The sequence below is a fragment of the Manacus vitellinus genome, unplaced genomic scaffold, assembly GCF_001715985.3.
Source record: "Manacus vitellinus isolate BGI_N305 unplaced genomic scaffold, ASM171598v3 scaffold_8_pilon, whole genome shotgun sequence".
NCBI classification, from domain to species: Eukaryota; Metazoa; Chordata; class Aves; order Passeriformes; family Pipridae; genus Manacus; species Manacus vitellinus.
In genome coordinates this window covers 6060347-6132435 of record NW_021940864.1, presented here as the reverse complement: position 1 = coordinate 6132435, position 72089 = coordinate 6060347, and the positions used below count along the sequence as shown (strand labels likewise).

Genomic DNA, 72089 nt, shown 5'->3' with positions numbered 1-72089 from the left:
AGAGTAGTTTCCTGCATCTATCTCACCACTTCATAGAGATACAGGCTGTATGAGGGCATGTTTCATTTGGCCAACTTCATAATCTGTCTCAGAAAGATTTAAGTCATGTTCTGGAAGTGCCTTTGTCCTTTTAGGTTAATATTACTGGGTCAAGAAGACTGGTTCAGAGCAAATGTACCTTACTCTGACTTTCTAAGCCAGCCTTCAAGATTAGCAAGGCTATGTGGATTTTCTACACATCTGCTCAGCCAAGGCATTACCAGGAATGGGTGTCTGGCTTTTCTGACCTTCAACACATTACAAAGCCTCTCTCCTTGTTTTGGCTTCCCTTGAAAATAAGGTGGAGTGAAAAATGTGTGAGTTTTTGTGGGACAGAGGGAATTCTTTATTTCAAAGTCAGCATTGGATCCATGTAGGTGTTTTCAATACAAAGTGTGCTTTTAAAGACCTACAGGTCTCACTTAGATACTTTAGTGAATGATCTATAAATTACAGCTCTAAAATGTATATCTTGATTTTGCAGCCCTTGATGACATGGGTTGTCCTACACAGCAGGAAGAGGCAAAACCTTGGCACTCTACCCATTTTTATCAGGACTGGCCATATGTATGGTTAAGAGCCAATCAGTGTGAGTTAGGGCTGTGAAATCACCTCCCAGAGAAGTGTGGGAGAAGCCTCTTTCCAGTCTAAAGAACTTTCCTCAGACCAGGTAGGAAAGCAGACAGGATAGAAACTCCTGGGCCCACCCGCAATCACATTTCCTTGTCCAAGAACATCAGATTTTTGGGATATAGGCTGAAAAATAAAAACATCCTATAAGGAGACTGCTTAATAAGTTGGGGCAGCCAAGTATGTGAAAACTCCTGTGATCTTCTCAAGCCTTGTTGGGATTGGCAGAGAGGTTTCCGAAGCACATGGAGGTGGTCAGACACTTGAAAAGGACTAAAGTGTCAAGTGCCAGGTGGAAAAAAAATAATCTGTTAAATGTTATCACAGTATCTCTTCTTAGTGAGGTAAATTTCCAGGCACTTGTGACTTACTGTATCGTAACTCCATGGGCTGATTCAGGCTGTAAACAGCCTTCTTTATTCAGTGTATGTCTGCTTCAGGATTTTATGCAGTTCTGTGTGAACACACTCCATCAATATATGTGTTCTGCATTATTTAGATCAGTGCATTGTGGCAGCTTATTCCCAAAAATAATTGTGTAGCAGATAAGATTTTTCCTACGCCTGCATTGCCATGATTTCTCTACCTGTTTAGAGGCTTGAAAAAACAAATGTGTAGAAGGAAGCTTCTTTACAGCTTTTGTGGCTTTTTAAAAACAACCATAGGCTCCCTGAAGCTGATGGTGCCTTAGATGAACTGAACTATGCAGTGCAGTGCTCAGTACAGATGTGGTAGTACAAGATTAACTTCATCAATGAGGTAACAGATTCCTCTTCACCTAAAAGTCTCCATGTCCTGCACATCAAAGGCTCCTGTAACCCTGAGTCAGTATGGGCTCCCACAGATAGTTGTTTTCTAAAGGCCCAAATCCTAGTGCAGGTACTACAGAAAAATCTTTGTGACTTGGTCTTACAGTGCTTTTTTTTCTGAATGATCTACCTAAACCTGCAAGGTTTCACTCAGGGAAGTCCTGTGGTTAGTGTACACAAGAAAATTAGCCTCCAATAACTGCAGTTTATAATTAATGGATCTATGAATGTTTGTGAGGTTGTCTAGTAAGTTGGAGTGGTTTTGGTGGTGGTGTTGGTATAGGTACACAAGCTGTTCCTTGTTTTACTGCAGTATATATTGGTATGCAGTTCTACTGGCAAGAACATTGTTCAGAATGCAATTTTAAAATTATAATTAAAGCGCTGAGAATCAGCAACAGTGTTTATAAAGACAATGAATCAAGGAATTCAAGAAGATGTGAAAATTACTGGCCTTAATATATTTGTTAACTATATATGGTGTTCTCTAATTTTATAATCTTGATATTAGCCCTAACATTTCTCATGCCATCCTTTTGCAAACATTAGGTTATCTTGCTGAAAACCACTGTGAGCAATATAGTCCATCAGGTTTTGAACATATACAGAAATTGTACAAATTCAGCACTAACTTAATAGCATTCAACTTACTTTATGCACCATATAGCATTATGTTTTAAAGTCTGGTTTCTCTGGTTCAGAGAAGAGTTTAAGAGCACAACATACCTCTCTCAAGAGACTTGCACTGTCAGGATGATGCATAAACTGATCCTTTTCATAGAAGATAAAACTAGCTCTGTGGATCACAGTGAAATTCACAGGCTCAAATGCCATTCTGGTATTCAGAGGCACCGCTGCTGGAAATTCGACCTCACTGTGGAAGCTGGTGCTTACTATTTTCAAAGGAGAAAGCTCCTGCCGTCTATGACATCTGGCTTGTTGTTGTAAACCTTAAAATTCCAGAGAGTAAAAGCCATTTTCAGGTACTCAATCACAAATCAGATTTGGGGTTATCAGTGTGTACATGTAAGGTTTAGGATACCTTTTAATCTATGTAAACAGTGCGCTCAAGAGCTGCATGTATTTATGTAGAGATCAAAGAGGTGGCAATGTCCATGGAGAATAAGCAGCAAGAAAAATCATAGGAATGGTAAATGATCAGTTGTGAGAAGGAAAACTTGAAAAACTTGATTCTAGATATGGCAAATAGGTTGCACTCAGATGTGGTTCTGACATGTGCACACGGGGCTGGCATGTCATCCGCTGCTTGTTGCCTCTCATTATCGAGGCACACTGCACTAGGTCCTGGGAACACAGCTCAGCCTCCAGCTTTCTTCTACCAGCAGCTTCCTGCATTTTCACCAGCTGCTGCCTCGAGCTGGATTGGCACCATGCAGAGACATGACGCACTCTACCATGTCAGGGCTGGGCTTCTTTTCACCATTAGCTTTAGCCTTCTGTCCTGGGAGCACGACCAGCTGTATGGTCTCTTCTCAGAGCTCCCACTTTTTCTGCTGTCCTGTCTTGCTGTCTCACACTTCAAACCTGACTGAATGTACGCTGAAGTCAGTGAGGAATTTCCTCTGGCCTTTCATTCCTTTCTCTGATGGCTTTGGGCAATTCTGCCCTGGCCTGACCATGTCCCGCAAAGCATCCAGCAACTTTCACATCCACAGAGATCCACAAGCTCACCAGTTGCCTGGCTGCTGGCACAGTACTGGGAATCAAGGCAGCAGTGGCTGGCTCAGCCCTACATAGTGTACAGGGCAAGGACCAGGTCCAGGGACACCAACTCTGTCCACCTCTACTCAGACTGTCCACTTACTGGCTCTATGGGAAGTGTCAGGATGAGGGAATAAATAACCTGACTGAGAAACAAGAAGCCTTGGTTAATGACTGCCACACCCCTTAAACTGATCCTCTGCTTGCACCCACTAGAGTTAATGGAGAAAGGCTCTGCTTGCTTTTCTGTGACCATTTGTGTCCTTCTGCATGCTGTACTGGTTGCTAGAAGACTGTCTCCTTCACAGCAGCTCCTTTCACAGAAAGCTGAAGGTGGCAGGACAGTGTGATGAAAAGCTGCTGAAATGTACTTTTTAATGAGAAAATGAAGTGTTTTCCATTGCAGTATGATTACTCTTTTTTTTTCTTTGCTCAAATTCTGCAAAAAAAGAGGAAACAAAAAGAGGAACATGTGCTCATTTGTTGTAACTGGAGTTTATGAAACTAGGTCTTCTTGAGAAAGCTACTAAACATTCATTTCAAAGAATACGGACATTTTGGCATCCAAATATTGTAGCGTGTCCAGAATATAATTAGCTCCTGAAGTGGTTTGAACTTGTAAATATGTCTTTAGATCATAAACTGGTTCAGTAGCTATGTGAGCTTTAAAGTTGACTCTTGGAAAAACAAGACTTGGAAGGAGAACTCAAGCCACAATAGACATACACTGGGACCCAAGAGAATTTTTTTCATGCATATGGTTCATCTATTTACATATTTTACTGCAACCTTTTCAAAACCCTTGTGCCTCAGGCAGCGGATGAGATTACTATTAGAACAATATAGGTAACATGGATGGTTTGAACTGTTTAGCTGCCAGCGTATATTTCATTCACAATTTTGGCTTTAATTTTCACCAGGCAAGTGAGGAAGAATAAGAAACATCTGCATGTGCATAGTAACTGTGAGGGGACCTTAGATGCATCACTGGAATTAAATCTCACAAAGGTCTGCAAATGAGGCTGGAAAACACACCTGTTGGATAAACTGAGGTAAAAAGAGGTGGAATGATTTCCTACAAACAGGCTCAGCACCAAAAAATCGAAAGAAGAACCCAGAAGACACAAATAATATTCCTGTTTCTCTCTTCTGACTTCTCAAATATACTCTCTGGGCATGGAAGAACTGATTCAGATCAAACAAGCTGGTCCAGACCAGTGCCTGAAACCTAAATAGTTAAGTCTGTATAGTGTTTTCAAACGATAAAGTACACTGTAAGTGCTAAGTATTATTATTACTTTGAATCAAACAAAACCCAAACCTGTTTGAGAGGTTCAAAAATATTTGCTTAACTTTTATGTATTTATTTTACATTCTGGCTTGACTCTACGCTTCCTGTTGTCTCCTGGGACTGAAAGTGCAGATACTCCAATGCCACAAGGTGGCTGTGCTAGCAGTATTTCTGAATTGGCTGGAGATGAGGTGCTCTGGAAATTTCACAAAAAAGCCTTCTGTGAGAATGTAGACACAGCTTAATCCACCTGAAAAGTGGCGGGTGAGGTGTTTGCTGCATGAAAAGTTCCTGCTGAAGGCAGAGCAAGCTGCTGGGGGGCAGCCAGGATGGTATTACACTTTCCCAGCAGGAGCTGAAATTTTGAAGGTAGCTCTTTCCAGAACAGAGAGCTGACACTAGGGTTTTCAACAGGGCCTAGATGACTCAGGGACACAGTCACCTTTGATTGCTTCCCCGAATTAAGGTTTTAAGACTCTCACGCAAGCTGTGATCGATGACTCCCCTTCCATCCAGCACGTGTCTTGGAGAAAGGGTGGGAAGAGTAGCATCTGCACAAGACAACCTCTTCTGCAATTAGTCAAATCATCACGGAGTCTATCTGTTTTCCTCATTTGATAGCCGTCTGTTCAGTTCACCTCTGACGTTTGCATCGTAGCTGTAGTCGTAGCCGTTTGAAGGCGGATTGAGTCTATTAACCTCTTAACTGCTTCTGGCCCTACACTGATTTCAGTGGAATGCCAGTAAAATGTTGGCAAAGGAACACATGCTGTTGGGACCCAACAGAGAAGTGGTTAGCCGCATATATGTTGTTCAACGCAACAGCCTGAAAGCTCAGATTGTGAGAAGCACTTTTCACCATGTGTAAAGTCTGACACATATTTCAAAGAAAGCTTTTAATTACAGTTGGCAGGTCTGCCCCCATGGCTGAAAAGTGACTTAATTTTTGACCCCAGCAGCAGAGGAGTCTGTAAATCAGGCTGCCATTGCAGTATCAATTCAAATAAAGAGCTGCGGCTTTATTGCCTGCACAGGACTCCTATGTGGGCTCAGTGTGACCTACCAAAATGACTGCTGAGCTACAGACTATAAGCAGCTTGAAATAAGTAATCTTATGCCTCAGTTACCTCATTTGCAGAATAGGAGGAACAGTATGTCCATTTTTATAAAATGGTGCTGGACCTAGGAGGGAAACCCCCTCTCCCAGCTACTGTCATTTACCATGTATTCTGATGATGGGGCCACAGACATGCCCTAACTGTAAAGCTGCATCCAGATTTGCATTTAGACTATCTTTGAGTTCAGAAGTTTTAACTCCAGGATTTAGTTCAGCCCAGTAATATTGCAACCAGAATTAAAACCAAGTCTGGGTTACCCAAAGCGTGGGAAGTCTGGAGAAGAAGAATTCAATTCAGGATTTCATTGGTGTGGGACAAGGGACAACCGCTTTGCAAACCTCCAGCCAAAGTTCAGGTTGAATCACACCTAGCCCTAATTGCCATGTGTTCACTCAGTTTGGCACCTCTCTGCACTTTTGTACTTAGGCTCCAGCCTAAGTACAGACTCAGTAGGGATCAGAGACCTCATGAATAGCACCATGCTAATGAGAACTCAGGCCTTTTTTCAGACATAACGGGAAACCCAACTTGTGGATTATTTCACTGAAAGAATTTGAAATTGAGCTATTCCTTTCTTTTCTCTTGGTTTTGCTTTCTATCTACCTTGTGCCAAGCACCAACTCTTTCTCTAACAAAATTAGAAGAATGAATGCTGAAAAACCGAACTGATGAAACAAGAAAATACTCAGTTAGGGGAAAAAGCTAAAAAGGAATAGCTTATGAGAAAACTTCAGGTACCAGCAACTTTGGAAGCAAGCACATTTTTAAGGTGTCCAGCTCAGCAAGACAGAAAGTTCAGGGATTTTAGACAAGCTGTCCACAAACTGACAGCTTGCTAAAACTAGTTTATGGTGTGCCAGGGGTCTAGGAGCCCAGCCTGCACCAAGGAGGACCTTGTCCATACCCTAAGGAGTTTTATGTCTTGAATCTGTGACTGTGCTAGGAGTTTTGTGGAAAAACAGAGGTGCAGACTGACACTCTCTGCCTGCTATCACAGTTGTGATCCTGTAGTCAGCCCAGATAGTCTGGTGCTTTCCTGAGATGCAGCCTGTTGCAGGGAAGCCTCCCCGAAGTGTGAGATAAGGGATGTGCCAAATTTGGAGTCCCCAGGGGATGCTGCCTGCAGAGCTGTGAGTGGTACTGCAGGGCCATGAGTGCTGATTTCCAAGTGCAAATTACTAGAATACTGGATTATGAAGGGCTGGGGGGTAGTTTTAGTTTCTCTAGCTTTTCTTCCTTCTCTTTTCCAAACCTGTCTGCCAGTCTCTCTCCAGAGGTGAGGAGATCAAGGAGTGCTGTCCATCCATGCTCTATCTTGTAATGGGGGCAATCAGGCACTGACCCCTTCTCTCACTCTCCCACAGACCATTTATTTTACACCAGAGGAGGGATGTAACATGGTAAATATAATGGGACAGACCTGGCAAAAAATAATAACCAACTGACAGAGAAGGGGAAGAAAAATTCCTCCTAGTGGTGATCACAGAGAGCTGATATGGTTTTGTTATTATCTCAGGAAGGAAGTAGCAATGCACAGAGCAAGACAAACTGTCCAGCTGTAACACCTGGACACCACAGTCATTTTCACCAGTGATTAGAAGAGAAAGTGAGCTTTCAAGCTACTGCCAAGTATCTTTCAAAACCCTGTTCCTCCAAGAAAAAAGACTGGCTTTGCAAGAAGCCTGTTGGATGATTTTTACACTCTGACTGTGGTGCATGTGTTCTTCTGTGTGCTGCACTATATATATATACACATATTCCTCAGGCACAGGTTTTCATAAATAACCCCCTGTCAGCATTCCACTTAAAATGATGAGTTTGCACAACAAGCACCTCAGCTCTCCACTGAGCAGAGCAGGGTGGGTAGCATGCACATGCTTGCAGCAGATAGGCAGGCAGTCAGAGCAAGATGTATTACAGCAGGTATTAACTTTGAGGTTGGTGGGTTCTTTCTCTTTTGGCTTTTCCCAGGACAACCATACCAGCAGGCACCATCTGGTCCTGATGGATTTTAAAAGGTACCAGGAAGGAGCTGGGTACACGGTGTGATTTGGCTGTGAAAGGTAAAGAAATGCCTAAACCTACAGATAGATTTGAAATTCGTAGCCTGTGAAGATCTTCGGGCTCATAAAATTAATTTTTTTTTCATGCATGTGCAAAAAAAAGTTTATTTCACAGTTGAGGCACCAGAAGATGATGCTGAAAGTGGTGTAATGTCATGGTCTCTGTAGGAGTGGTAGATTTATGTGCCAAATGTGGATCCAAACTTCCTTGCCCAGGGCAGTGGAGCTCTGAGCTGCCAACAGGCATCACCAGGAGCCCTTTGGGGCAGAAATTTGCTTTTTGTCCTTTTGTGTAGAGTGCTTCTCAATTACTAGGTCCAGTTAAATGGTGTCTCAGCAGAAACTAGAGGGAATTCCTACCAATTGTTTGTGTTACTACTGTACACAAGAGCTGGATGACACCATCGTTTGTGATAGATGTTACACAGTGACAGTACATGAAAAGAATGTGAACTTAATTTTCCTAATAAAAATCTGTGAGTCCACATGAGAAAGAAAAGATCTTTTCAACTAGGAGAGTCCAGTTCTGCATGATGCAGTTTTATTACCATAATCACACTTTCACTGAGCTAATTCCATGGTTTACAAATGTGCTAATACCCAAATAAATGATCTAAACCCAATCAAACCACCACTTTTACTTTGTTGAAGCTTTTTTGCAAAAGCTGACAACCAAAAAAATCCCTGTTGAAGGGTTCCAATAAAAAATTCCAGCAAAACAAGAAAGTTAAGTCAGTGTGGACAGCAGTCTATTAAATCACTTCACCAAGTATTGCTGTTGTGATGAACATCCTAGATAAGGTGTGGGTACTAAAAATAAGCCAGAGTTCCTCGAAAAGCTGTAGAGCATGTAAATTATTTAGGAGAGAAGCTACATTTATTAACTTGTTTATTAAAACAAATCTGGTATGACTTCATGCTAAAACGTTGGTGGGGTATAATTCTTCTCTAGTTGAATACACTGAAGTTTATATGAGAAGTTGAGTTTTTGGGGTTTGAGCTTTCATTATTCTCCAAGCAATGGTAGCTATGCACTGACACCACTAGGACAATAGCAATGATTTAACATGATAGAAATAGCAATATAGTCAAAGCTCTGTCAGAATTTCCATTTTAAATTCTGTTTGTTTAGAAATAATATTTCAACCAGTTAAAACAGCATCAAGCACAATTTTGGCATTTGCAGCCATCCTGGATGCCTGGATGTAATTACTTTCCTTTATTAAAAAAAAAAAGTATCTTGATTTTTTCATTATTTTGAAAATGTTTTTTTCTCTTTGTTGTTGTTAACATTGCTGTCATTGTCCAGATAAAATAAGTTTAATCTTAAACAACATGATTTTGCAACCACACTCTCCATAAAGAAAACAAATTGATTTCAGCATTAAAAACAGATGAGCAATTTAGGCCTGAATGAAGCTGATCCTGTGGCCCAGAGATCAGGGAGCTTTGTTACCCCTGCCACTAGATGCAAGAGCATCTGTGCAGTGGGAGATGCAAGATCTGAGCTCCTGATACACATCCCTGTTCGATTCTATCCACACATCACTCCCAGGGAATGGGGCTGGGAGCACCAATCACAGAACTGAATTCCCCTGCTCTGTGAAAAGAGCCCTAAACTCAACGTGCAGCAGATTCAGGTGTGGAAAGCATTCCTGTTGCTCTTCCTGCACTCGTCAAAGAAAAGATAATTCCAAATGCAGGATGCAAGCTTGAAGATGGCTTGACTATGGGGTCCAATTTGTGGCATTATTCATAAGGGGATAAATTCCAATTCTGAATTGGAATTTACTGAATTTTTGGAAAAGTTCAGAAGTGGCCCAACCTTGCAAGGATATATCTACGATACCTTCCTAGACAGGAAAAAGAACAAATCCTTACATCAAAATGAAGCCAAGATTAGGAACATGTATCCTTATTCAAAGGATAAAAAACCCAATATGGTCATAGCCTAACTGAAGCATTGTAAACCCCAGTCAAGGCTGCACTCACAACAAATCCAAATGCATGAAGAGAAAAAAGGAAGGGTAAAACCACCCAGGCAACATTAATTCTCTCCTGAAATCAAGTCAGGATGCTATTTCAGAGTTTATGACCTTACATGAGAATGAATTGATTTTTAAGAGCCTTGGGTTTTTTTAAATGCCCCCTTGCCTCCCCCCTCCCCCCAACCACCTTTTTCCCTTTCTCTGTGCCTGGGCTTCAGGGAAAAATTAAGGCTCTTCAGGTGCCTTGAAAGTATTTACTACCTCTGAAGCAAAACTTTAATTTTGATTTACCGGAGTTTAAAAAGTCATTTTGGAGATGATTGCAACAATTGTGTAAGGAAATGTATAAACTTGGTGCTCATATGACTCAATTTTATGCTTGATTTGTGATTTAGCAGCAGCATATAAAAGTGTTGATGCTTCTAAATACAACTGAAATATTTTCTTTTCATAAGGTTGCTGTATGTATAACAAAATACCATAGAAACAAGTGGGAAGCTTGCCTCATTGATTTTAATGGAAATTTGTTTCCCAGGAAGAATTTGCTGGTTCAGTATTTTCCTAGTTGTGCAAAAAAAATTTGCATGGAAAACGATTTGTCTTGCTTGGGCTTTTGATGCTGCAGAAAGAGTGAAGAAAAGTATTTTGGGATTCTTGTGGGGCTTCAAAAAGCCAGCAGTCCTTTGCTGTGATGGCTGCAGCATTTGCAGGGTTGACAGCGTTTGTAAAAGCAGGCAAGCTCCTCAGATCCCATCGCGGGACATAGGGCAGGAATCACATTTTCAGGAGGAACTAACCCTGCTCCTTTCTCTCACAACTGGTTATCCCAGGGCTACAGGCACATATCTGGAAGAAGTCAAGCTTGGGCATGGGTAGGGAGAGACAAAACAGGTTTACTTCCACCTCAGCCCCTGCCTGACCATAACATGTTGAACATCCCGGTGAGCCCTAAGGAAATCAGAGGAACCATTTCCCTCTCTCATTTCAGACCAGCCTGGCACACATCTCTTCTGACAGTGCTCTAAGACTTGGGATTTGGGGTGAAATACTGAGATAAACTGCTGAAAAATTTCAGAGCTTCCAGGTCAAATTTTCTTTGGAAGAGAACAAAATTGTTCATCAACATGACATTGCATAATATGGTGTAACACTCTTTGGAAATAAACCTCCTCTTGGACTTGAATTGTGTGGTTCCTGATGTGCTAGGTGAGAATTGCATCTTTCAGTGGACAGCTCTGGCAACAGCCACATAGCCACCTCTTCTGGCCAGCATGTCAGGCCCCATCTTGCTGATTTCTGTGGACTTATGGCTTCCATCATCTCTGTTTCCCCTCATGACTCCCAGTATAGAAATACAACCTTGACTGTGTCCCACACCTACAATACATCTACAGCTTTTCTGGTGCCAACTTGCAGCCCACTTGATCTCCTGAACACCATACTGGCATCAGCCCTTACCTCTTGATAGAGTTGAGTGGGAGCCCTGGAGTTGTTCCTGCCCTTTGCAGCCCCAATTTTATCTGTGCACACTCAGGTTGTCGATGTGGTCCCCTTCATCAGCCTTGAGGACAAACCCATCGCATGGAGTGGTGATTCTGCCTGCAGAGCTTTGCTTCCCACCCACCAGCATGGCTGACAGCACCACTCCCAGTTTCCAAGGGGTTGTGCTTTTTAGTAACTCTTCCTTTCATTGTAACGTCTTTTATTTCATTTAAGACACAGAAAATGACACTGGTGTGGTAGATGGGGGACAGAAGCAGGAAAGACGGGTAGAACTTCACAACCTTTGGACTTCCTTCACATTGGCAAGTTGATGAAAAACCTGATGGAGCTTTTCCAATATTGTTTTCATACTCTGGGTAGCTGGAAAAGTGAAATTCTTCTGAATGAGCAGGACAAGGAAAATACTTAGCTCTGACGATGCTGGGAAAATTCTGGGGTTATTTTTATCCACACATATAATTTCTGTCCAGAAAAAAAATTGCCTCAAGTATTCTAAATATATGAATTTCTTATCTTCTATTAGAAAACATTAGCACTGGCAGGAGGAAGCAGACTTTCTTCGTTAGTGCCAGAATATTTAACGTAGGTTCCTCAATATTGAAAAAGTAGTCAGAAGAAAAACAAGAAAAGTCATTATCTGTTTTTTCCCCTTTTAATAACCTTTTCAGTAGCACAATGCATTCAAAGCTAGGCACATTCCCTTCAGTGCAATATGGTCTCAAGACATGATTTAGATGGAAAATTTAAGTAAGATTAATGCAATTTATTATCCGCCAGGATATCCCTACAAACCACACTGCTTGGCTGAATTTTTGATTCTCAATCTAATATTTCAGATGAGATTTCCAGACGGGTGTCTTATTCCTCTATTAGTTTAGTGAGGGTGATATAGAGTTTGTAAAACAGGAGAGGTTAAGCTAGTTTTAACACTTGATTAATCATTTAAATTACTTTGTTACTGTTTGAATCCATTGACTTTTGTTTACCAAGCAACTCCCTGAAACCCAAAGCCAACAAAAACCACAGGCAGCTTTCCAAGTTGTTAATTTATTCAATGAGTTCTTCAAAGGAGTTCTAAAAGGGGAAAAAAGGAGCAAATTTATAGTTGCACTGAAAACGTAGAGCAATTCTTGTTCATTGCTTGCTAAAAATGTCTAAGTTTTTATGACTCAGAAAAAAAAGCCAATATTCAAATATGCTGGCCAGCTCCTGGATACATATATTTTTTAAGCAAATCACTAGTACTGAGTAGAGCCTGACTGCATGTTCATGCACATACTGATTGAAATAAAATCAACTCATGTGACAAGCCACACTTTTCTCTGCTTTTTATGTGCAACTCTGACTTCATCTGAAGTAAGATTCTGTTCCCCTGCAGGAAAATTCAGCAGAGCAGGATCAGGCCCGTAGGAAGTCAAGACACAGGGACAAAGCTTTTTCAAAAGCAAGTATGAATGGGTGATTAAAAAGCTCCCTTCCGTTACACAATATACATGTGTACAGTTTGCAATTGTCCACAGGGGAAAGGAAAAAAAAAAATCCCAAGCCCTAAATCATGAAAAAAAAAAAGCCAGCTTTCTATTCTGCATATTACAAAGTCCGAGTTTGGTAAATTGATTACAATTTCTTTACAGAGACCTATCAAGAATAAACCACTAAGTCTTAGACATAAATTTGAATTCCAGAGTCTCCAGCTAACCCAGCTCATAAATGAATTCCTAAATGCTGACTGTGCCAGAAGACCCAGCGCTGCAAAACCACTTGGCAGAAGCCATTAGTTTCAATGAGATGAACTGCTCTATTTAGCTCTCATTCAAAACTTTACAGAAATGCCAGATTTCCATAAACACAGGTTTCCTTGAATTTCCAGGGCTTTGATTAACTGGTAGATGAGGGTGTCTTACAAATATAGATTTGTATGCAGAGTTGGGCTCAGAAAGCATGAGAGACTGGAAACGGACTATAGGCTTTTCTTTCTTACTTACTTTTTCTCTTCCTGAACAAACAGAAAGCAGGAAAACTCCCTTAGAATATTTTGGAGCTGAGACTTTAATAATTAATAATTATTCTGTGGTTTAACACTGTTGTAGATCATTTTTCTGTCATTTATATCATTGTGTGTTAAGCTTTTTATGACAGATTAATATCCTTCAGCTTTTACAGTATGGTTTTAAAGTCCTAAAGCAAGGAAAGACTGAAAGAAAAAAACACATCCTTATTTTTTCCTCCTATAAAAAAAATCAATTTGTGGTATCTATTAAAGGAAAAGGCTACCTCTTTTGTCAAGGGACAACTTTTTAATTTTACTTTTTCTTCTTCTAACCCGTGCTTTTTGTGACCCACCCATCAGTCAGTTGTGTTGAGACCAGTAATGCTTTTTTGATACATTTGAATTTATGTTTATGCAGGTTAGGTGAGGAGGAGATTTAGTGGTTTGGTTGGTTTGTTTTTCCCCTGAATTCTAGGTTTGGGGCCAGGTTATGGACCAATGACTTTTATGGCCTGGATGTAGCAGCACTACAGATTAGAAGATCAACCCTCCCTCTCTTCTCCCTTCTCACTTTTTCCCTCCATGAGCAAATGTTCCTAAAAAGCACATAATCTCTACACTACTATAATGATCATCATAAATCTATGAATAAATGGTGCTGCTAGCAAGAGTGCAAGAACTGTACAGATAATAATATGCAACTATGGTTTGTTAACCTTAAACCCTCTTAAATCAGTCATAGAACCATAGCAGCCAAAAAAACTATTGTGGTCAAATGCCATGAACTCTAGCTTGCTTTTAACATTAGGAATATTTCCCCTCTTCTCCAGCTTTTCTACAATATCTCTCTTCCCAACCAGAGTTTCTATAATAAAAATTATAGTTTATGTGCATGTTTTTCGGTTAGGCTCTGAGAGTCTGATTCAGCATTTTTGTTTTCTTCACTTTTTTTAGGAAAACGTTGGCTGTGTGGGTGCTGAGCCACGGAGCCTGTGTGTGGCCCAGTGGCTTGGCGCTCACACAGCAGAGTCCTGCTACAGCTGGCAAAACCTGCTGGGATTTCATCGCTGCAAAGCACTACGTTAGGCCTTTGGCATTGCCCCACCCTTCCTGAGCACTGCCTTTGAATAAGCCTGTATCCTTTGGCCATCTATGGATAACGGGCTTTCTAGTGTGTCCTGTTTGACCAGTGAATGAAAAAGGTTCCTGAAGCCTGTATGAGCAGAAATGAGCATGGTCTAGCTTTTCATTGAGAATTACCATTGGCTTCTCCTACAGGACTTGCTACCAAGAAGCTGAGTTTGGTTGTAGGTGATTGACAGGAATTGTTGTGTTGACACAGGTGAATTCAACCAGTGAGGAGAATACTGCCAGCAGAACATATAACCAAAGCAAGCACATTGGAATTAACACAAAACTGAAGGTAAAACTAAAGTGTAATAAATTAATGAAACTGCGAAAAAGATGACAAGATGCTGAAGACCTGAAAGAAACTGAGGTAACAATGAATGATACTGCTGAAAAGAGAGCTGTAATGTGAGGATTTCAAGAACTCCAGAAAAGAGCTGAGAAGTTTGATCTCAAATAGGATGGAAAAATAATGTTTATAGAACACTTAGAGTCATGACACGTATTGTGGTACGAAATCCATGCCTCAAATATTCAGACTTCAGGTTGGGATAAACATAATATTGAGTATAAACTTCAATTTGACTATTTAAACTATGGTCCTATTTACCAAAGAATGACTGGTGAAATAGGAAAAAAACCCTAAACCCCAAACCCCAAAGATTATTTACTACTGTTGTATTATTTCTCCTTACAGAAAAATCTAACAGGAAGAAACCACTGAAACATAGTTTAGGTCTGAAGAACCATGTTTCTTGAGTATCTGTAAATCTATGAACATCCAGCTGCTTTGACTGGTTTCTGCAAGCTCTAAAGCCCCAGCTTTGATGAAAGGCCACACACAGATTACAGACCGTGCAGGAGAAACCTTGCCACTTGGCATGGCACAGAGGCTGTCTGTCCATTTGAGACTCAGTGTCTGAGACTCAGCCACAAACCTTGTCTTTTGTAAGAGAAATGTACCATTTTTTTCTACTAAAACACTCAAAGCAAGTGTCCCGTTCCCATGGCCAGTGGTCTGGTGCGTGGAACACTCGAACAAAGTAGGGGACCTGTAACTGAGGGCCTTTCTCACCTGGGTAAGACACAAGCCTGTGCCTCCTGTAGACCCTGAGAGCAACTTCAACAACGATGCTGAGATTTATTGTAACTGCTAGTGTGGGAGTACAAGAGTCAGGCTGATCTAGGGTCCAAATAGCAAGGGCATGCGAGGGCATGTCTCATCCCCACACTGAGAGCTGGCTGCGTGTTTCCCGGTGCAAATTTCACTTATACTGCACTCCTACAGGCAGACTTGTGGGCATCATCTGTCGGTTATTAGCTGGCCAAATCACACTCTGCATTTTGGAAGCAATGAGTATTGAGAGGCTCTTCGAAGGAGTTTGAGACAAGGAGTAAACTGTGCTCTCCGCTGAGCAGAAATATGTGGGATACCGTCATCGCACTATATAGTACATCCTCTACACCATCCACAGGTGGCATAGGCACTGCAGAATTTTCTTGATAGAGATTTTGTGTCTCCCCAGGATTAGGAGGCTTGAGCAGAGCTGAGGGAATGGAGAATCAGAGAAAGGCAGAATTTGCCACCTGTAACACCAAATGAGCCATCCATTCACTTTGTGTGTTAGATCTCGTGCTCTGCCAGCTGCGTTCTCTCCCAAAATTAGGAGCACCTTACATCTAACTCTTCTCACATTTGCAGAGAGATGCTGGCAACAATATATTATTTTTATTGTGCAAGTGCACCAAAACTGGTTGAGTCACACACGTTATGGGCTGGTGTGCAAGCACAGAGGCACACACGTGTACACCCAGAGATGCAAACCCATCAATGGTGCTCTTGTTTGAGATGAACCCATGGGATCCAGAGAGGGACAAGGATGCTTTCACATGTAAAGCACACTGAACAAAAATATCCTTCAGTAAAATTCACACGCAAATTTATATAGCTAAAAAGAGTTCCTAATGAAAAAAAACTAAAAATAAAAACATAATTTTCAGTTTTATTTGCCCATTAGAGTAAGTGAGGAGTTCTGCCAAGAATTTTTATTTCAGATAACAGATTCCAAGACCCCATTATCAGTGTAGAGGTATTAATACACTCTGTTCATGTTTTTGCCAAGACCAAATGTGGAAAATGCTTAAACCACACCTGTTTCAGTTCTACAACACATACACTTCTGCTTGCCAGCTCCCTAGCTGATAAAATTAGTTAGGGGATTTCTGATCCTCTTTTTTTTTTCCTATTTTGTTTTCTTTTTCAAGGCAGTTACAGAACAGCAGTAGCAAGGGTATGTGGTTAGCTCATAGGGATGTGAGAGGGAAAGCAGAAACACTTAAAAACTCCAACAGCAGTTACATAGAGGAAGATTTGGCTCTAATATTGAGTGCTAACTAGTGTGAGGGTGCTACATCTGTGCTGCAGGCAACAGGGAGGGAATGTGAGGTTACACTGCTTAACCAAGTGGGTTTGCTCAAATCTCTTTTGAGGTATTGCCTGATAGGGCTCAGTGCAGCACCTGAGGATGCCCATGTTGTAAAGCAGGACAGAGAAGGAGGTTTTTTTGAAAGACAGGGTCTTAATCAGTTTAATGCTCACTGTAAGAGAGAGCAAGGTTGATGACAAATGGTGGTATGTCATTCAGATGCTTTATGGAAGCTGATGCTTTTGGATGTGTAATGACAGTGTTCATTTCAGTGCCCTCCTTTCTCCTTAGGAATGCAAACTTGAATTTAAAAATTACCTTCCTATTATACCCCCAGACCCTTGTATCAGTCAAGTGGATAATCATCCCATTAGCACCTTGGACTGCTGCTCAGTACTGGGACAGCCAGTCAGCCACTTCTAGTGACCAAGTAAAACCTCCCTGGTCACCGGATTTGAGCAAACTCTGTGCCACATTATATAACAACCAGGACTTGTTTGGTCCTCCCCCTAAAAATTTCCATAAAATGTGCACTCTGTCAAAAATTTAGGCTACAAAGCAAGATTTTTATACACTGTTTTTTCAGTTATCTATGATTATTTTCACCTTCTTTCCACAGATTTCCTGGTTTTAACTTGAAAGAAAATCTGATTAAAGATGCACTGAAATGCACAACATCAAGGAACAATATTAACCTATGAATTACATGTCATCTATACTACATTAACATAATAGACTACAAAATCAGTGTTTCTGTTACAGAAATGATGAATAAAAATAGTTTCAGAAAAAATAAACAACTTTCTCAGGAAAAATTGTTTTTATTTTTTGAAATTACTGTCTCTGATTTGCTACACTATGTCTGCTGGAAATACTCAGCTCTCTTTCTCTTTATTTTATACTCATATTATCCTCAGAATTTTCATACTGGTGATGTGATTTTCCTTCTTCTGTTGGAGGGATCTTTTACTATTTTAAAATAAAAACACAGGGTACCTCTTGCTCTCCCCCACAAAAAACCCTTTTCATTTTGTAAGCAACAATAAAAATAATGAAAGAAGTTCGTGATTCACAGGTTATGCAAAACTGTTAAACAGAAATTTACTTCATGTTTCATGAAAGAAGTATATTAAACCAGGAAGTCTGCTTACTGTGAAATATTGAAGGAAAACTAGGGAGCATAAGTACAACAATATTATGAAGGCAAGGAAGACATATTCTTGCAGAATGGTTTTTACATTGTATTGGCCTTTGAATTCAGGAAGTTCAGATTTAAGGAAGAACAGCCAAGAACCAGTTGCAAACCGATTTGCATTCTTTAATGTTTTTATTCCTCAAACTAAAAGGTCTTTTCCTTTTGTCTGAGAAACTGAATCCCAATGTCTCTTCAATGTCTCCCCAAAATGGTTAATTTAGGAATATCCGAGGGACAGTTTAATTGCCATTGTAGGTAAATGAGTCTGAGGCTGGGTGATTGATATGGTTTGCAGATATTTAATAGGCTGTGTACACACTTGGCTAGTTTTTTTCTTTCCTGAAACACAGAGATTTCTGCACTCAGTCATTTCTTCTTACTATTTAAAAGAGGAGTTTAGTACACCTAACCTCCCAGCTCATGCCCTCATGATGATGACTACTTTTAGGGTCCTGATGTTTAGTTGTCTCCTTACGCCATTCACCACATCACATGTTCTATTATATTGTGTAATTTTTGAAATTTGAATATCATGCAGTTGTAGTCAAAAGCCTTACAATGTCTGTTATATTTATTTGGTTATTTTTATCAAGTAAGTTTATAGTCTCACCAGAGGGTGAAATCAGAAGGAGACTGATGTTCATAAAACAATGCTGGCTAACGTTATTTCTTTTCCAACCCTTTACTTCTTCTTTGATTATATATTGTGTCAGCTTTATTCCTGGTTCTACAATTGGAAACCCACAATAACAGCACTATAATGTTTCACAAATCTGCTCATAGTCAGCTTTCTTGTTGATTCAAACTGTGAGCATTTAGCTTTTCTATATTCCCTTTTTTTTTTCTTCCCCAAATACCCAGAAAACATTTAAGTTATCCGAGTAATTTAGGAATCCTCTCAAAAAAATGCATGTAGAACCAAAGTAGGACCCTATGTGCTAGCATACAGAGCTGAATTGTAGCAGCAAAACAATTAACAACCCTCCCCTTGACAGGCTGTCTGTTCATGATGACTGTGAGGGGGCTCTCCTGAAGTTACAGCTACACCACATGAGCAGGAGGAGATCTCAGCTCAAGCTATAGTGTTTTGGCTGAGGAATGACAACTTCTTATGGCATTACCAGGACATTGTGTTGCATCTCCACCAAGGATTGACTTATACCAATGGGGCACAGGCTCCTTAGGTTCATTAAAATTACATCCCCCATCTCTTTCAATGATCCAAACACACACACACATGCAAACACATGCAAATACTCTTGTTTCCATTGGTAGTCAGTCAGGTTGTATAGCATAAAGCTCTGGTAGCTCCTGTACTCAGCAGGTATGTTAGTGGGCCAGCAAAGCATACACTACACTGACTGCACAACCATATGGTTTCCAAAGCTCTTCTGCATACGCCCCTTGTTTATCAGAACTGTGAAAATCACAGTGGTACCTTTTTGCTTCCCTGTTACCCTTCTTTCCTGGCTATTTATAGGAACAACATTTTGAAAAACACACAAAAACAATTCTTTCCTGGCAAAAGTGGGATTTTTTAATTTTTTTTTTCCATTGGTTCAGGAATGCTTTTGCACTTAACACCTCCATGAACTTTTTTTGTGACACAATATCTCATCTGGTAGGTCCATTCAGAGATGGTTGGCTGGCGCGCCAAATGCAGTCTCCAAACCCTATCTTCCCCAGGTGCTAAATCACCTTTCCTGATAGTCTGAGCTGAATCTGGGAAGGTGTTTGGTTTAACCTTGAATGGTACCCTCAGATCTCAGCCATTCCCCCTTCTGGACACCCAATAGCCCTGCGAATATTCCAAACTGATAATGTCAGTCTTGAAAGAGCAGTGGTCTGAGAAAGCACTTTTCACTGCATTTTTTCCTGAGCAGAGATCAAATATGGATGTTCTAGGGGAAAAACAAAGAGCAGAGATCCACGTGGAAAGTCAGGGTTGTGGATGTGCTCACCCCACAGCTGCCAGCAGTGCGCTCGCCTGCTAGCATAGGATAACATATCAGCATTCACTTTAGCTCACTCTTTACTCTGGCACCTCATGTACAACTTGTTGTGACTTGCAAAGGGCACCTCACAGCCCGCAATGCAGCACAGAGGCATCCAGCAATGCCCCAGCAGAGACATCCAGCAATGCCCCAGCAGAGACATCCAGCAATGCCCCAGCAGTCAGTGGTAAGGTCTGGTTGAGCTCAGCCAGGATACTTATAACTTCCCGAGCTCTGGCAGTGTACTGGTGAGGGGGCCCAGCTTTCTGCCCTTGTGCCACCCTTGCTCTCTGCCCCAGTCCATGCAACCACTGATCCTCCTTTTGCACTGATCCTCCTCCAACAACCATCTCAGGCCAAATCTTGTGCCAGTTACCTTACCCCTGGGCAGTAACTCATCTAGACATCACCAGAACCCAGCAGCATTATGAGTCCATTTCCATCTTTTTTTGATGAGCCCCTGAAACAACAGCTCATCACCAGCTACCTGGGCATTTGCTCTGATTCTCTTTGCAAAAAAAAGAGACTGTTTTGCTTTTTCTTTGTGTTTTGTGCTGTTTTTCTCTCACTAGTGTTCCATGCTTTGATATAGACATATTTCTCCGGAAAGGCTCCTGTGCATCAGGATTTCTGTTTTCATTTATGACCTTAAGGGAAAACATCTGTTGCTGTTGCTCTCTTACCATTTGTCTTCAGCTTTCCTTGTAACTGTTGTTTTACTTGTGCTATCATCATTCTTTTTGTATCCTCACTATCTTTCTGCACGGTATCTCTCTGTCTCTGTGATAGGTCACATGCTGGTGCCAGTGTTTTTCAGGACAAAGTCAAATTCTTTATTTTTAGGAGGTGTTTAAGATAATCTCTTGTCTGTTACTGCTCTTTGGGGTTTTAATGATCTATTCTCTTGTTCCAGACTAATTTTCCCCATCTGAAATAGACCCAGGGAGATAATGTGTCTCAAAATTTCAATTTTCTTATTTTTCTCTACAGTGGACAATGGCTGGGCTTTCTCTGGCTTGGTTTTTAGCTTTTTTAGCTGTATTATTGTTACCTTGATGCTTTTTGTTAATGGCTGTTGCAGGAAGATATTGAATACTAAGCAGAGGCCCAGATTCATCTAATTTATGCTACCTCTCAAAGTACCTTGTCATTCTTTTATAAAACCAGTGGAGACAGAAGGACAACTGAGACCTTAAGTGAGTGAATTTGCCCTCACTTCTCTCTTGACTAAACCACCACCAAATTACATAGTGAGACTGTAGTGCAACCGTGCTCCTAACTGAGGCAATTCAGGAAAGGGTTAGAGTTAGATGGGTATCAGTCAAACCACAGAGGGAAGACATAATTCTTAAAGAGAGTGCCACTGAGGGGGTGATCAGCACAATATCCCAGCAGAATCTCTCTTCTGTGTTATATTCTAGTAAAGGAAAAGCAGGGAAACACATAGAAAGCATAAGATCAGCAGTGTCACCAGCTTGAGTCAGTTCTGTTTTACCTTTAAGTGACTCTTTACTTGAAACTAAATGGTGAATTCAGTGCAGTTCCTTGACACCTTAAGTGCTGCCACTGAGATGTGAACAAGCCATGTACACTGAAATATTGTCTGGGCTTTCAGTAAGTGAGTGATACAGGCACCGATTTCTTTTCCAAGTATGTTATGAAGGGCTTAATATAATTAAGTTACAATTGGCAGGCATACTTGCTAATGCATGACAAAATCTGATTGCCTTGGAAGAATATTCCCCAAAGAATAATGTGAGTAAGAGAGGTACTTCTCTATTCCAGATAATAAAATATAGGAATTTGGTTTCAGGAAGTGAAATGCAACCATTTTAGATGCACAGGCCTTAGTTGAGTATAAGCAAAAAGACATGTTATTGGAGTAGACCATATTGATACCACAGATCCCTGCAAGATCAAGAATAATGAAAACAAGATCTTCCAAGACAGCTGACCTGCAGATCTCTGCACATCCCACATTCTCTTCAGCTATCTACCATTCTTTCAAACTAGAAGGGGCACTTGTCCTCTTCTGATTACAACATGCTTGTGTAAGGCTCAATTTACAAACCATATTATACCTGTTCTACAAGGGGAATTGTCAAGTGTTGCACTGTAATGGCCTTTCATCTCTGAACAATCTGTAGGCTAAGATTTGGATTTTGTCTTTGAAAATGAGTAAAGGCTTTACATGGGTTTTGAATTCGTTCTTGTTTCGCTCTCAGGGGCTCTTTTCCTGTGAGATTAAATGCCTTGCAAGGCTGGTCTTTGTTATTTCCATCACTAGGTGCTTCCTGCACTCTGCAGGCTCCCTCTAGTTTTTGATTCCATGCAGGATTCAAAGGAAAGGAGAAGATTCTAGTAGAAATTTAGAAATGCTCGTGTTAGTCTCTTTCTTCCTAAAGTTATGAAGAGAAAATAGTGACAGATGCTATTGCTGAAACACAACCCAGTCTCTGATCTTAGTATGCAAAATGTTTTTCTAGGGATCTCCCACAGCTTTTATACAAGATGTTTTAAAATTCCAAGTATAAGTTGTGAATCAAAATACTTTTCTAGATTTCCTAGATGCTTAGGGAATGGAAAAAATCCCCTTACTGTAAATCTCTAATGGCAAATCCTTTTCTCTCTCATAGTTCAGCAAAATTCCACTTGAGTGGTGCAGCAGAAAAAGAAAATCCCAATTTTATCAAAACAAACCCATGAAACTCTTTTAAAGGTTTTAAAAATCTTTAAAGGGTAGAGACACCTGCATTCACTCAAAGAGCCCCAGCTGAGTTAAAGACACAGATTGTGTGTTGTGGAAACTCAAGCCAAGTAGTGAACGATGAAAAAACTCTTCTTTTAATTTTTTGGCTTCTGCTGTCTTATCAGTGTTCTGCCCACCTGAACCAAACCCTGTGAAAAATGTATTTCCCCAAGTTCAAATGTGCAGTGTAAAACAATATCTAAAAGAAGTTAATTCCATTGCTTGTTCCTTAAATAGTTTTCAGTGCGAGAGATGGTTTTATAATCATGTGTCTATGATCAGAGACTTTTGGATAGACACCAAATCAAAACATCAGCAAAGAGAATGGGGTGATGTGGAAAACTGATTTATTCATTCAGAGTCAATAAAGTAAGCATGCAGTAGCTGGATTGTAAATAGCACTGTGGAGAAGATTTATAAGTCTTAACATGGGGAGACAGGTTTATCCTGGTTAAAAGCACATTTTAACTGGAAGAACCCTTCGCCGTGTTTATAAAATGAGGCCTTGTGTGCAAAATGAAACCTTAGGCCTGTGTGAATTTCAAATGGGCAAACAATGTCATCTGCAACCATGTTTTTCATCTCTAAAGTAGAAAGCTAAAATTTATCTGAAAATGTAAAAAAAGGAAGATAAAAATGCTAAGCAAAATAATTCTATGCCTCAGCAGGAGTATGTACAGTGCTTAAAACTTCCCTTTGCTCCAGATTGCTGTGTTTATAAATCAAAATTATATGTCCAGTGGGGAAAAGGGAAGTAAAACTGTTTCCAAATGAAAAAAGGACAAGTGATTCATTTCTGTTAAAATCATAATTGAAAATACAGAATGTAGAAATGCTCTTGGTTTACTTTTGTATTTATTTGTAACATTTGCTTTGTTGCAGTTAATATGATCAAGAGACTGAAAAAGAAACCATTTACCGCTATAAATCTTCCAACTATTTGAAAAAGAATACACATCGCAGACCTTCTGCACCCTATAAAGTAGAGCTTCATCTTTACCAGGGATAAATGCACTTCCTTCGATTTCCTGATAGAACAGGCCATTCCAGTATTTCTTTTATTAAACAAAAAAAATCTTTAAAATGTCTTTATTGATTGTAGTTTATAAACAATTCTGAAGAAAGCCTAGTGAAATCTAATGAGGTATTTCCCTTTGCAGCGGGACATGATTCAAACATGCATATGTGCAGCAAGGAAAATAAAAATTGACTCTGACAATCAGATACCCCAGCGAGCTTCTATCTTTGCAACAAATGTGCTCTAAATTCCAATGTGCTTTGACAATCACCATTTATTTCAATGCATCTTCCCCAGACACTAATTCTTACGAGCCAAATCCCCGTCTCGTGGAAGTCAGAGGGAGGTTTGCCATAGGTATCCATGTTGGAAAGATTTGATCCTAACTATGCTTAAAAGCAATCAGATGGATGCAAAATGAAAGGAAATGAATGTATTTACCCCTTGAAGTTCAAGGACATGGAAAAAGCATATGTCTGGCATTTTTATTCTGAAGCTCTCACATGCTGACAGAATATCAATCGCCCTTCACAAGTTAGCAAGATGCCTCTTCAGTGGCTCTTCACAGGCCATTTAGGGGTGCAGACAATAATCTTCCAGTGAAATAAGTCAATTTGTCTCCTTAGGTATGACATGCCCTTCTGACAGCAATATACTGTTCCCAGTACTTCATCTGTGCTAGAGTCTCTCATAGGGTTTTGGCTGGACATAGAATGGAGACAATTGGATTCAAAGATGTGCTACAAACATAGTCCACTGAACCAAGAGGTGGATAAGACTCCTTTATGGACAGGAAAACTTAAAAGCAAGAGGAAAACAACTACTGTGGGCATCTCTGGACACAAGGAGGACAATCCTAAAAGAATGGTTCTAGGGTGCATGCGAAATGAGTGCTTTAGAAATTCCGTCACTTATATGACTCTCATTATCAATAACGAGAAGTTATTGATAATTAATTCTGACAAAGAGATAATGTAACAAAGAGATAAAGACAATTATATAATCATAGGTTAATTTTTTTAAGGCCATTTTTAATGTATGTTGAAAATAAATAAAGATTCAGATGTTAAACTCATTTAAACATTTAAGGTAGATTTCACTGGTCTTCTGAGGTGGCTGTGTACATCAGCAGGCTTAGACCATGGGGTGAAGATAAAGACTAAGCAACCAGATTAATGTTACAGAACTAGTCATCCTATAACTGTGGAAAGTCATGTCAGTGAAAGAAAAAATCTTCAACATACCCTCAAGTCCCAGTGACTTTGCCTTGCAGGATCAGCCTCTCACTTCCTCCATGTGACATCCGTGACTCGTCACAGCTCAGCACCACAGGACAAACTTTGGGCGTTTCCAGTCAATTCAGAGAATAAATAAAACACACAGTAATTATGAGAAAACTGTGATTACCCTTCAGCAATTCCATGAATTAAATAAAAAAGAAAAGTGCTCACTGCACATTGGTCACGCAGTCCTGGAGGAAAGCCAGTTTCAAACAAGAGAAACTTGTATATCTCTGAAGAGGTGAGAAATAGAGAAAAAACAGTTCTTGCCTTTTAATACAGTTTCAGCAGTCCTTGAAATGCAGTGGTGTGCTGTTGATTTCTATTTCATGGATTTCATCAAATCTGAAGTGATGGTCCACATATCTCCTATTGCTGAGGCATTAAGACAATGTGTAAAAGGAGAAGTGTGACAACAAAGTAGGAAAGTCTCCCTTTCTCAGAAATCATGCTAATACCTCCAAGCAGGTTCTTCAGTTCAGGTCTCTTACATTTTTATTTCTATTCCAGCTGTTCCTCAGACGGATTGGTAGAAAGGTGTGACTCCAAGGAAAGTTTGGATTGCTCGTCCAGCTGTTCATTTTATTCTCTACATTTTAACAGGGGCAAAGAGAAGACCTTGTGCAGCATAACTCCAGTATGTTTTGTAAATATACTTGTCAGGAGCTGTAAAGCTGGGTGAGGACTTCCGCTGTAATTTCTACAACAGTGCATTCTCACCCAGCAAAGTGCTTATCTCTCACTAACTGTGTAAGTACTACATGCCTGACAACACTTCCCATTTCCTAGAACTGCCTCAATTAAATTTCTTTCTATAAAGCCTGGAATAAAACCAGTAAAACTCATAAAGTTGCTATCACCTATCAGGGGAACATGAGCTCGTGGAGTGGGAGTTCAGAACTACATCAGTCCATACACACAAGTTGCTAAAAATCTTTGAGTGGATGAGTTCTGGTTACTTAGACTGACTTTAATGTGCAATTCACAGAAAGACATTCATAGGTGCGCTGTGGATCAGGATGTACTTGGCAGGTATGACATTAAAGATGCTTTTTCAGACACATAAATAATAATGCTTCATTTTTTTCACATACTCAAAGCACAGATGAGGAACTGGGTGATTGAAAGATTGCGTGACTTAGCCAGGGTCATACAGGAAGATTGTGTCAGTGCTGGAAACTGAATGCAAAATTTCCAGCTCCCAGTTAGCTTTTTCTACCACAGTAGGAAGATTACTGAGTGTATCATTTCTCAAATAACTGATGGGAATGTTGAAAGGTGATTCCAAGTGTACATAAATACATCATGAAAGTATAGATTTGAAAAAGACATGTCATAAGCATTGCACCCTGATCTGTATTTCCTCATCTATGTGTTCAAGTGGCTTAGTTACAGTGGTAGTAACATTGCATATGAAAACCCATGCATGGGCATCCAGAAACTCTGCCACACTGCCTTTAGTATGTTCATATTGTCCTCTGTGGACAGTAGTTCCTGTTCTCATAAAATTGTGATTTGTTTTTTATTTATGTGTAGCAACACTCTCCTCCCCCTGCAAATATCATTTTATTTCGTATCTTCTAGATTTGCCAACAAACCACTCAAAAAGTGTGAGCTTGTGACTCTTGTTAGCTGTGAAGGTGAAGCAATTAATGCAGACTCCTACCTTAGCCAGCCTTCATATTATGTGTTACCTTGCATTTCCTTCTTAATGTTGCCATCTCTATTTGTCTTTGCTTTAATATCATTACCTATGCTTTTTTTTTTTTACTTGGTGTTGCTGTGCTTAGCATTTGTCAGTGTTTTCAATAGAATTGAAGTAGATTCAAGTATCACAAAAACACAGTGGACGAGCAGACTCTCTAGTCTGACTTTCTGTGCAGCCCAGATTATAGAATTTCACTTACTAGGTCAATGACAACAAAAGTTCTTTACTAAATCCTTGGGATATTTTGGTAAACCAAACAAAGCCCCACAGAGGGAACCTTCTAATTAACTATCCTACCCTACCAAGTTGTCTCTTGCTTTACCTTTTATTTTTATAGTTGTCTTTGCAATGAAATTAATAAACAATGCAGAAAGGCAGAAGAATATCAGCCAAAAAAAGGTCATTTTAGTAGGACTGTGATATATGATACTCCTGAAAAAAAGTCAAAGCAATTTTGGGAAAAAATGGTATGATGAATTACAGGAAATAGTAAATTACAGAGAAGTGTATTCTTTGTTACTTTTTCATAAATCCCTTGAAACTATTGTCATGAGATGATGATTAGAAATTTCAGTAACACAGTGGTGGAAACAGTCTGGCTCAAGACACTGTAATTTTGATTTTGTCTTCAAAACTTCCACTGTTGGATGTGTGAAAAAAATTGTGTATATATTAATTAACACTAATCCATACAAACAATTAATAATTTAAACATTGTCATTTATCTTCAGGCAAATTATTTGTAACTTACTAACCAGTTCCATGAAGCTGAAGTCATATAGAGATCAAATCCAGCCTTCTAGTTTCATTACAAACCAAAACTATAGGTAGCTGAATAAAATTGTGTAAATTATTTACTCCCTTGTCATTTCCCTTCAATCTGCAAATGTTTCCTTGAACATAGTTTTGTTGTATAAGGGCTCTTAGGGTCTTGGCCATCTAAGTATAGCTACCAACCAACATTTCTGAGGTGCTATCAGTCCATCTCACAATTTGCTGTGCTTTTATCTACCAGTGTGCCCTTTTGTAAACTGACAAAGATTTACAGTTCAGCATTTATTTACTTACTTAATCTACCATGTAGAAATGAACTTAAGTAGGTAGTTCTTAACATACATTGCTGCTGAGGTCTTATGTGAAAGACTGTGGCTTTATCTATTTACATGGCATGAAACCCATTTGCTTCCTTCCCAGAGGAGTTCCTACTGGAGAGGTGCCTTCTGCATTTGGTCTCTGTTTATTTTTACCCATCAGGATTTTACACAATGCTCACTAAGATGGACAGACAGACACCTATTTACTAAATGGGTTTTCATGAGCCAGGAAAATGAGGAAGGCATATTGATTTTTCGGTTTGCTGTTAAGATACATTTTGAAATTCTGTGGTTTTGGCTGACACTATAGCCTTGGCAGGGGCTTAAACCTGCAAAATTAAAACCTAAAATGTGCCACTTCCCCAACTCATTGCTTTTAATTGCTCATACCAGGAGTGCTGTGGTTCTCCGACACAGCAGCCGTCAGCCACCCGTGGCAGATGTTCGGCTGCTACCATGCCTCCACTGGACACAGCCCACTGTGTGCTTGCCTTACAGCCTCCAACACCAGTTACATTGCACTCAAGATGATGGGAGCAAGTGTGTGGTATCTCACAGACAAAAAAAAAATCACCCTTTCTCCTTTTGTAACAGAAGAGATCTCTGATATTTCTCACGTCAAGTTTCCAACTAGCTCCTAGCTTCTCCTGAAACATTTCCCTTCAGTGGCTCTTGGATTTAATGACTGAGCACTCAACAGTATCCACAATAACATTTCCAAATCTAAGTGTCAATGCTGCGATCCTGGAAGAGGTTGATGGGAATTATGCCCTTAACTTCCCCTTCAGTAAGACATGAGCACATACCTTGCATTCCTACAGCAATCTCACCTCAATTCCATGTGTGCTGGTTGTAGGCAACAAAACCTCAAATCCAGCATCTCGCTCAAGCTTATGCTTCATTCATAATTACATGAGCGTTCTGATTGCAGTCCCTGCCATAACTTGAGACTCTCATATCACCTGGTGTTTTAACTGGCTGGTGAGCTGGGTCCTAATACAAAGCCAGGCAACCGAAGAAATTAGAAGTATGGTTTTCACAAATGCTTCAGCTGGTTCCCTTTAAAAATGAAACTACTTGCAATGCATGTCTAAATAAGGATTACAGTGGGTTGCTATAGGCACCGAAATTTGGAGATGTTGGTCTAAATGACTTGGATATGGAGAAGTGTTTTTTACATGAGGTGTTATATAAAACTCTTGAGTTTCAATAAATAAACACAGCTATTTAGGAAGTGGTGACAATGTGCAATCTGCAAAAATGGGAAGCCTCGGAGGTGCTGTGGTAATAATGCAGTTACTTGAAGCACATTTAAGATACAAATATCTCTGTGGTTTTTTATTTGCTTCCACTCTTTGAGTCATTCTGAGAAACTTCACAAAGCTGTGCACATTCCAGTTATGGCTGAAGCATGATGCACTCCTCAGTGCGTACAAAAAGCTTTACTCTGGAGAGCCACAGCGTGGGTTGAGAAGAAGTCTTTTCCAGGCACTGGAAAATGCAGATTTGAAGCACAATGTAATGGAGAACTTTGTTTTGTGTATATAAAAGAAGAAGAAGAAAAGCAAATATTCTTGGCACGAAGAGACAATTAAAAAAAATAGGGAAGTAGCTACTCTCAAGACTGAAGCACTTCTGTCATAACATGTGTTGCTGAAGTCACCAAAATGTGGTGGTGGTAATGCTGTGGCTTTGTCCTAGCTGGAGAGAGGCTGTTTTGACAGTAGTATTTTGAATATTTATTGCCAAATCGAAACACAACCAAATCCCTCAGAGGGTTTACCTTAACCAAAATTTGTCAATGGAACAACAGTTCAAAGTAGTTTTACATCATCTGATTTCGAAAATCAAGGAATGGATGCAATTAAATTAGTTTCCAGAAGATACTCAAGGGCATGATAACACTGGAATAGAGTTGATTCTGACCTAGAAGATTCAAAGACAAGAGAAAACATATCCAAATATCTTGAAATAAAGCAAAACACCACAACAATAAACATGTTTTAGCTTATATTGCTTAAAAAAGATATTTTTTCTCCTCTTGATGCACTGTGAAGTAGTTACCTGGTGATCAGGATTGCTAGATTATAGGTGCAGATTTGCACACAGTCAGCTGCCAAATGCTTCCTAATGCCTCAGTTTACTCAAGCCCACAAAAAACATAAATACCCATAAATTTGTCCAAGAGTCTTGAATGAAATACTCAGCACAAGTAGAGAATGCTCATGATCACTACTTAAAGACAGCATTTTCTCTGTGGTTTACGGAGGTCCACAAGACCCTTCAAATTTAGTCAGAGTTTGCACTGGAGGTCTGACCATGCCTGCTCCTGTTCCTGTCAATTATTCAGGCTTTTTCTAGCTTTCCCGAGAGAAGTTGCTAAACACTTCCAACAAACCTGACTCTTCCCTCAGTTTTCTCTGAGCCATCCATCTTCAGCAAACTCAATGCTGATAGATCCCTGAGGTCATCCATAACCCCAGAAAGAGTCCAAGGCTGCTGTGTAGATAGAGGAATCTGCCTGGTGAAGGCAGTGTGGTGTTATCACAGGATGAAAGCCTCACAGGTCATTTAAAAGACCAAGTTGAGGGGAGTACCTTTTAGCCTAAAAGGAAATACATTCTTTTTTTGTACGCAGATTAACATCCAAGTTTTCAGAGCAGCTCAATTCCCCCAAAACTTATTGGTAGCAATGCTAGGTACCAAACAGTATTTCAGTGAAAACGGGAGATACTTCTTCAGATAACAAAGCCCAAGACTAATTTTAAATGCTTGCTGGGCCAGGCCCAAAAACTGAAATGAAGACCTGACCCCTACCATACACACATGTGACCCATTCCTCTAACTGCTTGTAGAGGACCAGGTTGGAGGTACTGAGCACGTCAACACTTACCCAGGCTTGGAGGGCAGGGTGCTTTCCCATAATCAGGGGGAAGTGTTGGAATGTGTTGTTGCTATGTTTTTTTAAGTCCTTTTGAAACTGTGACCCTAAGGAAATGAGGAAATACGGAGGATGAGGTTACATTGTTATTATTATTTCACGTTTTTTTGAACACAGGATTATATGGCTGGATTCATATTATATTAGTTTTCTAAATCTTTAAAAACACAGGGCCTACAGTGCACACTCAATGCTTTATTCATTAAATTAATGTATTTCTATTTTTAAAAAATCCTGCCTATCTAGCAAGCATTCCTTTTTCCTCTCGCTCTGTCTCTGTTTCTCATACTCCTTGGAATATTCTTGTCTGAAAACACGTGTCTGTAACTTTTGCATTTTATAAATAAAAGATTTGATTTTCGAACAATAAATCAGTGTTTCTCGCTTTCCTTAATTTTCGACTTCATGCTGACAGCCACTCTCTGACCAAGTTTCCCAACACCCTCACACAATGAGCAGCCATTGCCTTAAAAACAGGTGGGGTCAGTCCCTTCAGACATGCAAGTGGTTATACTGTTTTCCCAAGAAGTATTTTCCACACCCGAATGTGTTGCCAGGTGCTTCAAATAAAAGAAAGACAATCTTCATGTTTTCCCTGAGACAGGGACCCTGAACCTGCACCCACATAAAACAGTTAACATGATTGTCAGATCTGTTGACTTCAGTGGAATTTTTTCTGATTTATGTCAGTCTCAGGAAGACCACAGAAAGGCTCATCAGGTTTACTGTTCCCTAAATCCCAGCACAAGAAAGATTATGGTATTGCTACCACAAGAAACAATCTGTGTGTCGTGAAACTGTATTATCTCTGACCTTCTAGTATTTTTTTTATGCAGATGTAAAATGTTCCTATACTGATTTCTGAAATAGTATCTTCATATACATATTTATTTTTTAAAAAGTCTTGTGTGTGTGTTGTATAGCTATAGTACATAGCAGAAAAGAGATGAAGAATCATCTCACTAATGTTAATTAGCCGGTCTGGAAGTTTTTCTCTTCAGTGAAAGACTGGACTTGGTTGACTGCCTTAAAGCATTTCATCAAATGCTGTTGCTGTGTCTTTGGGTAACTAGAGGGATAAATGAAAATGACAACTAAAATACATCAGGTCTTTCTTCTGACAGCTAGCCTAGGATTTATTAGAAATGATCACTTGTCTTGCCTTCAGATGTACAGACTCGTATGGCCAGAAGCCTTGCCTCCTTAGATATCTCTTTTTCTTTCTTTCTCACTATTGTCTTATTCTTCTGACAGTTGTATTTGCCCTGATTTGACTCCTTTTTTCCCTTTCCTCAGTTACCAGGGTTCTCTTTGCATCACTAGCAAATTTAAGTTTTCTTAAGATCACCATCTACACCAGAAACACATTTCTCCTTCAAAAATCACCATTTCCTTCACCCATTTTCACAGATGAGTAATAGAGTGCAAACTAGTTAACTTCTAATTGCCATCACAGTATTTCCTCAACAATCCTTAGACAACCACTTTCTAAAGCACTGTAAAAAGGAAAAGAAATTGTTGGGATGATTTCTAGATTCCAAATTGTCATCTACTACTGCAGGTCCTGTCCAAAATACCACAGTAATATACACTCAATATCGCTGAAACATGAACTACATGCACAAATCAATGCTCCTGCACAGCAGAATTTCCTCCATAGTACATGGGAAATTTCACAACATCCAGAGGAATCACTCCTCCACTCCACTGCTCCTTGAAGAGCTACTAAATAAACTCCTTGACTTATCAATTTGAGCTGAACAAAGAGGATGGTTAAAGAGCACTGGAGTGCAATGCTCTGCCAGGCACCCTTTACTCAGTGTCACAATGGCCTCTAGTGGATTAGCAGCAATTGACAGACAGCTGTATTATTCGCCCCCACCTAAATTTCCTTTGTGGTTCCCTTGGCATAAAGGGAGAACACCACGCAGACCTGTGCACCTGCTGCATTTGAAGCCAGAGCTGCAGTGGGGGTGCAACAGAAAGAAAACTACCGACTGCTCCCAGATGGATGTAGCATTAACCTCTTGCTTTATCAATAGAGGATAACTGGCTTCTTAATGAAAAAAAAAAAAAGAACAAATTCATTTCTAACAGGCTTATTTGGTTTGACCTCCTGCTGGTTTTAACACCATCTGATGGAAGTTTATTGGTAGGGCTTCTTTTTTTTTAATTAAAAACAATGAGTACAAACCAAAAGGACGAGGAAAAATTCAAAGGAGAATGTGTTTTGAAGACAGCCCATGTCTTTCACAATACTGGCTTTTAAAGGTCCACTGTTATGTTTGTGTAATTTATGCTTCCTGCTTCATAAAACACACTGCCTTATCGCTGAAGATTTTGTGCTGCTATTTGTCTGTTAATGGCATGGCAGGGAAAGCGTTACCAGACACAGTCATCTCGAACTTTTACTTGTTAATCTTGCTTTCAGGATTCAGCATGGACTCCTTGTTTAATGGTGGATCATCCATCAGAGGCACATGTGAACTAAAATGCAAGGACCTCTAGTTCACCCAGGGTGCAATCAGCGCCATGCCCACCTCCAGAGAGCTGCCACAAGACCATCTGAGACTGGACAAAACAAATGGGGTATTTTTTAATATGGGTCAGGGAAAAAAACCGGCAATTTTCAGAAAGAAAAGTCAAGTGAGCAACCCCCTGTTCATCAGGGTCCAACCTGATCAGCTACTGCAGTGAGGAAGGTTTTTCTTGTCCCAAAATGCAGTATGACATTTCAATGTACCTCATACACCTAGGTAGAAACAGAGAAGAGACACTCTGGTTTTGCTAAGAAAGGGATACTTTATCATTAACTTCACTGATGTCTGGATCTTCCTGCTCTTTGAAGGCATGAATCAATCTTCTTCTTACAAATTAACAGAGTGACTGGAAGAGAGAAATAAGCTGCTGCTTATGCAGCGCTGTCTCCTTTTTTTGACTCAGGGATCTCTCAGCTTGTTCCTAAATGTTTAATTTATAAGTCAGGGTGAAAGGCTGTCCTCTGAAGAACTGTGTATGGCCCGTCCTACAGCACTTATTACAAAGATCAACATGGATCTTTATAATGGGCAAATCTACAATGAAACTGGAAGAGGGAATAACCACCTCCTTTATGAACTCCTGGAGCTTGGTGATGTTTATACCTTTTAGGTACACTCAAGTAGAATTCAGTCTTATGCAAAGCCCTGTGCATTGTGCAGATTCAGGGAATCACCTACAGAAAAAGGCAGGCTCTTAATGAAAAATGGTTTTTATCTTGGCTTCAAGAGCATGGAGGGCTAACAGTACACCAACAACTACTCCTGTTCCACAGTGGTGGTGATGGGCATGAGATAGACAAGTTGATTCCACTGCCCCTCTTCCTTGGTAGTTTCTTTGGCATATAAAAGATGATTTTCATTTCCATGCAACATGTTTAGATGTAGGAACCAATATAAACCCTTGTAGGTTAAGCATCTGATGGAAGAAACTTCTTAAAAGAGATAGGTTGATAGTGAACATTTTCGTAGACCTAGGTCCTGGGGAAACTTGCCCTAGCACATGTGTTCTTCAGTTCCAGAGTCTTGGGAATCCTTAGGAGCACATTAAGGCCCTGATGTGAGTCAGTGCACGGACCAGCATTTGAACTTTGCGAAGAAGGTTTCTGTGGAACACAACTACTTCAGACACCTCAGATTCCCTGCAAATAAGAGAAGCTTAACCACTTTTAGCAGTTACACTCCCATGTTTGGCTGATTTGCTATTGCTACAAGTTCTGTGCTCTGCTTTACCAAGGAAATAAAAAAACTAAAGCCTTAATTTTCTATCAGAGGCCCTCCACAGTAAAAAGATAGAAGAGGAGAAGCAGAAAACACACAATACAAAGGCAGGCTTGTGTCTTCGCTGAATATTTTCATTGTTTTCCCTGAGGGGCCAGTGGGTTTTTACACACAGCACTAGCACATTTCATTTTGACAACGAGTCAGACTTTCCAAGTCACTACACCTTTCACAACACACTGCAAACTGTCAGTGTGGTAACTTCCTTAAGTTTAATGAAGTTACCTTATGAAATCTCTTGACAGAGCTGGCCAAAAACAAAAACAACCAATGAAAAAAAACCAGCATAAGGCTACTCAAAAAATAAGAGGAGACCCCAATGAAATGTGATACGTGCAATCTGGAAAACCTCTGAAGGGAGAAGGAAGAGTTGTGTGCTGACAAATGATGCAAACTTCTGGCTAAGATTAGATTTCTGCAGGCTGGATTTAGATAACTGGGTCAGTTTTCCAATGGACTGAATGCCTGCCTGCCCTCAGGATCGGCCCTGCAAGCCACAGGTAGATCACTAAGTTAGCAAAATCCAAGTTTTAGCCTAAAAAAAGCCCCAGGGCGTATATGTTCTAAAATACTCAAAGGACTGTTGCCATTTGAAGTCTAAATCTTCAGGAGGTCTTTTTGCACAGCCCCAAAACTATTTCTAAATAAGTTCTCAAAATAAGTCTTCTCTTTTTTTATCATGGCCATATGATGAGTGTAAAGAGGTAGCTTATCGTTCATGGTACAGCTGAAGAAATTCCAGAATAACAGTCACCAAAATGAAGGCACGTCTGTCAGTGACTAAAAGCAGAGACACCCACTTAGACCAGATTAAAAAAACATATATAATTTAAGGATTAACAGGCTAGCAGAGTTGGAAGAATTTCAAGCTCTTTACTGGGCTCAGGAGGCAATCTCTTTTAATATTGTATTTCAGTCAGAAGCAGTCAAGGATTAGTGGTTTCAGCAGAGCAAGTCAATACTGATGCATGAAAATGCTGGGGAAGGTCAGCACTGTTTGTCCGGAGTGCTGTGGAAAGGAACAGGTATATCATCTTTATTTGTGCTGTTTGAAGCCAAAAAGAGTATGTAGGAGGAGAAGGTCTTTCTAACAAGCTTTGTTTAAACTGGATCTCTGTCAATTTACAGATGCCATTGCTGGGGAAATCTGCCTGTTATTCAATGTTTTTTTGTTGTTGTTTTCTCCATTATGCTCTATTTAATTTTTTTCCTGTAATTTTTGTGCAGAATATTCCTATTTTAGAGATCATCTGGGGAAATCCACATTTTGTTCATTTCAGGATTGATCTTGTTGCCTTCAACAACTGCAGGTCCAAGGCCCTGTTCATTAAAACCTAGTAGAAAATTTTCAGTAAAAAGGAACTTTAAAACAAAGTCAGTCTCAGGACCAGTATTTGAGTTTGCTAGTAAATGTAATATGGTTTTGGTTTTTTGGAGGTTTTTGTTTTGTTTTCAGTAATTGAAACAGCAGGGCTTGGTAGGCTTCATTTTCTGTTCTTCGATTGTAAATTATTTTGCTGAAATAAAAAAAGTATGCATTTTTCAGAGAAAAAGAAATTTAATTTCCTGAACAGTTCTATAAATGATTGCAGATCCTGATCTGGGCTAGAGAAAAGCCCTTTGGACTAGTCAGGCACAGGCAGAGAACTGAGCCATCTTCCTGATAAAGTCTGTCGAGGTCTTGGCAGATGGTTTGTGTACCGGGGAGTCAAGCAGGTCACACTCCCACACTCCAAAGGTTTTATGTACCAACAAATGAAACCAAGAATACCACGTTTCTCTTAAAAATATTGTCCTTACTTTTAACATCTCCTACAGTAATAGCCACTAGTAGGAGAAAGAAGAGGTAAACAGATTAGCACATACAGAAAATGGCTTTAAAGAAGGCATCACTGAAGCATCCTGCTGAAGCTACAGGAGCCATGCTGAGTGGGCTGAAGATTACAGGGCTGAAGTTATGATCAGCAAAGTTGAATTTCACTGTGCTCAGGAGGCAGAGACTTTATTAAATCTGGGGGAAAGGAAGGGGGAAGGACACAGAAGAAATTCTTTAGGCTTCTGAGTAAGGTACAAATGCTCGAATCTACGCATTTATTTCACATACTAGAAAAGACTTTGAGTGAAAAATAGGGTGAGTCAGCTTTCACATCTGCAGACATTTGATGGCAGGTCTGGACTTCAGCAGCTGCTTTTTGAGGAGTTTTAAGTCTATTTTCAATTTCTAGGCACACATCTTCCCTTCAATCCTTTTCTATAGCTTGCTGAAAACAACGGTATAGACACTGAAAACTCCTAGAGGTTGGGATGAGTTCCTTTGGCAAGCAGTGAGTAAGCTGGCTTTAGTGACCATAGCCATTTCTGTGAGCTACTCTGATTTTCTGTGAGTAAAAGGAGTCACAATTTTGCTATTTAAGCAGCAATGAAAAGGCTGCCTGCATACCAGCTGGTTAATATTTGAACAATTTGTATTTATCTGCTTTATTAAACTCTATCATACTGTATATTATGATAATTAAACCCTGATGAAATATTGCCTCATTGAATAGGAGCTCATTTTAAGAATAGAAACAGTGCTCCTTAACCATAGGGCTATACTCCCATGCCAGCAATATTTAAGGAACTTTACATTCCTCTGTTTTTTTTAATCAATATTCTCTATTTATCATACTGATTCACATGGGAAGGACCCAGTTTTATAACTTTGATTTAACATAGAAGATCACTGCATTTGAAGCCAACATCAAGGCATGACAGAAATGTGACAAGATCAAGCTGTTACTCAGCATGACACATAATCATGAGCATAACTGCTGCAGTGGTGATAGTACTGAAAACTAGGCAAAGAAACTAGAAGATGGTTGCCCAGTGGACTGCTTGTTAGGGTGTGTAAGCTTCCACATCATATGGTACAGAGCCCATAGACACTGCTATGACTGGAACTGTGTCAAGAGTTGTGCTAGGTAGATACTTGGAGAAAATCTGACACTTAAAATATATTTTCTATTGACTTGCTCCATACACCTTCAGCTTCCCCAAGTTAACTTGTACATTCCATTTTGCTTCACTAGTCCTTCCATTTTCCTCTTTTGTTATCTGAATGAATCCACTGAGGTATGGCCAGATGGATTAATTCAAGAGGACATGAAACTATGCATAGCTGTGTTTATTTGTGTGCAAAAGTCTCTGTCCATAAATTAAAACCCTCTCAAGTAAGCATGTGCAGACACACGTGCTCACACACACTTATGATTTTTCACACCCTGTATAAGAGAATCTCAAGCACTTTACAAATCTTTAAGAGTGCATTGCACTTCCTTAAGATGAGTAATGACCGAGAACACATTAGTAGGACCTCAGTTTGGCCTGCATCACACAATCACATTTCAGTGTCTGCTCTAGGAATTGCCCAATGGGATTCAAGAAGTTCATTTATCCCAGTAGCTGATCTAATTGCCAGATGATCAATTAGCCTTTTTGAAGTATAAAGAAATGTAAAGCACCAATATTGTTTATCCCTCCTATTTTTTCTTATTATTATTTCTTCTTTGTATTTCTTGTATTAGCCTTTCTCCTCTAAACTGAACAGTTCCTAACTTTTCAGCTCTCCATGTTTGGAAGGTTTTCAATAATCACTGTCCTCCCTTGAAGAACGTAGGCATATTCAGCATCAAGTTTATATATGTTATGATGTGAAGTAAATATAATATTTACTAAAAATATTAAAAATATATTCATTTGGTATTCAAAGTTAGCATTTATAGGGCATGCTGTAGAATTCTGTAGGAGCCATGACCTGAGGGTGTGCAATATTAGCAGCTGGATGTCGGATAAACAATCGCTCTTTCAGAATCAATATGCCAAATACCTAATTGATGGTTTTTGAAAACCTGGACCTAAAAAATTGCATATAGAGCATCACACAAAATCTGGATTAGAGTCTGAAATAGATTTTCAGTCTTTTCTATTCCACTGTTACTCCTTCTCCAAAGCATTTGCAGCTCTGAAAGCCCAGAGAAAAACTCTGATTGAACTCTTTCTTAGCACTTGATCATAGTGCCAATCTCTTCAGAACAAAATGAAGACAGGACATGATAGTTGAATTTATCTGAGCCTAAAATGGCACTTGATTTTTTTAATTAATATTTCTAATCTCCAACAAAAGCATAAATGGAAGACTAGCTCTCTCTTTAAATACTTTCATCAGAGTTGGTGGAAAAATTCTCAAAAATCATATGGAGGTAAAATGACATATTTATGAAGTGAAAAAATCAGTGGAGACACTGTCACAGGGATCTCTGTTTATTAGGTAAGTGTTCTCACGCTCTCACGACACCTCACATTCAGGGCTCACTTAGGCAAAACCCCAATTCAGGATCATGATACACTTGACTAGTACAAGAAGTCTTACATTCAAGGTAAGCCCTTTTTATTGTTCTTCTTGGACTCAAAATGCCCAAGGGACTTCAGCAGGTGTTTGTTGCACAAATGTGAGGAACTCCTTTATATTAAATTTGGAGGGAAAGATCATGTTAGAGCCAAAATCAAGACAAAGTCAGGACAAATAAAGCCCAAATAGAGTTACTGGGGAAATGCCAATGTACTAAGAAATATTTAAATGATGTAACTCAGAATTGGGTACTAATAACTATACATAAACAAAATTAGAATAGATTTAAGACATTTGGCAATATGAGGGCTTTGAATGGCACAGATGGACTTGCATGTCATGTTTTGATCTGCTAGACCAAATGATGACATTTGTTATTGAAAGTAGTTTTAAAGAGCAGTTTTGTAGCACAGTAAAATTTAGATGTAATTTCTACATGTAGCTTTTACTACAGTATCTTCTCATACCTACCTATGTGTGGCCACCACTGACTTTCACTGAAAATACCATCTGTATTTTTGTGAGGTACCATTTAGTGTTTGCACATCATGTTACCATAGTTAGGGCCGTGTGGTACAAGTTTCTAGGCATCAGGAGAATTGAGGCTATTCAGTATTTTGTAAGAGAGAGTGCTAAAAGTGGAAAGTTACATTTTTGCCAAATGGCAGATAGTAAATCTGTGTTAGAGAAGTCCTAGCTCTCTCATTGTATTCAAAAAACTCAGAAATCACCTATACAGTCCTTAGATACGCTCTGTACAGTATGCACTCATGTTTGGATACTTCTTTCCACTTTAGTGCAAAGAAAGATGCAACAAATATTTATATATGCTGCAGTGCAGAAGTGTGAGCAAATTCTAACCCCGGAATCTGCTTTAATGACCTTTCCAATGTCATTTGACATTTTTTGCCCTGTTTCTTCATCTTAAAACACTGCAGATGTTCCTTCTCATGCCACTTTCATTGGTGTAAAGTTGTCAATTACCACAGAAGGCTGTTGCAGTGAGAGAAGCATCAGTTTCCTCATGCATTCATAACTCTGCTTTCTAGTTGCAAACTCAAAAGAGGAAAATGACTTTTTACTAACAGCAAGCCTGACAGTACTATGTTAGTCACTAATAAAGGCTAAAGTCCAGGAGCCAAATGAAGGTCTTATTAAGAAAGACCTGTGGGGCAAAAGTAATTTTTTTTTTTCCTAGGGAAAAATACATCCCTGGGAAACAAAAAGGATTTCGGAGGAGTTTTGTCACTCGTAAAGAAAGCGTTCCTTTCTGGTGAAAGGTGATATTTCCAGCAGATGTGCTACAAGGGCTAGTGAAAGGACTTCATATCTATCTTACTTAACAGCATTTTAATGTATGTGAATAGGTACAAAATACATTTCAGATTATGATGACTACAAATTTTTGGATAAAACAGATGAATAAATCTCTGGACTCTGAGTCTGATCTTCTATCAGATTCACACTGATATCAGCAGAGCTATTGCTGTTTTTTGCCAGAAACATAGTCACATAGCTGTAGTCAGAGGTCTGGAAAAAAACCCTGAAAATTTTCAGACAGAAGTTAAATTCATTCTCTGGCCTGTATTTCAGTTATCTTAGCTTTCACAGTTGTATTTGGATCCCTCTTGCTTTCCATTACTCTTAATGCCCTACAGTTTAGTAAGAGAAACCCTCTGTAGTCCACTGGCCTGATGTCAGATCTGCCTTGGCAGTGCCCTCTCACTTGTGAAGCACAAGTGAGCTGACAGAACATTTGTGGAGACGACAAAAGTGGATCTCGTCTTGAGATCAAGGCCATAAAATGAGCGTAAGGCACAAGATTATGGTCAATTTACAAAACAGAAGAGCAGCAGAAGCAAGGCAGGGCAAACAAAACAGGGACTGAGACTGAGTTGAAGGGGTTGCAGTACCTGGTCGCTGCATTGGTGGCTTCCATGTGTGCAGGGCACCCAGTGGGACCTCTTGGAGGCATGGGACCCTGTAGGCCTACCTACCTTACCTTTTAGGCTATTCTCAAGTTTGGCTTCCACCTTGTGTTTCAAGTGGTTCTCTGATACTGGGCTGTCATTGTACAGACTGTGTAGAAGGAGTGAACCCCTCTAATGGGTTCTTTATTCTTATATCACTTCTCTCTCGGTCTGTTGTATACCTGTGAAACAGTGCCATAAAATTTTGTTCATCATTTTTTAGATGGCAAATCCCTGGTAGCTCTATCTGCATGCAAACACATATTCATTCCTAATGTACTCATATTTTCCTATAACCTCACCATAAGACTTAAGTTCACTTCCAGCAAGAACTGAAATTTACATATTGCAGTCTATTTTAGTCTTTAGTCTTCTTTTTCTCTATTAACAGTTGTAAGTTCAGAAGAAATAAGTTCCACAGCACATAGGAAGAATTTTTTTTCAGTGCAATTTCTTATGTTTATGGTGCAACTCAATAAGAAGAAAAGATACTTTAAGAAGAAGATAAAAGCTACTGCATAAAAGATTAATCTGCACAAATGTTTATCATCTGGAATATCATCTGCTTTTCCTATTTTTTTATACTTTCAGTGCAAACAGATGTCTAAGGAATCCCCTTTCTCATATTTTTCTGCAACATGTTACAGATATTCTATGTGCAATGAATGGAAGAAAAGCAAAACTCAGTTTTGGCAGCTTTGGTCTATTAAGTTCATAAACTTTACTGTGTCTGTCTTGTCCAAGATTAGAGACAACCTGCTCCAAGTCAGTTTCCCATTTGCACTTAATTAGAGAGTTCATTTTGGAGGTCAATGAAAAATAGCAGAGTACGTTTTCATAATAACTCTCCTCACAATAAAATTATTTCTCAGGCACTTGTCCAATTTTCTCTGGAACAAGGGCAAAAAAAAGTGGGGACAAAAAATAGAGTTATTGGATACCTTATCTGGAACTACCCAGTATGTTGTCCATTATCCAAGGAACACATAGTACATTCTGGATTTGAGGAAAGAAGCCAAACATTGCATCTTTTCAGACAATTTTCCTAGCTGTTCAGCTTCATTTTCTTTAACAACTGGGACAGATACTTTGAAAATGTTCTGAGAGGTAGGAGACAGTCTGCACAAGGAGTTCCTCAGTATCAACCTCACATACATACATTCTAATTGTTGTGGATAGCAAGGTACCCTTGTGGAATATGCTGATAGGATACTTGGATTCATAAGGAAACAGCAGTGAAGAGAGAGTTGAATAGTACAGGGCTGTTTCACACTATATCAGGGTGGTGGCATCATTTGCAGGAGGACGGACACTTCAAATGATGCCCATCAGATGCATCATAAAGCTCTTCAGAGGCACTTTCAGCATGAATTTACTGTTATCAAGCAGCTCTTGATAACAGTAAATAACAGCTCTTGAATTTACTGTTATCAAGAGAGAGGCCAGCCTAGGCTGCATGCCTGAACATCTTCAAAACTCTAAGGGTGCATTGATCCTGGATTTTGAGCTGCAGTCAGCTTTATTTTGTAAGTTTTCCTGAAGCAAAACAACTTTGTAGAGTATGAAATTCTTCTCAGAAGAAGACATTCCCAGCACTTCTTGGTCAGATAGATTCCAATACACATCCAGTGAGTAGAAGAAACAAGAGTACGGGGACTTGACATGAAGTACCTTGAATTTGATCTGAGCTTAGGGCAAGGAATTAGAAAAGTTCAGGCTTTGTCATAACTAACAACCAACTGGTTATGGATTCACATACATGGAAGTACAATTTCTTGGACAAAAATCTGTTTCAGGTAGGTACAGTCTTCATTTCTGTGGTTCTTGCAACCGTGAAGAAACAAGAACAAACTGAGAAAAGCCTATAGCTGTTGGTTAAAGAAAAACTTGAGCAAAAGTGGGTTATAATTTTTCACACATGTCATGCTTTGACCCATGAATTATGTTTTAGTTTGGCATTACGGGAGATACATTTGATCTGTGCAGAACACAGAATCACATAATGGGTAACATTGGAAAGGACCATGGTGGGTCACCTGGTCCAACCTCCCTGCTCAGGCAGGGTCATCCCACATTGTGGGATTTGTGTCCAGAGGATTCTTGAATATCTCCAGTGAGGGAAACTCTACAATCTCTCTGGAAAATCTGTTCCTGTGCACAGTCACCTGCACAGTGAAGACAATTAATACCTGCTCAGACAACCTGCACAATATCCAGATTACTGATTTTTGCTAAATCTGATGCCTGTCCTCTCTAAAAGTGCACACATAACAATACATGGTTTCTTTTGGATAATTAATCAAATTACATTCTGTATAAAATTATAGAGTGGTAATGTCAATGCCAATTGACATTAGAAAAAACTAGAAAAACTTAGAAAAAAATAGTTGGGTACCCATCTCAACAGTCTTTATGAGTCACTGACCAAAGATCAGGTCTTTTGCTTTTTAACCATTTTCTTCTGTAGTATAGAGTGAACACATTACAAACACATTTGCTTGTCATTTTAAATGATATTCTTTTCTAAAGAGCTAGGTTTTATGCCATAGAGGGCGTGAATCTTAACTCACTTTGGGCCTCATTCTTTTTTTCTTTACAAAAAACCCCAGCTGAAGGTTCCAGTTGCCTGAAAGCAAATGAAGTGCAGAAATGAACGTAACGTGGACCACTGTCTCAGGCTCCTGCCTGACAATGTTCTGCCCCAAAACAGAAACACAGTTATATATACAGAAATTCAGCAGCTTGCAAAGGCCTCGAAGATAGATCAGCTGGGGACAAAGGCAGCCTAATAAACTGTGGTCAGAGGAACTTAGTGGTTCCTTTTTTTCCATTTTTATGGTTTTGCTATTAAATGGAACACAACACAGTAGTTTTATTTAGGACATTGAATCAAGGCAGGCCATAACTGTTGTAGGTGCTTCACTAAACTAGGCTTCATTTTCTTTTTTGGCTCAACATCACCAGTCTGAAGAAAGGAAGAAAAACGTAAAGAGTGGTTCAAATCATCTTGCAACACTGTATTGCATTTCAGATCATTTACACTCATGGTCATGTCAAGCAGACATTTCAAATTGATCAATGCAGTAATTGAAACAGCAAAAAGAACTGGAGGTTATTTTGTCAGCAATAGTGTTCTTTATGAGACTGAACAGTGATGTCTTAAAATGGGATGTGTCCAGGGAAAGCAAGCTTCCTGAAAATGTTGTAGCCATTACTTTAAAATAATATTATTTAGCCTTCATGCCCTATCCCTTGTGGGTTTTCAATTCCCTAGCAAACTTTTCTTCCAACACATCTTTGATCCTGGTCTCAAAAACGTGACATTTTCATTTTGCAAAGTCTGGATATACAATGGACTAGTCAAGAATAAGGGCCAGATGACCCAAATTGGTGCAAATTGGTACTGCTTCATTGCCATCAATATTGATTTACAGAAGACAAGGATCTGGCTGAAAACTTTCCAAAGCCTCACTGCTTTGCTTTGCTGTTCTGTGTAGACACTTCAATTTTAGTCTTTCTTACTTTCAAAGGAAATGGAGTTAATATGATTGTGTCCTCTATGTGTGTTTGTGTGGGTATATGTGTGTTTGTGCAGGCATGTGTCAGTGCACAAGTGACTATTTGCTTGTTCTGAAATTAGCAGTTCAACTCAGTCAGACTGGAGAGGGCAGGGGGGTTAAAAGAGACAAAATCCCTGCAGACACCATGCTAGTGTTCTCATTGAGGAAAAGGCTGAGTCCTTGTAACATTCAACAATTTACACTGTCAAGGACTCCTTAGTCTTGACTCCATCCGTTCTGGCCCTCTTCGAGCCACTTGCTCAACTAAGTGGGTTTCCCACATTGAAACTTGAGCATTCAAATCTCAGATCAACCCTGCTTAACTGGACCACTGTTTCCGAAGAGCTTGGTTAGCTTGGTTTTCTCTATTTGCTTCAGAGCATATGTAGGCTAATTATCTCATCTGGTTGAAATCCTTAATCCTCACCTGGCATTCATAAGCTTGGCACCACCACTGAAGCTGCTCCCTTTCTTCCAGCCGTTGAGCAAAACAAACTCAGGCAGAGCATTTCCCATGGTTTTTTATTCAGTTCCACTCGTTTGCTTCTGCTCTTGCCAAGGGCCTCAGACAGTGAGAGCAGAGGGCAAAGGGAAAATTATGGATGCTGATTCACAAACAACCTCATAAAACTATCCTTATTAGTACTGTAAAAAAAACCCCACAGGATAAAATGATAACTGCTTCACTGTTGAATCTTTGTGATAAATGAAGTGACCCTTGTGGGGGGTATATAGAGGTAGCAGGCTTATTGCTTAATGGAGCGATGCATTCAGCAGGAGTGAAAGAGAACGATGAAGAAAATTATGTGAGAAAAAATATTACCATTTGCCAAAACAAATAAATAAATAACATATCATCATTACTGGCAAAAGAAAAAAAACACCCCACACCAAACAAACAAAAAATGAACTGTTAGTTAAGCTTTGCTTGATAAATCTGAAACATGGAATTTATGACAAAATAAAAAAATGAAAATATAAGATATACTTGAATAAAATATGGTCTGGAACTGGATACTAATCTGGTATGCAAATAATGTATTTATGAGATTCAAAAAGCTGCGGGGTGAAAAGCAATTTTTTTCTTCCCCATTGAAAACAGAAAAGCAGGTGGAGTTCTTCAGCAATCCTTTTTATTTACTTCACGAGATAGCTTATGCAAAAAAACCATTGAGATCACCCTGGCCCACAGGAGTGCAAAAGGCTCTTTCCCTGTGTGCAAGGTAGGTCCTTTCTGTATGAAGCAGCAAGACAAGAACAACAAACTAAGACAATGACACTTTCACATCCTGAAATGTTTTACTGAATTGGGAATCAGCATCTTATGGAAACAACCACTGGATCACATGTATTTTTTTTAACCTACGGACACCACTAAGGCTGAAGCACAAATTTGTCCACTTCTGATGACTGCCTGATAAGGAAATAGGTGCGCGGTGGCCAGCTAGCCAGACTGTGATCCTCTCTATTGAACTTACTCCTCTATGGATTTAAGTAAAATGTGAATAGATCTTTTTCTTGCTTAGCAAGACTTGCTGACTGCTCATGGTGACCTCATCCATGAGTGGTTATTTTGGCAGACAGTTAAAACTTTTTAAAGGGCCAATAAGAATAGTTTCATGAGGTTGTTCATGAATTAGTGTCATTCTTCTGCCCTCTGCCCTCTGGTCTCCTATTTAGCTTGGGCCTCTTGTTAACGGTTGGACGAAAGGAGCTAAAGTCAGCATAAAACCCTGGGAAGTGCCGTGCCTGCCTTTCCTCCTTTCTACAGTCATAGGTCTTCTGGTTGTTCCAGCTTTGTAGATACAGCTATGCCAGATAAAGACATAGACCTTCAAAGCATGACGCAAAGTTTGTGAGTACAATTTTTCCTGTATCTTTTGACACAAACATGGGTACAAATTAAAAAACATGAGACCTATACCAAGATGTGCCAGGTAAAATTTGACTGAACCACTCTTTCTATCCATGAGTACTCAATACTTTTATAGAAGACTCATCATTCTCAATGTGCAGAAAGAGAAACTGAGACAGAGGAAGCTGAAATGACTTGTTCAGCTTGATCTGTATATGAACAGTTTCCATTTCAGAAAGAACGAAAAAGTTTGAAAATAAAACTTAATGCAAACAAACTGCGGAACAAGTATTCTATATCTCTTTTAAAAATAAAGAAATTCAGGGATGAAATGTAATGCTTTAACCTCAGACCTTCCTGGACAGCTGGACATACTGAGGACATTCATGAGGAAGGTATAGCTGATGCAGATGTTTGCCTCACCTGAGCTGGGTGCTGAGAAACCTCAGGTCACTTCTTTATTTTCCATCAGATTTTCTGAGTAACTTTCAGAACCTAATTTGTTTAATCTCTGCAAATGTGGTTTGACATTAAAGGCTCCAAAATACTCAAGGATGTGAGTTTTCACACCCCTGAATCTCAACTCCCCTTGGGTGTAATGCACATAGTTACACTGCTGTACCTCACAGTCACGTTGTGAGTTCAAATATGTTAAAATACATTTTTTTCAGCTTAGATTTGAAACCTGCAAGGAATTTGGCATTGATAAGAAATTTGTAGGAGTGAAGGCAAAATTTTCCACAGTTAGACAGCCATGGTTGGATATCTAGGGATCTTCCATTAGCAAATATTTATATGCATACTAACAATGCTTTGATGTGACTAAGTCCCTCAGGAAAAGAAAAAAACAGTTTATTTCTCCAGATAATCCAAATTACTTGGAACAGCAAAATTGAACTATAAATTGTCAAAGTTTGATGAACAAGCTTTCTTGCAAGATGTCTAATGCTCCCAGGAAGAGGAAGAAAATAGACTGTTTCCTGTTGTGGTTGTCCTTGCAAAGCGATGCAAGTGCCGTAACAAAATGGATAGCTTGCATAGCAAAATATGTTGCACAGCAAAATGAACTCAATTCTGCAGCAAATCTCCTAGATACTCTGAAAGGTCTTTTAGATGAGAAAAGATAGGGCTTGAGTGAGTTAAAAATATACTGCAGAATGCAATCAGTGCAATGTTATTCATTTTGATATTTAACAAGATTTATTTGACAGTAACACCATATGCTCAGTGGTGCTGTCCACAAGATGACAATTCCATTTTGCAACAACTGTTGAAGTTCAAAAATTGTTTTCATTCGCCTTTGGAATAAAAACAAAAAAGCTTTTCAGATCTTTATGGAATGAAATTGGACTGAAATGGTTGATTTCAGATAAAAAAAAAAAGCAGCCTTTTCTTTAGTGAGGACTTTTTGCTTCTAATGGGTTTCTTGGTCACCCAATGGAGGACAAGGGGAAATGGCCTCAAGTTGTACCAAGGGAAGTTTAGATTGGATATTAGGAAAAATTCTTCACTGAAAGGGTTATGAAGCATTGGAACAGGCTGCCCATGAAAGTGGTGGATTCACCATCCTTGGAGGTATTTAAAGGACGTGTAGACGTGGTGCCTATGGACATGGTTTAATGGTGGCCCTGGCAGTGCTGGCTTAATGATTGGATTCAACGATCTTAAAGGTCTTTTCCAATCTAAACAATTCTATGATCCTAATGGGCAGAGTCTTGGGAGAAGGCTGGAAGACTGGGGCATGGATAATCTATAACTTTTCAGAGGCCCTGATACTATTCAATAACACTGCTTGATGAAGTGTCAACCAGCTGATAATATTCCCATCAGCACCAATATGCAGTTCTTATTACTACTAAGATTTCTTTGTATTGATTGAGAATGACAGTAGTATGCAAGCTTTGTTGAGGATGAGACTGGAGCCCTTTTCTGATAAGCAGAAGAGAAGCTGAGGTGAACACAGCAAAAGTTGTGTATTATTGCTAAAATGTCCATCCTTGAATGACTCACAGTGTTAGTGTTCCAAAACACCAGAATAGTTTTAAAATTCAGTGGATTAGAGGGATGTAGTCTTTTACTCTCTCTACCAGAGGTTTTCTTTCATGTTGATTTTAGGCTGAGAAATGTAGACACAAAAATATAAAAATACCATTTTTCCATTAAAAAAATGTGGCAAATTATTTTATTTCTCATAGGTGTTTGAAAACCTGTGTTTTCATCCAAAATATCTCCAAATGTGAAGACTTCAAGGTTGGGGGGAATTGAAAAGAGGAAAATTTCAATTAAGAAATGCTGCTATGACACCTTGTGGGGATTAGTTGCCTCAGGTATCTGTTTTTGTGAATGGCTGTTTGAGCACATACCCAGCTGACTGATATGGTTGTTGTGCATTCCTCCTAACCTGCGTGCATTTCCTCTCTTGAAGGAAGGATGTCATGGTGCATTGTGACAGTCCTTCCTGAGGTAGATATTGGAGGTAATGTTTAGGTGGGGATTCTAAATCCTTGAGAAGAATGAGGCAGACAAATTACTATTCCCGTGAGAGGTACCACAGTAACATATCTGAATTGAATTGTTGGTTTTTTCACCCAAAACCTTTTGCTTTTGAGGATTTTCAGCTCTTGAAATGAAAGTTAAAATATTTACCAGTAAGTACACATTTTGACCAAAAAAAAAAAAAAGGTTTACATATCATCTTCTACTGAAAAAAATGTTTGACAGGAATGATTTTTTTTTAACCAGTTCTAACAAAAGAGCTACAAACACATCCCTAGAGCACTGCAAAAAGCTGGAAATCAGTTTATGGGAGTTTGCTAATTCTTGTAGAAGCTACATGTCACCAATAAGACCAGCTCTTTGGGCTCTCAGCAGCGTCCTTTGTCTGCAGCATCATGCTCTTCCCCACCTATCTGCTGCACTGATTTTGCACAGAGTCAGACACAGAGCACCCTGTTTTCCAGTGTACACACATGCACTGCCAAGTTTATAGCCAGACCAGTTTGACACTCTTGGCTCTGACTGTCTCAAAATTGGGCACATATGGTTAATAGGAGGCAGCACCAGTGGAAGAGTGGTACTTGCTTTGAACTGGCAGGTGACAGGAGCAAAAGTATTTGGCAAGAAAGACCTTTCTGGTGGTCCTGTGTGTGTAGGGGGGTGCTAATACTGTTTTCAGTTTCTTAACAAAGCACACAGACAGAGGAAGATGACTGTATGGCCACCATACCATGCTCCTTCCTGACAGGGAGCTGGGATGATGCCTGGCCCAAGGGCACTAGACAGAGTATATTGTCACCAGTACCCAAGGCAGTCCAGTCCTTGCAGGTGCAGAGAAGGTGTGAAAACTCAGTTTGGCTGGTGGAGAATGTGTATGTGTGTGTCCTCAAACTGCCTAATAAATATGTTCATCCAATTAAGAGGAAAAATGATTCATTAACAAAACAGCTACTAAAAAATTACTCATTTAGGACAATCACTGCTACTTCCTCAGCTTTTCACTTCATTGCTGCTTATGCGAGTAAAAACAACAAACTAAATGGAGACCTTATGGGCACCAGGGACCAATTAATGCCACGTGACTTCCTCCCAGGCTTCCATGAAAATAACTGTATTATAATGGTCTGTGATATTAATATCGGCTTTGGGAAAGTTAGGCAGCAGCTCCATAGGGAAGGATGTAGCATGAGCAAGCACTCTGGAATGTGCAGTATTTGACAGAAAAGAAGTGGCGTCTCTCTGTAAGTTGCATCTCTTTTTGCTATTGAAACAGAAAAGTCAGCTAGAAAAATGCAATAGCCTGGGGGAATCTGAGCAGTTGTTTTATTTTTTATAAGGGGGTACTTTTCCAGTATCTGTTGGAATAAACTTCAGAGTACATTCATCAATCTATAGATTAAGCCCAAGGATTAAATTCTGAGGTGAGAATGGGATCCTAAATTTATACAGCCTTGAAATTCACTTTGCAGGTTTTGCTTCCTCACACAGCTTAAATAATTTTGAGGACTTGCTTTTAATCTTATGGCTATGTGGAAACCCATCAGGTTTTTGCTGTAGAGTAAATGGCTCACAGCTGTGAAGAAGCAGCACCTTAGTAGATAAAACTGCTAAGCTATATGAGAACTGCTTTACAAGAAGAATTTAATTTGCTTCTTAGGCTGGCCTGGCTGGTTTGAAACACAGTTCTGTTATTTCAAACCGCATCTTGCACTGCAACATGCAAGAGATGGAATTTGCTGCTCTTCTTACACTGGTGATATACAGGTATATGCAGAAAATCCCTTGGCAGAATCTGGTGCCAGTGGAGTCACTCTGAGGTAAATGCAGTAATCTCCCATTCCAGTCTGTCCCTTGGACCCCACACTTCTTTGCCTATTTAGACCCTGACATATTTGCCAGGCACCTTGCCTGTGTGCTATGGGCCACAGCTTTCTCAGCTGGACTTTTCTTGAAGTAGAGAGACACACACAGACCACCCTACGCTCTCACTCAGGGCTGGGCAGTTAAAAGGCAAAGGCATCCACCAGCAAACCAGGAAAGCATCATGTAGCAGTGAGATCAAAGGTCTGGTGGGGAAAGCAGCAGCCACAACAGCCTGGGTGAGTGCAGCCGTCCAGCCCTCATCTACCCTGCTGAGCCACGTACTTGATTGCAAAGGACATGCAAAACAGTTTCATGTAAAGGCACCGAATGGAAAGAGTACAAGGAAAGCAAGTGGGAGGAGGGAGTAGTTTAATGCCTTTCACAATGACTTTGGCCTCAATTTCTGCATCCCCGCAGTAGGAGCATTAACTCCAAAGATGCGTTTTAGTAAGCAAAAGCAGACATGGTGAAGGCAGTCTAATAACTGAGCATGAAGTGGGTTAACTAAAAAAGTGGATGTAAATAGCATCACATTTGGAGGAGTGATTTGGGTTAGAGGTTCAGTTCAGCTGAGCATTGGAAAGTTCAGACACTGGTTAAACTTCGGATAAACTTTTGACCCCTTTTTCTTGTGGAAATCAGACTGGAATCACACAAACACAGACTCTCTCATGAACTTTCCAATATTGCTTGTTTTTGACTGAGCCAGTATAATAGAAGAACAGATTTCCTCATGATAGTCCTGTATTTCTGCTTCCAAACTCGCCTAATTTTTTTCCTTTTCTAAACCTGAAAAGTTTTTCATTCTATTCCATATAAGGTTTGGATGTTAGCTGAGGGCAGGTCCAGCTCTATCCTGACTGATTTTCTCATCTCTGGGGATAACTGTCATCTTTGCTGGCCTTTTTCCCATCCACTGTTAAATATTTTCATTAATGACTGCAGAATTAGTCCAAAGACAGAGATTTTGGTTTCCAAATATCAACTGTTGCTCTCCTCCCTACCAGAAATGCATGGCTCTGGTGGCCCTTACCCTGAGCAGCTCTGCACCAGCTGACACACTATTTTTTTTTTAATCTCTTTCTCCTAATCTTCCTCATTTGGAGACTGCCAGCCAGCTTTGCTCACTCTTTATGTCTTCTACTCCTTTCTCTGGGCCCCTGAGTCCTCTTTCCTCATGACTCATGAACAGAAGCTCTCACTAGTTATATGTGCTTTCCCCCACCATTGCTAACTAAAAAGGGGAAGAGCGAAAGATCTTCTGAAAATATCAGTACTTTCTTCAAACCCACTCAGATCATCTGTTTGCTGATTCCTATCCTGTAGCCTGTGACCTCAGCAGTGCAGGAGTTTTAGTTCTGTTTTCTTCATCAGACTGATTACATTGTCATCACTTAAAATAAAGAGGAATTAATAACAGTAAAATTAATCAACACTTGGAAGTGTAACCACCCTTAGAATTGATGGAATCAACTGGTAGGTGATAATTAGAACCAGTCAGAAGCTTTTTCTCAAAACTTACATGTAAACTTCCTCCATGTTAGAAACCACACATTAAAATACCCTCCCACAGCATGCAACTTTCCTTGTTCTTTTTTATATCCTCACAGTTTGGCAGGTCCTGTATTGGCCACAAAAACAAAATAAGAAGATCCAACCCTCACCAAATATTGCTTTCACATATCTCTGGCTCATTCAAACTTAGAAAGACCCAGAAACACAACTGCTCCTGAACTTTGGAAATTCTCAAACCTGTTTTTCAAGCCCAAGGGGTGGAGAAAACATATCTGAGCTCTTGGATTCTTTTTCCACATGGATATTTCTGTGATTTGTCTGCCAGCAAGTGCTACAGTGACAGGGTCTAGGTGCTGACGTGTATCTCTTGTGCTGCTCTCTCCACCTGGGTGGGGAATTGAGTGTCAGTGCTCAGCTGGGGGAACCAAGCCCAGCACTATGCTGTGCACCCATCCCCGTAGCCAGAGGCCAAGTTCATCTGTGTTGTAGCAACATAAAAGTTATTTAATTATTTCCATTGCATCCAAGGTGTGTTTGCCTTCAGAGTACCCTAAGTTGTTCAACTGCACAAAGGACCAGATTTAACTAAGTAGATTCCCTCAATGGAGGTGTGGGGTAACAACTAGAAATGGCTTTGATTTTGTGGTTCCTGATAATTTTACTTCCCCTCTTCCTCTCTTTAGATCACAAACGGCAAGGCTTTGTGATGCTGCTGTTGACTGAAATGAGGAGCATGTTCAAGTCCTATATGCATGAGCAAGATGTGAGCACCCCAGCTCAGGAAACAAGTGTAGCAACTTTGCAGTTGTGCAGGGAACAACATCTTCAGAATGACTGGGTGTTGTGGCTTTGATGATTTCTTCAGACACTGTAAGTAGACTGACAAATTGACTTTCAAGTGAAAGGTCATTGAAAAGAATTGTGGATAAAAGCATCTGGATTTACAATTGAAAAGCTACAGAAGTTCAGTTTACAACTCTACTGGGTTCTGTGCGTAGGAGTTTCTATCATATAATTTGGCAGCTTCTTCTGCCTCCTGATTGGGGTTGTAGAAAATAAAAATTCCTTGTGGTTTCTTTATTTTTTTTTTCTCTTTTAAACACAGTGGAGAGTTGTGGTGTTTTGGCAAGTCTGATACAAAGAAATATTGTACTGGCATTGTCTCATTGTAGGTGACCTCAGGCCTGAACTATACAAGGGAAAAAAAATTGGTCTCTGTTGAATAGAGCGCATATGTGCTCGAGTCAGATTATAGAGAGAGTGTGAAAAGCAGAGCACACACACACGATACATATAATACTGATGTCGTGGAATTAAATGTAATGCCCAGTTCTCATCTCATCCCACTGATGCAAATCAGGAGCAGTCATGTGGCCTTAAGGCTCGAACTGCTCTGGTGTATGAGATTCCTTCTGGTATTCATCTCCCTAAACCAACTACCTGTAGTAAAAGGGCATTTGCAAGACCATTAAGTGGCTGAGATTACTTAATCCATCTAAATGCTCACAACACATGACTCCAGTGTGTGGTTGTCTTTCAGAGTGTTTGTGACAAGATGTTTATGGATCACTTTTTTTTTTCTTTCTCCCTGTTTCAGGAGCCAGGATGGGAACTTAAATCCTGGAAACGCTTACTAATAAAGGCAAGCACTACATGCAGAAAAGCTCCCTCTCTCTGTGTCTCCCTGGCACTCCCTCATCCCTTCACCTTCTTTATGGGACATAACACTAAACTAAACAGAGATTTGTGCCTATCAATATTGACTTGACTGATTTCCCTTTTCCTGACTTCTCTAATCCTGTGGTAGATTTTCTGTGACATTCGCTTCCGGTAGCAGATTCATATGAATGTTCACTCTAGAAACATTACATTTCCAAATGTCTTTTAAAAAGCAAAACAATGTGGTCAAAGGAAATAATGGGGGATGTTTTTCTCCACAATTTAACTTCAGGAGCTGCTGGTGTTTTCTTTCTATTTGAAAAAGTAGTTTTACTCCAGTATGTAAGGGTTTACATGTATAGGAAAACTTACTCAGTAGAGTTATTAAGCAAAACAGTGCACCAAACCTCCTTAGACTGCCTTCTTTGCAGGAATTAGTTATCCAGTATGTCCTAGAGATAAGATACCATACATAGCAGCCTCAAAGCCCAGAGTACAGTAATTAGCAGAAGCCTGATGACCTTCAGGTGGAGCTGAGACAACTGCATTCATTTTCTTCTCTCCATTAAAAGATTGCTTTGTCCTCAAGGAAGAACATAAGGAGCTGCTCTGATTTTGCTTCCAGATGGTTCTCTTGGTCTTTATGTGACAGGAACTAGTCACTGAGGCAGAACTCCTGTTGCTGGATAAGACCTGTCCTGGTCACACTGGAAATCTCAGCCTGTTGCCAAAGATGGAGTGAGTAGAACCACATTCTCTAAGTACCTCCACTGATGGCAGAGGAAATTTGGGCAAGCAGCTCTACAACCACTAGGACTAGGGTGGAAGCAGACTGCTTGCTTACCCTCTAAAAAATGTGTGCAATGACCTTCCTCTCTCTCGTTGTCTTTCCCCTTGATTCATCTACATTGCACAATGTGTGTTACATCTGTACTGGACTCAGACTAAGTGAGAGGGAAGAACTGATGACAAATTTTGAAATGTCAGCAAAGAAGTAAGCACGATTCTTTTCTTGGTTTTGGTTTGATTTGGTTTGTTGTTTGGTTTTTGTTTGAATTTTTTTTTTTTTTTTGTAAACAGTACATTCCCATTTTGTTCGTGGAAAGTGTAAATACTCCCAGAAGGGAAACGCTCCCTATTTGAGGGATCTCGAGCTCCGTTGCACAGGACCTACACTGATAAAGGCTGCAGGGAGAGCACTGAAATGAGAATTATGGGTGTCAGAGGGTTGATTGTATTTTGGCTGAAATCTACATGTGGCTGCTTCTACCTACTTTTACAGTAGATGCCATGTTGCACTCATGGCTGGTAGGGAGGAGGCTTTTGGCTAGTTGCGTACTGGCACGGCAGGGGAACACACACTGCTCCCCCGTGGAAGATATCCACATGCAGGGACAAAATTTCCACTATGTGCCTAGTGGATGATGGAGAATAGAGCCCTCAGAGAGAATTTGGTGGTCACAGATGGACCACAGCTTTTCTCCACATCCTTCTCTCTGCCACATTGCTGTACACAAACTCTGGGCTGAGCCCAGTGTTCTAAGGACAGATAAATATTACCTTTCTTCTCTAAACCATCATTGCTGGGAGAAGATGATGTTGGTCACAGGGCGTGTAAACCATCCTGCAGTCCTTGCCAATCATATAATGTTGTGTACACTGGCAGGGACAAATGATCTCCAGCACTCAGCACTGGGGTTGGTTCCTCTAGGCATGAAGTTGCAAAAGTCTCAGCTGCTCCACAGAGTAGTGGGAGCATTAAGACTGCATACTGGTCTGTGAGGTAGACAAAAGACAGCTGACAATGAGATACTGCTATTTTTTCTCCATGTCACTGCTCTGCAGATTTAATCTTAAATCTTGGTTGTTATACAATGATATACCATAAAGCTACGTCCATGCTTTCATTGAGAACACCAAATATAAATAAAAATTGCAAGGATTTCAGAAAAAAGAGTTCTGTGGGTTTGGAAATTGACTCTTGATATGAAAGTAGCCCCTGGCAGTTTGCAACAGGCTTTGGTTGCAAGTGGACCTGTGTTGCAAATGGGATCTGTGCTATGCTAGCATAGAGGGTTGAGGGTTTGTCTCCTCTCCCAGCTGCTCTCTCTTTCCTGCTGCATTCATACTGAACCTCCTACTCCATCCTAGGGATGGAGAGTCCTGGGAAACACACATCCCACTCGCAGGATGAGGGCCATTGAGTAGGTTGGGAAAGCACAAAAATCTTGGTTGTTCGACTGACTTGCAAACTTAACGCTTTTACCATGCAAAAATAGAGTATCACCTAAGTGGACAATTGCTGAGATTTCTATTTTCATTCAGTTCTCCCCCTCCCCCTTTTACTAGCTTTCCTTCAGCTCTGTTTTCCAGTGTCACTGAATTATTATTATCCAGATCCAAACTCACAGTTTCACTGAAGTAGAACGTGTATTAAAATACCAGATCTACCAGAAAACATCTGCAACTTGCAAGTCTATTGTATTACTATTATATGAGCAAGCCATTGTAAATTCTTTTAAGTCTGTAACTTATTTCACGTTAACAAACTGTGTGTTTTACAACACCATTTCAAAGTTTATGGCCTTTTTTCTTTAGCCGTTTGTTCCAATTGCATCTTATATTTCATCAAATATGGTAAAGAAACCAGAAGAATAAATTGATGCTCCATATGAACCCCCCTATAAATGGATGTTGCCAAATTGCTGTAAAATGGTTTTCCTTTTTAGCCCTCCAGAACTGTTAGTAGGTTTCTGAGGCCAAATTCTACAGGGAAACGTTATGACCATTTAAGGCCTCCAAACTTTATGCTTCAGTACAAAAGGCCTAAGGGCGAGGATTTAAAATGGATGAAGTGGAGAAATTTGCACTTCCTTAAGAAAACACAGAGCATTTCCTTCCGTGTGTCAGAAATGAAACCAGAAAATACAAACTAATTTGTCAGGAAATTTTCCTTCTATAATTCCCTCTTCAGCCCTTCCTCTCCCACCCTTCCCCGCTCCCACTGCAGCCCTGCAAGCCTTATTTTCTCCTCCTTGCCGTCAGCTTTATGGCTGCAGGTCCCAGATCCAGGAACGGTGATGGACGACGCTCTGCTCTTCACCTCGTGCACAAGAGCTTTGCTGTAATGTCTCCTCATGTTCACAGCTTGTTCCTGCCACCCTCTTCCCTGCTCACCTCCCCACACGGGGTTTATGCCTGCAGACAATCCTTCAGGAGATAAGTACTGTCCAGGGACATCAGCTCAGCCACAAATGACGGTTCGTCATTTGGCTCTAATTGGACGCTGGTGTAAAATGAAAAAAACACTTGTCATATTTATGAGTTACTGTGAGTTAATAATGCGCTGGGATCCATTAGTTAAAGCACATTTGCTCCAAACATGTGGCTTCGGCTTTTTGTTTTTCATTCAAGCAATATTTTTTCAGATGAAATGCCATTGCCATTTTTCTCCCAGGCACTCAGTGAGCCTCAGGGAGCTACAGCATCAATTATTTTTCTCCTCATATGTGGAACAAAAAGAAGGAAAAAAAAAAAAGTAGTGTCCTAGCCAGAGAAGTTGGAATTATTATCCAAAATAATAATAAAAGAATATCAAAACATCCAGAAATCAAAAGCTGCAGCCAGCTGAACAAATGTAGTCAAAATTGAAAACATAAAGTCTACAGAAGATTCTCTTGCAAATAAAGTGGGCTCTGCTCTCTCTGTATTTTTAGTAATCTCCTATCCTGCCTGAGCCAATTCTTTTTCTGTTTAAGTCTGTCTGCTTGAGTCAATTTTCTTTGACTCTATTTTGAATGATAAATTCATTAGCGCCTTGCAGGTGGATGTGCCTGAATTTAAAAACTCCAGAAAGGACTAAAATGACAAGCAAAAATAGAGCACGAACAGAAACTTTCATACTCTTACTTCAGAAATGATGCTGCGTTTACTTGTAATAAAAATCAAGATGTTCATCTTTCTTCCTCTCCCCCTCTGCAATATTTTTTCAGTGCTGAAGATGTCAAGAGCAGAATTTACCCTTCCCTTGATGCCATCTTTTTTTTCCCCTTCTGTTTCATCACAGCTGCATGGACTCCAGCCAACTCAAACTGTACCTTCGCACTTCACTGCTTAGGATTTTGCTGCACGTTCAATTTAACCAGAGTTTTTAATGTAGATAACTGACCAGGCAGACTGAAAATTCAAACTGGTAACTGTGCACACAAGGACGCCAACACTTCATACCTCACTACCTTATCCTTACATAGGCTGATTTCTCTAAAATCGGGAAGAGGCAGCACAGGAAACTTTATGAAGCCCCACTTGTTCTCATTACCTGTGGCTTAATTAGCGACACCTGGCTTGGAGGGAGCCCCACCTGCTCTTTGGTTCAGGATGTATTTTGCCCACCATACCTAGGAAACATTTATGGAACATCTTACATATTGCTGCTGCTTTATTAGGAATAAGCTTTCCTTTCATTTATAAGCTTGAATGAAACAAACAGCTCCTCCACTCCTGACTCAGCCTCCAAAGCTGCACTTTATATATGTCAAACAACATATATAAATTTATAAGGTGAACAATGGTTGTATTTAAGTACTGATTTAGTAATCATGAACTTCGCTGGCAGTATGCTTTGGAAACTAAATCCATAAATTTTATTAGTATTAAATGTTTCTAATGGGAGTTGACAAATACTTGAACTGAGTTGCTTTTTCTCCACACTTGGCAAAAGGAAAGGGACAAAAATTCTTATTACACAATGAGAAATACATTAATACTAAAACCCATTCATCTCAATTTTCTACAAATATAATTTAAGACCTTTTACAACCATTGGTGAAATTACAATGTGCTATGGGGAAGTTGCAAAAATTTTATGAGAGTAATAAAATTGTCATTGTAATACCATTATAGGGTGCAGGGACAATATAGATATTTGAATTACCTATTGTCCTTATGCCAGGCTGAAAAAGCTACATGCAGGAATTATAGCATGTAATGGAGACAACTGTTGACACAAAACAGAGAAAGGAAATCCAGGTCCACTTTAGCTGGCCTAAGACAAATCCTCATTAGAAACACGGACCCAGAATACCCTTCCCACTTGTGTCAACAACAATGAAATTTAAACAGGGGGACTGTTTTATATTTGTGTCAATGGTAGCACAGAGACCAACTAATTAAGCAGAGATTATGCATAATAAAATAGAATTGCATCCAAACCCCTGATTTTTTAAACTTCTGTAACATACTTCCTAGGTTTGCATTCAAGCCTGACTGAAGGTAATCATGGTGGTCCCCCTTGCTCATAGCCAAAATCTTCTCAGGTAGCTCATGGCAAACCCATGAGAATCCTACCTGGAGTTAAAATGGTGTTAACTTTCTAGAAGTTAAAATTCCTTGTGCTGAAGAATAGTGTTGCTGGGCTATATCCAAGGCGAGAGCATTGCTTTCTCCCTGCCTGTCCAAAGGACGAACAAAGGAAAAAAAGGGAAAGGGAAAACAAGAGAGGCAATTGCAGCCTTGTATGTTAGCAACTTTTCACTGGCTGTGTTCAGGAGAGTAATAAAAGAATTGAAATAGTTCAAGCATCTGCCCTTGGCTGAGGGACTTGTAATTATACACTACAGACTCCACTCCCTTGGAACAACTGTCTTTGATTCCTATCTCTTCTTTTATTACAGCTGAAACACGAAACTCCTGATGAAACCATTACATTTCCATGTGAAATTCACAACTATAAGGGGAAACCTCTGCAAAGTTGCCAGACTTTTGAAGGGGGGTAGAAACATATGGGCAAAGGTTGTAAAGTTCCCTTCCAAGTTTCAAAGGTCCAACCACTTGGGGCAGCCTGCTCTGGAGTTTGAGATTTATTCTCCTCCTTTTAGTAAACACTTTGGAATGGGAATAAGAAAGTTAATTTTATTTCCTGTTTACTAAGAGTTACCATATTGTGAACTCCTGAAGTTCAGCTGATCACTCTCCTTAAAGTCACTGACTGTTTCATCCTCACCAGGATTATGAGAACTGTGGCAAAATCACCCAGCAGATGTTTCCCAACACCTAGAGACTCAGGGAGACCTACTATGCTTTTACTACTCCTTAAAGTTTTTGGCCTAACTTCAGACAACACACTCCCACAGGTGAGAAAGACTCATAGGCCTTGTTAGGACCCCCAAAGTGACAAATGGAGCTGGGTCTGTCTGCCCAAGTCTCCCCCAGAGGAGACGGGCAGGGAGCTCAAAAAAAGAGGCAGAGATATCAGTGGGGGCTTAGCCCCTCTTGCTGAGTAGGAATGCACATTCTGGCACCAGAAGTGTGCCTAGCAAGCATGAGTGCTGCAAAGAGGGTTCTGGTCAATGAATGCCATTTTGGGTCCTCCTGGAGGGAGTACCCTGCGGACTTCTCTAGTGGCTTCTGAAAAAGCAAGCTGAGCTAGTGCCACTCCTGTGCTCCACCTGGAGGTTGCAGTGCCAGGATCAGTGCTGACGGGGAAAGCTGCCACTTTCACTGGCCACAGACAAAACATCTAAGGGAGTCCCCCCTGCCCATACACACACTTGATATTTCATTGAAAGCAAATTCAGAGCACACCTTTTCGTTCTCAGACGGCCTGAGCCTGTCCCTTCAGCCAGGGAAGCTGTTCAGCAGCCCGAGCTCCCGTCACGCTTATTCCCATGTTTCACGCGTTGCCAAGAGGCAAGAAGGTATTTCCCTACGCTGCAACCTTTTATTTTCTGTTCTTTTTAGTCTGGCTAATATGTCTTCTTGGTAACCACAGTATAATAAATTTCATAGAGCATGACCAGCATACTTAGTTCATATTATTCATTTGCAGTCATTTATTTTTTCCAGCTACTCTTCCCCTCCCGGTCCCCTCTCCCCAGCGCTCACTCTGTGGAATGATAATAATACACACAGAGTGCCGGCTGGCTGAGGAGGATTTAAAAACAACAAGTAAGAGGATCTTTCTGTGCTCACACCTGTTTTAAGATTTGTTATCCTTAAAAAGGAAAGCTGTAGGGATTCGCTCTCTTTCTTCCTTGTAGACCCCAGTGGAATATACCATTAAACCACAGGGAGGAGAGAAAGCCTTCAGTGCACTTAAATATACTTATGTCAAATCCATCTCATTCTTCCTGCCTTCTTTCCTCAATCTAGCCACCGTTCCCAGGGGCTGGAGAACATTACAACCCATTCACTTTATATGAATGGGCACAGACAGACTTTTTCACCATTTCGATATGTCTACATTTGCAGGCACATCCTGTAGGCCAACTGAAACAGCCTTAATTTCAATTTACTGTCTCCCTGAGGAACATGCCATTCTCCTGAAACTGGAAAAAACCCTCAATGGCTATTCCCTGCCCCCTTTCCCTCCACCTCAAGTCAAGATCTGAATCGGAGGGAAAATTTCTCCCAAGATTAATGGACTGCAGTTCTGATGCTTATAACAGGGCACATGATCTTTATTAAACAAGTAATGAACAACTTTCAACAAAGTACTTTATTTGGAAGGTGGTCAGTGTTACTGTACACAACTCATCTAAATCCATTTTCCAAGTCCCTGTAGAATGGTGTTATTAAGAAAAAGAAAACATTCCTCAGTGGTCATTTAATTCTGCCTTGTTTTTCAGCGGTGCTATCAGTAATGACAAAAACAACACTAATAAAAAAGTAGCCAAGATCTTGGCTTGCTAACTTCATGCTGGGGTCAAGTCAGAAAAGCCTAAATGGGAGATGCTCCCTCCTTCCCAAGACAAGTATTAGAGGTTAGCTATTATTGCAACAAATCAGAAACAAAATTATAACAAATAAATATTCAGTAAATAGTGGGAGTATGGAAAACAACAAATGCCCCAGGCCTTTGTAATCACATCTCTGATTTAGAGAAAAGCATCATGTAGAAATCTAGACTTTGGAGAGGGATATGTGTTTCTTTGCAGAAACACTGACATTCAGGCTCTGCTGGTACCTAGTATTACAGGATTTCACTGAGCTTTTAGTAATTGTCGGGAAAAACTGTCATCATAGAAGTCAATGTGTAGTATTGCAATGGTGCTCAGCTCTGCGAGGTTACAATTAACCATTTATCATTTAACAACCACAGTACAAACCTAGTTATATCTCCCAGTGCTGTAAATACCATGATATTCCAACAGGCTCCTTAGGAAAGTATCAGACACTGGAGCATATGGTCAAACAGTGATTGATGTTATTACTCTGAAAAAGCTTTTGCTTTCCTGTTGTATTGCCGAATTCTTAATGTTTTCTGTGTGGTTTCTTTAGGGAGGATGATAATTCATAGACTGATGGGCCTGGTCCTAGTTATCCAAGTGGCCCAATGCTGTAAATTTGTTCATAGAACTACTGCATTTAAGGCAGATCTTTCTGTTGTGCTCGCATTTGAGATGTCCAGTTATGAGCAGGCATAGGTGGGCATAAAGGGGAGGATCCTCTGGTCAAAAGAAGTCAGGGCGATTTGGAACGGTCATCTCAGCTTCCCACAGATGGGCAAATTACGATGACAGTACCCACCTCTGTTTTGGAAGTGGAAGCTGTTCCTTTTTCTGTTGTAGGCAAGCATTTTATTTATTTTAGCTACACTGCAATTAAAAATAGCAGCAAACCAAGAAGTGGTTAGAGTGAAGGCAGAGAAGAATTGGCCTCAGTGGAGAAATGAGTTTTGCTTCCCACAGTTACAAACAGCCTCTGCTTAGTAAATTGGAAGTCTTTTCAGATTGCAAATGACTCCAGAAAAAACAAAAGTTCCAACTGCAACAGGAAGGCCAGAGTTAAGTCTGCTGTAAGTGACCATGACTAAGTAAGGAAGACAGCAGTCTGAGATAGCATTTTCTCCACTGCAAACACCCATCTTTTGATCTGCTTTTTGGATTGTCTCATTGTCATTTAATGGGAATGGTAAATCTTTCCAGGGAGTATCCAGAGAAATTCTTAGACATAGTCAGATTCAGGATATGGCGCAAGGCCATCTCTTAACCAAATTAATGAATGCTTTACAGCAAGCCATGAAAAGTCTTTGGAGCCATTATTCTAAAGGTTTGTTCTGGTCATTGCTTCTGTGTTAGCGTTACTCCATAGTTCCCTTGCAATCACAGATGCTTGCATAAAAGAAACATTATGCTGAGACTAATGCTTTTCATACTTAGGAAATATTTTTCTTATTAGGAGCAAGCAATGAGGAGAATACCCCTCTCCCATTTTCTCCTGACTGCAAAAGTGTATTAGATCATGTTTTTTCGAAGAGAAATGCAGTTACAGAAGGGTTAGAACTTGACCTGTAGTCTGTCAGAGACAGCTCTCTGCTGCATTTGCTCAGTTTGGGTTTGCTGTGTGCTGGAGGTGTTGGGGGTTGTACCTGAGAACTGCACAAGGAACTCCACCCGATCTCATGGCCACGTTTAGTGACCTGGGTTGGAGCTGCCCTTTGCAGCCTTCTACCAGTTGAGCAAGACAATGTCAGGCTCCTGCAGAGGTGTGTACCACACATGACTTTCCGACTGAGTGTAAAACATCTGATATTATTAATCAACCCAGGTGTTATATTAATTGGCTTGATTCTTAACTGAGAGAAGACTGTTTTTCAAACACCCAGGACAAAACCTGTTAAACCTTAATTAGGATGCAGCCAAGGAAGGTGCAGATGAGTCTGGAGTAATTACCAGACAGTGGCTGACAGGCAAGTTCCTGTATTTTCAGCCAGAACAGGTGATTTTGAAACCTGACCTCCCAGCAACTGCCAGTTGGGCAGCACGTTTGCTCCACAGAGGCTGCCCAGGATGGCCTTTCCTCTGCTAAAAGCTCTCTGCTGCACATCAGCAACTTGGCACCAAGCAGGCTAGTGGAGCTGTTGGCTTTCATACCCAGAGGGTGGCAAATGGCAGGACTCAAACACAGAAACATCACTGCAAGCGAAATGGTGGACCAGGGCTGCACTGAAGCAACATCTGTGCTGCTGTACCCACACCCCTCCTCAAAATAAGCCTACAGGATAAGAAAGAATGATAAGGAATTGGGTAACCTGTCCATCTTTGCATCCATGAGTAGAGTGCCTACTTTGTCCCAAGGGATCACCCTTTCCCACGTGTTGCAAGGAGCTGGCATCCCTGCGCAACGTGGGCTGCATGCTCGGGGAAGGGAAGATGGGGTTATGTCCTAAATTTGAGACAGGCTTTCTCTACAACTGAGAATGAATTTTGTCCTCTCTATGATCTCCTACTTCATGCCAGAATGTGAAGATAGACAAAATGTAGAACTTGTAGGGAGAGACTACATGATTCATGAAGTAAACTTGAAAAACAGGCAAGCTCTTCTGTGAAACATTGCAGCTAGAGACAGAGTAGAGGACTGGGGTAACATTCACTTTAGCACCCTAACCCAGTGCTTTCAGATGGCTCTGTTATGAGCTTGGATAGTTTTTTTCCACATTATCCCCATTTCACATTCAGAAAAATGAAGCCCAGGGTAAGGGATGAACTTGCTGAAGTTCACCTGGCAAAGCACAGGATATAGAATACGTTTTGTATACTGCCTGGTCTCTACAGCCAAGGCAAACATATTCACGTACATTTAAAGAGAAAGGATCCTGTGAGCAGAGCTGGAGCTACAGACTTTTCTTAAACACACTCAAAGAAGAAATCATTTTCAGAGAGGAAACTGCACCTGGAAAACATACTGAGCTTTAATGGATATTAATGTCTTGCAAAAACAAAACAAAGCCTGGAACTTCATAATTTGCCTAAAAATAAAGGACATTTTGTTTTTAGTGTTAAAAAGAGAATTAAATTATCCAGCACATGTTAGATACTCTTCAGCTGAAGTGCTTTGAATCTGATGCACAGACAATAAATTACATAAGGCAACATGGTGCAGTGGATGGAAGGGGCGAGGAGACAGGGGGTAAAGGTGAGCACGCAAAGCGTGCTGTGCCAGACGTCACTGATGCTGGCTCCTGAATGAAAGCTGAAACACTCGGATATCAGAAGGCAGATGGAAAAAATGGGAATGCAGTTCCATCTGTGGATACTGTTTCTTTTCATGGTTCTCACCGCCTGACCTCTTTTTCCCATCAGTTCCTCAGTGACGGGATCAAGGTGAATTGCTCTGGATGGGTGAGTCTCGACAGAGCAAACACAGCTGCTGGCGGGAAGTGCTGCTTTGAGAGACAACATGGAGAAAGCAGGAGGTGAAGGCTTTTATAAGCCAGCCCTGTTAAAGGTACTTCTCCTTTTCACTCTCCAAGGCTTAATTCCTGTCCCACTGCAGTCAATGATAATTTCCCTCTTGACTTCAGTAGGAGGATTGAGCTTCTGGAGGGCAATGGCTCCTGACCCGGCTTCTCCTCCTGTTATGTTAGGCACTAAGCCTGAACAGCTTCTCTTCTGCAGACCTAAATGCAGCTGACTTGTATTCCCTTCAGAACAATCTTCCCACCCCTTATTTGTCTTCCTCATCAGAGGGTTCAGACAAAGAAGCTTGCATTATACTGTGGCACTGTGGAGCTGAAAGGAATCTGCTCTACCCAAAAAATGGGTTTGGGGCAGAGGCTCAGACTCAATCTGTGATGGAGGTGGAAGATCCTTCTAGGAAAGCATTACTTTGCCTTTTATGAGAATATGGGTGCACTTCTTCTGTTCCTTTAGACAGCTAGAGTGTACTTCATTTTTTTTCCAAGTCTCCCATGTTTGTTCTAGCAGTTGAATTATACGCATATTTTGCTATGCACATAATACATAGCTTGGCCAGCAAAAGATAGGAAGGGTAAATGATGGTATGTTTACCTTAGCTCATGGGGATGTCTCAGTGGTTTAACCTTCAAATGTGGTGTGCCTAACTTTTCTCTAACCACAGGTCCAAGTCCCAGCTGGGCTGACTCAGCCTTTATCTTCCTCAAGATAAATTCAGTCCCATTCACTTCACAGTGGGTGGGTGTTTCAGATGAAGCTTTAAAAATTAGAGTTTTGTCTGGTCTGGATGGACCTTAGTGATCCCTTAGCACTTTTCATGAGAAAAACATTGGTTGTGGGCCAGAATTCCCATTCTTTGCTGCAACAGCACACTGGGAGCCTGAAGAACTGGCTCTATGATGCTTAGAGTGCAAAGACACCGACATTGTGGTGTTGAAGCAAATACAGTGAGGTTGTAAGCCAAGCTTACTGTATCCCATGGACTTACTAAGTATGCCCTAAAAAAGCTGGAATTTTAGGTCTCTAGCTGGCTAGAAGGTCTTGTACAGCCCACTGAAGTAGGATTAGGCAACAAGTGCTCTCCCCTACCTAGGAGATTTAATCCTACTGTAGAACAGGAAACAAGAGCATTCATAGAATCATAGAATCATAGAATCAGTTGGGTTGGAAGGGACTTCCGAGATCATCAAGTCCAACCCTTGATCCACTACTGCCGTGGTTACTAGACCATGGCACTAAGTGCCACATCCAGTCTTATCTTAAAAACCTCCAGGGATGGAGAATCCACCACTTCCCTGGGCAGCCCATTCCAATGCCTGAAATAATTGTGTAAGAAGGAGAAGACAAGGTGTAGTAAATCAGTGAGTAAGGCACTTGCACAGGGATGTAAGAGGCTGACATGTCAGAGCACTTTTTGAGTAAATAGGAAATATTAGGATGTTTGTTGCTCTGTGTGTGCTCTGGATAAAAATTCCATCATGTTCCTAAGAAACCTCTCCAATTACACCTCTGCCAAAGTCAGTGTATTCCTGCAAAATTCTTTAGGCAATTCACCATTTTCCAAAAAAAAAACCAGAACCAAAAAATCCCAGAAAGGTATTAGCTCTACCTTTCTGACAGCATAACCACAGAAATACTGTAATTAGCACAGCATTGTGTTCCTTCTATCAGCTGCAAAGGTAGCAGTCCTTAACCATATGACACAGGCTCAGGGGAGCAGGTTAAACAAAATAAAATAACTCTATGCAATTTTGTCTGAGCTCAAACAACTTATGAAGCTAGTTAAAAAGAAAACAGGTTTTCAATTGCATTTCCTCTCAGCACATCCTTCAAGGCTTTAATGCCTTTGTCCTTCCAGGGCTAGAGACACCATGATAGCACAAGAGAGACTAATGGCTTTATATTTCTGGCCGAAGCAGAAGGAATGGAAAGATCATAAAAGATGACCAGTTTGCCTGAGATCTCTATCCATTTTGCAGGCACAGGTGGTTTGATTTAGCATCTGAAACGCTGGATCCTGAAGCAGACCAAAAGGAACTTTCAACCCCTAGGGAGGAGCCCATAATTAGTATAAAGAATGGACAGTGCTGGCAGGTCATACGGGCCTTACAGAGCTGTATTTCCAGAAGAAGGCATTTGTTAATGTAGTCAGCACACTTTTGATAAGACAAGCACATCTCAAGCATTTAGGCTTAAATAAACACTCTGATTAATGCACTGGACATGGAACATAACTTTCCACTGGACTGAATCTCTTAAAGTGTTTTTGATTCTAGCAGGCAGATCTGTGCAAAATGTTATAAAGTAAGATACCATGAAAACGTTGGAGATGGTTTTGAAGCACCCTAATAAAAGCCTAAAATTAATACTGTGATCCAGTCAACGTCAGGGAATTTTCTCCTTGGCTTCTTCACTATGTGGCCTATTATACTTGTGACTCATACAAGACTTCTTTTAGCTCTCCCTGGTATGGTGAGGGGATTGTAGAGTATTACTTAAATCTGAAGTGATTTGAGAATGTGCACAAAAGTGCTACAGAAGCGCTAACTAGTATTATCAGCTGTGAATAGATATGCCTATTATCAGCAGACACTCTTCAACAGTCCTACTCTGGTATGCATTCACAGCCAAAAGTGATCTCATTTTATACTGCAGCAGCCAAAGAAATAGATTGGGTTACTTAATATTAAAATGCATTAGGGGTTAGTAAGGAATTACCTAACTTTTTTTTTTTTTTTAATTTAGAAGGAACGAGGCTCAGTACATGGTTGAGTAAATTTATAAACATGCGGTATTATTAGGTTCTGCTGTCTAAGTCTATTTTATACTCTAAAGAGCTTAGTAATATAAACATTTTAATTTAGAAAATGCTTCTAAGATAAAAAGAGAGAATTAACCACTAAACTTTTTCATACTTAACTTCAGGGTCCAGCTCAGACATTCATGTGCTCACCTGCACCATGAGAGCTGGCAGAAATCTGGTATAACTTTCCAATGACTGCAATCAGCTCACCCATATCTTGCATAACAACTCTAAGACAAACGTATTCCAGACAGAATTGGAAATAGAGGGATATGTATGTACACATAAAAAAGCACAGGGCTTGGAAGCCTTGGCTTAATCAAAGGAACAGGGTGAGGAGGAAGGGGAGATACTAGCAGCAGTGTGTATCTCAGCTCACTGTTGAGAATTCCCTTTTGTGCAGACTACATACCAGTAACAGCTGGCAGAGTGTCTTTAGATGAGGCAACCTGTGCTCCCTAACAAAAAGACTTCCTCATGTTATGATGTTTTGGAAACCCTGTGTACAAAGTAACATCAGTCTCTGGAGGCCTTGATGTTTCAGTAAAAGCCTACGGCAAGAGAAAAGAGACCCAAAAATACAGTAGTAGCTCTGAAGAGAGGGGGAGAGGAATAAAACCCAGGAACTGAATCAGGATATTTGAAATTCAAAGTCAAATGTTGCAGTTTAGAGCCTTTTCTTTTCCTGAGCTCTGCAACAGTGTCTCGCTGTGCAAGGATTGTAAAAAGGAACCTCCCATTGGGTGCTGTCCCTGCAACTTTAGTCAGAGAATAAAAATAAATTTAGGATGAATTTTCAAGAGGTCACAATCATCCAAAAAGGAGCTGAGCAGTGAGCACAACACTTCTTTGGTGGGGTCTCTCTTAAATGAACACGACTTGAGCCATGAGGACTGGTTCTTCTGCAACAACCACCACAGAATGTCTCAAACTTTGAATAATAGGAATTACTGTGGGTTTTGACCTTCTATCTTGTCTCCCAGAAAAAACAGGTTTTAAAATAAAGCGGGTACAAGACAAAAAAAAAAGGCTGTTATAAGTGGAAAGTCTCCACTTGCACTTTGAGAAATTCAACAAAATTAGGTACGTTCAGGAGTCTTCAAGACATAAACTGATATCATGAGATATTTTCCAGAAAACCTGTCCCTCGCTAGCAATGGTGGCTTCTAAAATTTTCCCTTGGAGCAATCCTATAACTTTTAATACACCTTTTGCCTTCATCCTACAATACAAGAGGCTTAAACCTTGCTCTTCTTTACTCTGGCAGCATCTTCAGTTGATAGAAAAAGCCAATAGAGCTGTGCTTCTTTACAGCAGGGACGGCTCTGGCCTATCACTGACAGGAAAGATAAGGTGAAAATCCAGTCTAAATGGATGTAATGTAATTGATATAACGATCCAAAAGAGAAAATATACAGCTTGCCTTTATCACCATACCTCTGTTGACTCAAAGTCCTTTTCCAGTGTCCTTCCAAGGCACAATATCCAACTATCCAAGGCTCTTTTGCATGGTCACTGCTGCTCAGTCAGACTAGGTTTCTGTCCTGGCTGTAGACAGGCAAACCGAGGCACAAACTGGTGGGAGTAAGAAGTATAGAATTGCCTCAATGATCAATGGCTGACTTGGATACAAAGCCAGACAAGCTGGCTGTATTACTAAATTTTGGTCTTTATAATACCGGGCAATATTAATAAAAATTAAAACACCAGCAAGACTGGCTTCAATGAAGAGTTATTGATTTGGTCCCAGAGCATGTTTAAATATTTTATTGCACAGATGGAGCCCCTACAACTTTCTTTTCCTTCATTCTGTAAAGGTCCTCTTTTACAAGGATACTTGCTGCCCCTTGGGAGGGCTGGATCCTGTTTCCTCTCCATTTATGTGTGTTTTTTGCGGGGGAGGGTTTGGCTCAGGTAAGGAGAATCGATTACTCAAGTGCAGGACAGAACAGCTTTTCCTCATGCAGGGGCCAGGACTGCTGCCTTTGCTGTTCTCCCATCTACCACCTTCAGGCCACGGCTGTCTGCAGGCTGTTTGCCTGGTTGCAGATCTCCCTCCCATCTGCATGATGCCAGGGTAGGACATTGCAGAGGAAGTTACCATCTTATCGGTCTTAAGGTTTTCCCAACAGTAATTTCTCAGTCTTTTGGAACCTGAAAGGTCTACTAAAAAGCAGAGTGCAAAAGATAGGTCCCTCTTTGCCACATAAAAAACAAAACAAAACAAAACAAAACAAAACAACAAAAACCCCATGGTTGTTTTTTTGGTGGTGGTGTAGGGATCCTTTTTGTAGAAAAGAGATTTTTTAAAAATTGTTTCCATGAAAGAAAAGCTCAGAGCCTGAATGGATAGGTTCCACAGACAGAGCAAGACACATGGGGAGTGATAAGGCCTAGCTGGCTTGTGTAAGATGGTGAATTTGGAAAGCTCTCCCCCATCTTCTAGATAAGAGGTTTCCTCTCAAAGGCAGTGACAAACACCAAGCAGACTAATTGTAGCTTTTTGCTTAGCAGCACATCACTTATAATGACAAGCTGCAGACAGAAACTCTTCCAGCAGGCAACACTGCTAAACATGCTGCATGTCTCATGACCTGCAGGGAAGGCAAACTCTGGACATAAGTCATTTAAAAAAAAAAAAAAAAAGGTAGAACCATTAAAGGATTTCAAAAACCCACAAACCAAAAAATATCCTTATGATTTACCTGATTTGTAAAAGTAGAATTTCTGTGGCTCTACAGCCCCATAACAGAAATTCTTGAAGTACCAACACGTGACTTGCTAAGAACACAATCCAATAGGAGCAGAAAGACAAGCCATATTTAAGAAACCTCAGCAAAAAAGCCACCTCAGCAGCCACCAGCAAATTCTGCTTGATGAGGATATAAATTATTAGTCTACATTATGCATTCCAGAGGGCAAGGATAGCTTATCCTTGCTCTTTAATTTTTCCTTCCTTTTTGGAAAATAACGCAGGATATGTATTGAAGAAGAGGACTATCTTTCTTCTGTGTTACTTTGTTGCATATTTCTTGCATGTTACAGGATCTTGATCTCACGATTACATAGATTTCACACTAATTTGATCTATTCTGTCTCCTTACATATTACAGCCCCTCTCTTGGGTTTGAGATATACACTGCTTGGGATGTGATACATTAAAGGACTGAAGTAGTCTAGGTATGCTTGAGCTTTCTATGCTCAGGAGAAAGACTAGATCTTTTCTAAGAGTCCCTCACACCACTATTTTATGTACTAGGATATTTGTCAGAAGGTTCTTACTAACCTATAGTACATTTTTGTTGTCTCTACCATTCAACACAACTAATCATGTTGAAATAAAGGGAACAGTGGCCTCTCACTGAAAGCTTCTTCATTTTGTTGCCAAAGTAGGTGATGAAAAACAAGTAAACCAATTTTGCTTCTGTTTAAACTTGATAGCATCACCTTACAAAGTCACTTTTTGATTCAATACCCCCATCTGGAGACCAGGACAGCTATATCCAGGCTAGCTTATTTTCATTTCAGCCCCTAAATTATGCCTTCATTTTTACACTAACATTATTTCTCTGTTTTGATGGTTGACATCTGAGCATTGGGTCCATAGGCCCCCATCAAAGCTTTGCTTTTGCATGTGGACAAGGTCTCTGGTGAGCAGGAGCACTCGAGGTGGCTGTTCACATGCACAGAGAAAAAGCACAGTTTTTAGTTAGTGACAGAAGGACTATTCTGGATCCAGCATGAACCAGTGTGAACCTTCACCCAGCCCTGACACTGACAGCATTTAGACACAGCTAGGCAACATTCAGCTTTTCTGAGAGCACTGAAGGTGGAGAAAGGCAGCACTGGCGTGGTGCCTTACGGAGGCAGGACCTGTGCAGTGTGTTGGAACGGTGAACGTCACAAAACAAAACAGAACTGCTTCCCACTCAAACAGACAAGAAAAACGACACAATTTTGAAATGCCTGGACATTCCCAAGAGACTTTACCCAAAAGTATATTGAAGTTTGCTTTGGAGTAACAGCTACATGTCATTGAAAAATTACTTTTTCCCCCAGATAATTTATAGAGTATCCAGGAGTGACCTGTCGTCATGATCTCTGCCTTAAAAGCAAAACAAAAGCAAACAATAAAGAGTTTTGCATGGATTTATGCTGAGTTCCAGCCCTTAATTAAGCTGTCCAAGGGCTGCCGAGTATCCAGTCTGCTCTCAGGGATGATGGCATAAATCCAGAGCAAGCCTACAGAAGTGAAAAGTTCAAGTCCTAACTGGAGTGGGAG

At 40.2% G+C, this 72089-nt stretch overlaps 1 long non-coding RNA gene across 1 annotated transcript; it reads right to left on the bottom strand.

Moving 5' to 3' along the window:
* Positions 1-24343: 24343 nt before the first annotated feature.
* LOC108641790 lies at positions 24344-30676 on the bottom strand. The gene is made up of 3 exons (XR_001922264.1): positions 30639-30676; positions 24908-25001; positions 24344-24365 (listed from the first exon to the last, which is right to left on the bottom strand). It is a non-coding gene; the product is annotated as an uncharacterized LOC108641790 (long non-coding RNA).
* Positions 30677-72089: the final 41413 nt, after the last annotated feature.